General features: G+C 46.3%; 4 protein-coding genes and 1 non-coding gene across 16 annotated transcripts; 2 read left to right on the top strand and 3 right to left on the bottom strand.

The window, feature by feature from the left end:
* Positions 1-6380: 6380 nt before the first annotated feature.
* On the bottom strand, positions 6381-6488 carry LOC129547413 (U6 spliceosomal RNA). Its single transcript, XR_008684086.1, has one exon. It is a non-coding gene; the product is annotated as a U6 spliceosomal RNA (small nuclear RNA).
* Positions 6489-11138: 4650 nt separating this feature from the next.
* Positions 11139-20761, top strand: ZNF175 (zinc finger protein 175). Its single transcript, XM_055411399.2, is given in 6 exon segments — positions 11139-11281; positions 13046-13307; positions 14394-14520; positions 14911-15006; positions 18251-20047; positions 20050-20761. Coding segments are annotated over 5 exon segments (2217 nt in total). The 5' UTR covers positions 11139-11281; positions 13046-13157; the 3' UTR covers positions 20097-20761.
* Positions 14204-32950, bottom strand: LOC129546501 (uncharacterized). Of its 6 annotated transcripts, XM_088830105.1 has the most exons (6): positions 32854-32950; positions 32464-32557; positions 23990-24169; positions 23043-23472; positions 15755-22965; positions 14204-14686 (listed from the first exon to the last, which is right to left on the bottom strand). In XM_088830105.1, exons 2-5 carry the CDS (start codon positions 32472-32474, stop codon positions 22933-22935), a joined length of 654 nt encoding a protein of 217 aa, XP_088686231.1. In that variant the 5' UTR covers positions 32475-32557; positions 32854-32950; the 3' UTR covers positions 14204-14686; positions 15755-22932. The 6 variants fall into 6 exon arrangements, 2 of the variants coding, with proteins under 2 accessions (XP_088686231.1, XP_088686230.1); XR_016035788.1 differs by having other exon boundaries at positions 15755-23147; positions 23412-23472; positions 32464-32906; XR_016035787.1 differs by having other exon boundaries at positions 15755-23147; positions 23412-24169; positions 32464-32907.
* Positions 32931-39002, top strand: LOC129546461 (cytoplasmic tRNA 2-thiolation protein 1-like). The gene is made up of 3 exons (XM_055411452.2): positions 32931-33179; positions 34555-35099; positions 36803-39002. Exons 1-3 carry the CDS (start codon positions 33070-33072, stop codon positions 37336-37338), a joined length of 1191 nt encoding a protein of 396 aa, XP_055267427.1. The 5' UTR covers positions 32931-33069; the 3' UTR covers positions 37339-39002.
* Positions 39003-43943: 4941 nt separating this feature from the next.
* SIGLEC5 (sialic acid binding Ig like lectin 5) lies at positions 43944-61267 on the bottom strand. 7 transcript variants are annotated; one of them, XM_088830090.1, is made up of 10 exons: positions 60857-61267; positions 60371-60760; positions 59888-60157; positions 59626-59697; positions 59114-59368; positions 58752-59036; positions 58437-58527; positions 57286-57367; positions 53788-53853; positions 44389-44526 (listed from the first exon to the last, which is right to left on the bottom strand). In XM_088830090.1, the coding sequence occupies exons 1-9, from the start codon at positions 61083-61085 to the stop codon at positions 53824-53826; spliced, it is 1704 nt and encodes a 567-aa protein (XP_088686216.1). In that variant the 5' UTR covers positions 61086-61267; the 3' UTR covers positions 44389-44526; positions 53788-53823. The 7 variants fall into 7 exon arrangements, with proteins under 7 accessions (XP_088686212.1, XP_088686213.1, XP_055267407.2 ...); XM_088830089.1 differs by lacking the exon at positions 44389-44526 and adding an exon at positions 53607-53677; XM_088830086.1 differs by lacking the exon at positions 53788-53853 and having other exon boundaries at positions 43944-44526; positions 60857-61256.
* Between the last annotated feature and the right edge of the window lie 8758 nt (positions 61268-70025).

Here is a 70025-nt window from a genome sequence, read left to right as displayed (position 1 = left end):
CCATCACTGCTCAAATTTTCTTTATACTAGCCCTCGCCTGTGGCAGCCTTCCTATCAGCATAGCTTAGTTTTGGCCATATTAGAACTTCAGAGAAATGGAATTGTAACCGTGTACTCTTTCATGGCTGGCTTCTTGGGATTCTTCCATGAGGCTGGCCCCTGCATTGGCAGTTCACTTCATTTCATTGCTGAGTAGACTCTCCAGAACAGGAGGTCCAGAATTGTCTGCTTCCCGTGCCTGCCCTCAATTTCTGGAGAACTGTCCCTGGGGTGGGGGGTCGCTCCTGCTTATCTCACATGCTCCATCGAAGACCTGGGACCTCTGGAGCAAACTCATATCAGCAGGCAAGTCCCCTCTGGGCTTCTGCTCTGACAACTCCAGGAGCCCAAAGATGGTGGGCATCAGGAGGCTCCAACCAGAGCTGCAGGAGAGTGGGGCTGGGCTGGGAAGGAGGATCCTGTAGCCTCAACAATGTGGCCTGACCCAGGGGCTCTGCAGAGGCACCAAGAAGCCCTTGAAAGGCAGTGACCATATGGCCACTCATCCACCATTCTCTCTACATCAACTTCTGGGGACCCATGGAGAAGGTCACAGGGCTAGGCACTGATGGTAGACAAAGATCAGGAAAACTGAACAGCAATAAAATATTTTAAAAAAAACCCACAAGAGATTTGGACTACACTTAATGAAATTAATCACAGCTCTGCCACCTTATAACTGTGAGAATATGAAGCTATGACTTTAGTTGTAGTTTCCAAAATGTAGAGGAAGGTACTCACAGGTGTGAAAGTGAGATTCGCTGAGGCTTGTGAAACCCTGAGCACCTGTTTTGCACTTGACAAACACTGGACCCTAAATAATCCCTAATTTTGGGTTTCAGGTAACTCATTCCAACAGGAAACCATCATCAATCTACTCAACAGCCCATCACTGACCCTTACCATGTCCTCAGGGACCCAAGGAGATGCCAACACTGACCCACTCACCCATTCACAAAGGACCTCAACACTCACTGCCCAAGGTAGTCGAGTGGCTCCCATATGCTTCCCTTAGTCCCCCATTTTACTGATTTCATAGGTCCTCAATCACTGCCCCCCTGAATGTATTACAATGTAAACCTCAAAGCCCTCTGATTCCTGAAGCTCCCACTCCCAATCAGTCACTGCTTCCTATGGTCCCCTAAGCAGTGGATCACTTCCCCAAATGTCCCCCGGCCCCAAGGATGGTTCTCAAGAACCAGGGGACAGACACAGGAGGAGCAGATCTGGACTCCCTGTTCTGAGACAAGCTGGATCCCCCTGCTGACAGCAAACCACAAGGGGCCTTCTTTCCTTGTCCACAGGCCTTCCGTATTACCAAGGAAACCATGGTCTGGCTGATGAAGAAGTATGTGTCTATTAGAATAGATGTACTGGGGAGAGTGATGGGGAATCTGTTGGGTGAGTATTGGGGGTGGGTCCAGGGTGAGTGATGAGGAGATTTACAGTGGGTCATAGGGGGCGGGGTCTTTGAGGACAGTGATCTCTTCCAGGGCATTGGGGAGGGGGGTGAATGATGGGGGCTCTGTAAGGTGAGTGATAAGAGGGTCTTTGGTCTGCGTGACAGGGAGTCTGTGGGGTGAATGATGAGGTTCTGAGTGTTGGGGGCAAGTTGGATGTATGTTTCATGAAGTTTAACCCTCTCCTTTTGTTTTTCTGTATGTATGTGCATCGGTACTTTTGTAACCATTAAACTCCAAGTGTAGTTTTACTGTTGGGTTTTATATCACTGGTTCATGAGACCTGCTCATTTGAGGACAGTGAACATGCATCTGAGGAGGGACTTAAGTTTTGGAACTTACAGGAGATGAAGCTGGTTGAGCCCTTAGCACTTGTCTGGCATGTAGTAAACAGTGAATAAAATAAAAGTCAGGTATCAGGTACCATGTTTAATTTCCACATAATCCTGTCAGCTAAATATTACGTTCATTATTATACCCATTCTGTGGATGAGGAAATGGAGGCTGAGTGCTGTTACATAACTCGCCTTAAGGCCAAAAAGGAAATAAAAGGATGTATAGGGAATCAGTCCAACATCTGCCTCATTCTAAACTGCACACAATCACCCCTATCCCATGTGGTTCCCTACATGATCACCATTTCCATTTCCTGTTGCCTTCAGATAGCTTAAGTTTTGGAGTGGCCATGTCTGTTGTGCCTACTCTGAGCTACTGGACATTTCACTGCCTATCCATGACACCCTACATAGCCCAGCCTTTCCAACAAAGATAAAAGTTAAATTCACCACACCCAACCTCGCACCATGACCTGGAAAACCCACAGATCGGTATCATATCAGGACACTGAATCACTGATTTTCTCCCGTCTGGAGATAAGGCTGCCAGAGGACCCTGATATGCCCCTGAGTCACTGACATGGCCCAAGCTCTGAAATCATTAATCTATCCAATTGCTACCAATTTCACAAATCTCCAAATAATCCCCAACACAAGGCTCAAAAATGGCACTCCAGTAGAAACCCATCAAGAGTCTGTTCAACTGCCAGTCACTGACTTTTACCACATTCACTGGGACGCAAAGAAGAGCCAACAATGACTGTTTCCCCAAAGACTGTCAACACGCACCATCCAGAAGCAATGCAGTCACAAACTCCCATCACTGTCTCCTACACCTCCAGGCAACTGGCCTCAACATGCTCACAATTTCAGCTCTCCTCAGCACCCCATGCTACCAACTCCTGTTACCACTCACTGGCCCCCAAGTGTGCTACAACATAACCCTCAAGTCCTGCAGTCCATGAGGCTCCCAGACTCTCAGTCAATCCCCAAACCCTACAATCTCCCAAGCCATGAATCACTTCCCCACATGTCCTCCGATACCACCCACTAAGGCAGAAGGAGAAGGGTACGACAGAGGGTGACATGGTTGGTGGCATCACTGACTCAATGGACATGAGTTTGAGCAAGCTCCGGGAGTTGGTGATGGACAGGGAAGCCTGATGTGCTGCAGTCCATGGGGTCGCAAAAAGTCAGACACAACTGAGCGACTGAACTGAACTGAACTGAACTGAACTGGACTGAAGGTCCTCTTAAGATACATGTTCACTGTCCTCAAATGAGCAAGCCCCTAGGAAAAGAACAGTTAGAACTGGACATGGAACAACAGACTGGTTCCAAATAGGAAAAGGAGTAGGTCAAGGTTGTATATTGTCACCCTGCTTATTTAACTTATATGCAGAGTACATCATGAGAAATGCTGGGCTGGAAGAAGCACAAGCTAGAATCAAGATTGCCAGGAGAAATATCAATAACCTCAGATATGCAGATGACACCACCCTTATGGCAGAAAGTGAAGAAGAACAAAAGAGCCTCTTGATGAAGGTGAAAGAGGAGAGTGAAAAAGTTGGCTTACAGCTCAACATTCAGAAAACTAAGATCATGGCATCCGGTCCCATCACTTCATGGTGAATAGATGGGGAAACAGTGAAAACAGTAGGTGACTTTATTTTTCTGGGCTCCAAAATCACTGCAGATGGTGATTGCAGCCATGAAATTAAAAGATGCTTGCTCCTTGGAAGGAAAGTTATGACATACCTAGACAGCACATTAAAAACCAAAGACATTACTTTGCCAACCAAGGTCCATCAAGTCAAGGCTATGATTTTTCCAGTGGTCATGTATGGATGTGAGAGTTGGACTATAAGGAAAGCTGAGCATGGAAAAATTGATGCTTTTGAACTGTGGTGTTGGAGAAGACTCTTGAGAGTCCCGTGGACTGCAAGGAGATCCAACCAGTCCATCGTAAAGGAAATCAGTCCTGAATATTCATTAGAAGGACTGATGCTGAAGCTGAAACTCTAATACTTTGGCCACCTTATGCAAAAAGCTGACTCATTTGAAAAGACCCTGATGCTGGGAAACATTGAGGGCAGGAGAAGGGGACAACAGAGGATGAGATGGTTGGATGGCATCACCGACTCGATGGACATGGGTTTGGTTGGACTCCGGGAGTTGGTGATGGGCAGGGAGGCCTGGAGTGCTGTGGTTCATGGGGTCGCAAAGAGTCAGACACGACTCAGTGACTGAACTGAACTAGGAAAAGACAAAATAAAAACTCATATTAAGGTACATTTGGAATTTTAAAATTACAAAAACACCATATATGACAATTACCAAAAGTACATAAATAAAATATATAAGGTTGAAAAGTAATGAACTTATTATCCAATTTAAGCTACCAAAAACACCCCCTTCACACACCTCATAGATTCTCCATCATTCATCCTGCAAATGACCCCAGCTGACCTCCTATCACTACCCCACAGAACTCCCATCACTCACTCTAGAGACGCACCCATTATTCAACTCTCAAACTCCTTTCCCTATTATTCTCCCCACAGAATCGTCACCACTTGCCACAAACAGACATCCCATCAATGAGTCCACAAAAGTCCTCAAACAACCACACTATATCACCTCAGCTTCCCTCAAGCACCGTGTGGGTGAAAAATCTGTGGCAACATCAGTGAAACCATCTCTCTAGGCCACTTCCAGTTTGTGTCAGAGTCCCAGCTTGACCTCTCTAACCACCATCTATCAAAACACATGTTCACTAGCATTTTTGAAGCTACTCGCTGCCAGTAGTCATCATGGTGCATGACAAGGTTTCTCTATTTCCTTTGTCATGTTTATTCAATAGTTTCATCAGGCAAACAACTTGATCCCACCCCTTTGAACTAGTTATTGGAGGCTGCCATCTTCAAAGTGCTACTCCCTACAGCCAGGGGAGGAGTTTGGAGTCTCACAGAGGATGCAGTCTTCGGGATTCTTTATTTAACTTCTATGTAGAGTACATCAAGAGAAATGCTGGGCTGGATGCATCACAAGCTGGAATCAAGATCGCAGGAAGAAATATCAACAACCTCAGATATGCAGATGATACCAGTCTAATAGCAGAAAGACAAGAGGAACTAAAGAGCCTCCTGCTGAGGGTGAAAGAGGAGAGTGAAAAAGCTGGCTTAAAACTCAGCATTCAAAAAATGTAGATCATGGCATCCATTCCCATCACTTCATGGCAAATAGATGGGGGAAAAAATGGAAACAATGAGAAACTTTATTTTCTTGGACTCCAGAATCACTGTAGATGGGGACTGCAGCCATGAAATTAAAAGACACTTGCTCTTTGGAAGAAAAGCTATGACAAACCTAGACAGTGTATTAAAAAGCAGAGACAAAGCTGGTCTTTCCACTAGTAAAGAATGCCTAAGAATTGATGCTTTTGAACTGTGGTGTTGGAGAAGACTCTTGAGAGTCCTTTGGACTGCAAGAAGATCAATCAGTCAACCCTAAAGGAAATCAGTCCTGAATATTCATTGGAAGGACTGATGCTGAAGCTGACACTCCAATACTTTGCTCACCTGATGCAAAGAACTCACTCATTTGAAAAGACCCTGATGCTGGGAAAGATTGAAGGCAGGAGGAGAAGGGAACGACAGAGGATGAGATGGTTGGATGGCATCATCAACTCAATGAGTTTGCAAAAACTCCAGGAGATAGTGAAGGACAGGGAAGCCTGGAGTGCTGCAGTTCATGGGGTTGCAAAGTTGTACATGAATTAGCAACTGAACAATAACAACAAAGGGGAAAATATAGTTACTTGGGAAAATGCCAGCAACTCCAGTTGGGCAGAATTTTCAGGTGATTTTTCCATCATCAGAAGCATAACCTAGAAAAGTGGGCAATAGTGGCCATAAAGTCACAATGAGGCAGATTTCAGGAAATGCAGAGTGGGTCAGAGTGAGGATCTGAAGCAAAGAATCTGAAATGACCCTCCTCATTTATGATAACATGAAGCATTTCAGGGTCATGGGAAGAATAGGAGTTAGAAAGGAATTGCAGGGAGCAGGAATAACACAAAAATAACATCAAAATAACTCAGGTCTACAAATTGATGATTGCAGAAGGAAATACATTTCAGACTAAGGGAGAATAGGGATGCTTGGGAAGTGAAACAAGAATGAAAGACCTGGGATGAACCCCAAGACTGGTAATGAGGCAGGAGATAAATAGACCTCAGGATGAGCAGCTGGAGTTTGTCTCCTGTGAATAGATACTCCAGAACCACGGCACATCTTCTCTCTTGGGAGAAGCTCAGAGGTGGGGTGCAGTCACTGCCAGAGAGGTTGCACAGTGCAAAGAGACAGGAACAAATAAATACCCTGGATTTTACATTTTCTTCCTTGATGTATTTTCTAAAAGAGAAAACAGGATGGTTTAATTTGTAGAGCCTAATTGTTCTTGATTGCAGCATTTAACATGTAAATTTAAGTCACCTCTTGGTAAAGAAAGGGCCCTCTTCTACTTTCTTGGGACAGTTAATCCAAAATATACATAACGTTTCATGAGTTTGTGTGTCACTCTTGCATGGGGCCATGCTAATGTTCTCTGTATCATTCCGATTTTAATATCTGTGCTGCTGAATCGTGAGCACTTCTTCCTTAATTTTAATCTCTAGCATTTGACTAACTAACTGAACCTAGTGGGAGGCTAGCTAATAAAGATACCTGGAAAATGTGGCCTGCAGGGGTAAATCCTATTAGGTCAGAGCAGTGTAGGGGAGGGACCAGGACACTAGCCAAAGACTGATCTGTACATCCACCCATCCTCTCTCATGGGTCCAGTTCAGGAGACCAGACATGAAACTGGACAGAGGTTATTTCTGGCTGAGAAAAGTCAGCAAGTATGACCTGATGCACAGACGTGCGCTGTAGTGAGAGAAGTGCCGAGGAGACAGCGACTCTGTCCCTCTGAGCTTCTGTGTTCTGCCTCTCACCATGGCCAGAAGAGAGTGTTTCAGTCCACAGACCCAACCATGCAACTCTTGCTCTTCAGTCACTCAGTCATGTCCAGCTCTTTGCGACCCCATGGACTGTAGAACACCAGGCTTCCCTGTCCTTCACTATCTCCTGGAGTTTTTGCAAACTCATATCTATTGAGTTGGTGATGCTATCCAACAACCTCATCCTCTGTCATCCACTTCTCCTCCTGCCTTCAGTCATTCCCAGGTCTTTTCCAATGAGTCGGCTCTTCACATCAGGTGGCCAAAGTATTGGAGCTTCAGCTTCAGCATCAGTCCTTCCAATGAATATTTAGGGTTGATATCCTTTAGGATTGGCTGGTTTGATCTTCTTGCTGTCCAAGGAACTCTCAAGAGTCTTCTCCAACACCACAGTCTAAAGTCTCAATTCTTCGGCGCTCAGCCTTCTTTGTGGTCCAACGCTCACATCTGTACATGACTACTGGAAAAACCACAGCTTTGACTACAGCTCCTCCAGGACCCTCCAATTCTGTGGAGAATTGTAAGAGGTTATGGGCTAGGACTACAGAGAATTCACCCTGGGGAAGACAGACAAGGCCAGCTTCCCTTGGGATTTGGGGGCTTAGGTGTAGATCATCTGAGGAAGAGCTTGCTCACCCAGATTCAGATGATCCACAGGTAAGTATGAAGCTGGCCCCAAGGGAACCCTTTCAGTTCAGTTCAGTTCAGTTCAGTCACTCAGTCATGTCCGACTCTCTGCGACCCCACAAATCACAGCACACCAGGCCTCCCTGTCCATCACCAACTCCCGGAGTTCACTCAAACTCACGTCCATTGAGTAGGTGATGCCATCCAGCCATCTCATTCTCTGTTGTCCCATTCTCCTCCAAGCAGAGTCAAACCCAGGGTCTATAAAACACCTCACTCTACAGATATAATAGTCATCTGAGCAAGAAGAGAGAATGAAATTGAAGAAACAACTGTGTTGAGAAGTGGCTTTGGATTTTCAAGGCACAGACAATAATCCTAAAAGGCAAAAGGAAAGGAGTGGGTATGGAAGTGTAGAAGGCAGAAGCAAAGAGAGGAAACCTTGGCAAGATTACATGTAAATATAAATCCAATTAAATATAAACATAATTGTGTTTGTGTGCATATGTGTATACATTATAATACATACATCATCAATCTAAATAAACCTAGGAAGCAATGATGGGGCAGAAAGCACTTATTTGGGATCAAAGACTTGCAATTTGGGGCACACAAATTCAGGGAGCAACCAAACCATGTCCCACATGGGAGTAAAAGTCAGGGGTTTTAAAAGCAAAGAAGGGAGATTTGCAATACAAAGAATTTTCACTGGAGTTGGAGGCAGGATCTAGTGTTGGCTGAACATTTTGAATGCTAAGGCTATAACTAGAGGGTGGAAAAAGTTAGTTGCTGTGACAAGTCACAGGTGTTCTTGCAGAGTTCTTGAAATATCTGTGGTTTGGCCTAGTTGAAAAGTTCAAGATTCCACCTGGCGGGGGGAGGGGGTGTGTGTAAGTACACCCCCATAATGGCCTCCTAGCTCCATTAAGGAAAAAAAACCCTTGACATAAGTGACTCCATTTTATTTCACATTTCATAACATCATATATATTCTCAGAGTTGGAACTGCCAAAGTGATAAGCAAATAGTTAAAAACTTTAAAGCTTTAAAGACATAAGTTCAACTTTATTTATGTAAAGAAACAAATTTATTTATACATTTAAATTTATTTTTTATATTTATATACTTATATGAACTATATTTATATAGTTCAACTATATAAAACAAAAAACATTTACCTGAAATCAGAAGACAAGGATAAGCCAGGAGAATATATTTACCTTAGATAGCAAATCCAAGGTAAATGAAATCAGAAGACAAGGACAAGCCAGGAGAATATATTCATAATCCTACCATAGACTAATGATTGTAGTTCCTATATAAAAGAATTTATCCAAATTTTTAAGAAAAGAAATATACACTAACAATGATGAGACAGATATGAACAGCCATTGAATGGCAGAATGGCAGAAAAGATTGTTGTTGCTCAGTCGTGTCCAACTCTTTGTGATCCCATGAACTACAGCACACCAGGCTTTTCTGTCCTTCACTATCTCCCAAAGTTTACTCATACTCATGTCCATTGAGTGGGTGATGCCACCCAACTATCTCATCCTCTGTCATCCCCTTCTCCTCCCGCCCTCAATCTTTCCCAGCACCAGGGTCTTTTCCAATGAATAGGCTCTTCACATCAGGTGGCCAAAGTATTGGAACTTCAGCTCCAACGTCAGTCCTTCCAATGAATATTCAGGGTTGGCAGAACATATTAGAATGGAAAGTAGTAATCATTATGAAACCTACTTAAAAATACTTCACTTTCATGTCTATAATGAGAAATTCTAGTTAAAACTATAATGGGTACATTTTTCATTGGTAAGATACAAAGATCCAAATCAGTGCTAACGCACACTGCTGTTGAGGTTGGAGAGAAGCAGAGATGAATCACATTATAGGGGATGGGTGATGCAAATTGGCACAACCTCCTGGAGAGTCACTGGCCATACTGTATTCTATCAACACTGGTAATGTATGTGCCCTCTGACTGAGGAATTCAAATTCACACAGACATTTTAAGACAGGCATACCTTGGGGATAGTTCAGGTTCACAATAAAGCAAATACCTCAATAAAGTGAGGCAAACAATATATTTTTTATTTTCCGGTGCATAAAAGTTATGATTACACTACATTTTTACATCACACAGTTCAGTGAGTGTCCAATAACAATATGTCTCTTAAAAAAAATGTACAGGGCTTCCCTGGTGGCTTGGTGGTAAAGAATCCTCCTGCCAATGCAGGAAACATGAGTTCTTATCCCTAGTCCAGGAAGATCCCACATGTCACAGAGCAACTAAGCCTGAGCATCACAACTGCTATGACTGTGCTCTAGAGCCCGGCAGCTGCAGTTACTAAGCCCATGTGCCACAACTACTTAAGTCCACACACCAAGAGCCCACGCTCTGCGGGAAGAGAAGCTATTGCAATGAAAGAAGTGCAAACACCACGATGAGAGAGTAGCCCTTGCTCACCTCAACACTTCTAGGGCTGTTGCTGCAGTCCTTGCAGCAACAAAGACCCAGTAGTGCCAAAAATAAATGAAAATAAATATTTTTTAATGTGCAAAGCTTAATTCAAAAATACTTCTTTTGCTAAAATATGCTAACCATCATTTGAGCCTTCGGAGATTTGTAATCTTTTTAATAGTTAACATCAAAGATCACTATCACAGATCACCGTAAAAATATAATAATAAATTGAAATACTGCAAGAAATACCAAAATGTGACGCAGAGACATGAAGTGAGCAAATGGTGTTGGAAAAAAACGGCGCTAACAGACTTGCTCTACATTGGGCTGCCCAAACCTTCAACTTGTTTTTGAAAAAACGGGTGGGGCAATATCTGTGAAGCACAATGAAGTCAAGAACAGTAAAATAAGGCATGCCTTTGGAGTCTCAAAAATCACCTCATTAACGTCACAAAAGATTCTTTAAAGGCTCTCATTACTAAGGAAATCACGAAGCTTTTTGGAGTTCTCTGCCAAGCTCTGCACCTTTGGTCTCCGGACAGATCTCTGCCTCTCTGGGCAGTCTTGACAGGGAAGAAGAGGCCAGATAGTGAGAAAGGGGCTTTAAATATGTGTGAAAAGTACTGCTGCTGCTACTGCTAAGTCACTTCAGTCGTGTCCGACTCTGTGTGACCCCATAGACAGAAGACCACCAGGCTCCCCTGTCCCTGGGATTCTCCAGGCAAGAACACTGGAGTGGGTTGCCATTTCCTTCTCCAATGTGTGAAAGTGAAAAGTGAAAGTGAAGTCGCTCAGTCATGTCCGACCCTTAGCGACCCCACGGACTGCAGCCTACCACGCTCCTCCATCCATGGGATTTTTTAGGCAAGAGCACTGGAGTGGCTTGCCATTGCCTTCTCCGGTGAAAAGTACAGAGAAAGGCTATTTTTCAGAACATGCAATGCTATTTTTCTCCTAGAACAATATCTACACACGTCTTTAATTGGTCCCTCGCCAATGGGAAACAACACCAAAATTTCAACTCTATGAAATAGACTGCCTAGTGCGTTCACGAGCGGTACAGAATGGAGAGTCTTTCAAAATGGCGTCCTCCTTAATATAGTCCTTATGGGCGCGGCCATGTTCTCCCGACACAGTCCCCGAAGGAAAACGAACCGCGGAATAGACCGACAGACTCGATACGCCATGATAACTACTGGCAGACAGTGGCTTCCAAGGTGCTAGTGAGCGTGAGCAACGTTCAAACACGGCCTCCCCAGTCCTGACAGGAATCCGAATCGGAAGTGGCCCAGAGCGGCCATTTCGCTTCTGTTCTCAACTCTTCTAGCCTGTGAACCGCCTGTGGGAGGCTGAGGTGATTTGGAACATTAGCAGTGGGGAATCTGCGGGGTCGATGAGGGGGAATCCGCTCGGTGTGAGTGATATTGGGAATTGGGGGCCGAGTGATGTCGGGTCTGCGGAGTGAGTGGTGGGGTTCTTAGTGATGGGAGCTATAGGGTAAGTGGGGTTTTCTAATTTAAGTTTAATGCTTGGCTCGTTAATTTTCATATTTTCTTGCTTTATTTCTGTATTTATATCAGTATTTTTGTAACTTGAATTCCAAGTGTACTTTAATGTCAGATTGTATATTGTTGGCCCATGAAATTTGTTTATATATAGTGAACATGGGTCTTAAGAGGGCCTCAGTATATAGTACTGGGACCCGTTTGGGGAAGTGATCCACTGCTTGGGGGACTGTAGGAGGCAATGAATGACTGGGAGCAGGAGCTTTGAGGGTCACATTGTAACACACTCACGGGAGACAGTGACTGAGGGAGGATCTGTGAAATCAGTAAAGTGTTTGGGGTGCTAAGGGCAGCATTTGGGGACCAATTGATGGGAGACCTAGTGGGCCAGCGATGGAGGTTTGTGAAGCTGATTGATTTGCTTTCTGGGAAGTGAGTGTTGTCTTTTGGAAATGAATGAGTGGGTCAGTGTTGGTCTCAACTTGGGTCTCTGTGGACATGGTTAAGGATAAGTGATTGGGTGTTGATCAAATCAATGATAGTTTCCTCCTGGGGTGCATTATTTGGAACCGTATATTGGGGGTTATCTAATGGTGATTGGGAGTCCTAATACATGTCTGCAGGTTTTCCAAGTGAAGGTGGGGTTCCATACATTGAATTTGAGTTTTGTCAGAAAAGGTTGAGCTGTCTGTATTATGGGTGGGCATTGAAATGTCCAGAACCTCAGTTCCAGACATGGGATACTTGAAGCCTAAGCTCTCTGAAGGCAACAGGAAATGTAAATGGTGTTTCTGGAAACTGATTATGTAGAAGACCACATGGGATAGTGGCAACTGTGTGCAGTTTAAAATGATGCAGACCTCGGACGCCTCAGAATTCCCTTTGGAGACTGAGTGACCTTAAGGCAAATTAGGTAACGGCAGTCAGCTTCAGTTTTCCTCATCCACGAAATGGGTATGAAAGTGAAAGTCACTAAGTCTGACCCTTTGCCACCCCATGAACTATACAGTCCATGGAATTCTCTAGGCCAGAATACTGGAATGGGTAGCCTTTCCCTTCTCCAGGGGATCTTCCAACCCAGGAATTGAACCAGGGTCTCCTGCATTGCAGGTGGATTCTTTACCAACTGAGCTATCAGGGAAGCCCTCAAATGGGTATAATAATGATATTTAGCTGACAGGGTGGTGTAAGAATTACTCAAGGTATCTGATACCTGACTTAGCAACTTGCTGATTTTTATTCAGCAAGTAATAAATAAAACAATTTTTATTTTTTATTATCATGTGCCTGGCAGGTTCTGAGGACTTGACAAACCTCATCTCATGGCAGTTTCTCAATGCCTATGATAAATACCTTCCTCTTCTTTTGGAAACTGCCACTAAAATAATATCTTTCTCTTCTCATAGTTAAAGGGTGTGTCAACGCTGCAGTTAAACCTTCATGAACTTTAATCCAAATCTTTTCCATCTTTTCTTATTTTTTACCCCAATAGATAGATTCCTGAGTTTTGTTTACCCTCATGTTGTGAACATAGTGACTTTCACTTAATGGCCCTCAGAAATTCCTGTGGTGTGGATATTAGATGAGTAATGATGTGGTTACTGCCTTTCCAGGATTTCCAGTGTCCCTCCAGAGCCCCTGGGTCAGGCCATATCATGGAGACTGCAGGATCTCCCTACACAGCTCAGGTCGACTCTTCCCAGCAGCTCTGATTGGAGCCTTCTGATGCCCACCCAGCTGCAGGTTCCTGGGAAGAGTGGAGTTGTCAGGAAAAGAGACCAAGGGTTGAAGCCCAGAAGGGACATGCTTGCTGATGCGAATTTGCGCCAGAGGCCCCAGGTCTTGGGTTTAGAGGAGCAGGATGGATCGTGTGAGGTAAGCAGGAGCCACCCCAACCCCAGGGGCAGTTCTCTGGAACTTGAGGGCAGGCACAGGAAGCAGCAGACTCTGGATTCCGTGTCAAGACAATCTGGATTCTCCTGGGAGAGCAGAGCACTGATAGCTAATGTTTCCTCATCCACAGGCACTGTGTCTTATAGAGGAAACTGAACTAACCGATGCAGGAGGATATGTAGGAGAAGAGGGTTGGCCCTGGGTCAAAGGAAGAAGAAAAGGTAGCTCCAGCCACAGGCCAGGAAATGCTGACTCCTTCCTGCTCAGCACAGGCATCCTTCACCCATATGTTCATCCTCCATCCCCCGCTGGGTCTTTGCATTGTTTCAGCTGATCCCCACCTGACTCCTCCTCACTGGAGATTGGCTGGTTTCTCCTCTGTCCTCAGAATTTACAGTCACAGGGCAAGAACTAGCTTTTAAGGACCGTGTGGTTTTTCCTCTTTTAAAAGATGAATAAATGTGCCCAGGAATAATGTAGATATTTGATATTTTGGAGTGAGGAAGCAGGGTTCTTGGTTATACTCAAGATATCCTGAAATTCCAAGTTGTTCTGTGTATTTCATGACCTTTCGTGTGTTTTTAAAATAACAGTGACCCACTCTAAGGACCTCATTAAATACTGTGTATCTCCAAATACAGACACATTTTGAGGTTCTGGGGGTTAGGACTTCAGCATATGAATGAGTGGGAGGGGCACAATTCAGCCCATAATAGGGACAAACACTGCCTTGTAGAAAAATGTATTTCATGTTGGGGTTGCCTGAATTTTAAGATCACTTTTTGTTCAGCTAAGGTGTTAAGATGCATGATACTGGGTTGGCCAAAGAGTTTGTTAAGGAACGTATAGAAACCACAAACTTTTTGGCCAACCTAATCCTTATTAGCTTTGTTCTTATTTTAATATTAAAAATATTGTTTTCTTGCCCTGATTCTGATTTCATACAACATGAAACAGGTAGTTAGTGGGAAGCCATATATCTCACGGTGAAGTCATTAAAAACACACCCCTGTATTTAAGTTCACCAATGATGACTAATTCTCATTGAGCTGGGGTATGTTGTTACAGGGGTTAGTGTCTTTTGAGGATGTGACCATGGACTTCAGCAGGGAGGAGTGGCAGCAACTGGACCCTGCCCAGAGACACCTGTATCAGGATGTGATGCTGGAGATCTATAGCCACTTTTTCTCCGTGGGTGAGCACACCTGACCTGGGACTCTTGGACGGGCCTCCACGAGATGTCCTCCTCCTTGTGGCATGCAGTGGGACATCTGAAGAATGTAATCAGTTTGTCCTGGGCTTGTCCCAAATTGTTCATTCCTCTTGATCATCTTTGAATGTTACTTTGTTCCTAATGAAAGCTGTGTCAATGAAAGAAAGCTTCATTGAATGACCTCTGAAGCCCAACGTACATCTGCACGCTAAGTCACTTCAGTTGTGTCTGACTCTTTTCAACCCCATGAACTGTAGCCCATCAGCCTCCTTTGTCCATGGGATTCTCCAGGCAGAATACTAGAGTGGGTTGCCATGCCCCTCTCTGAAGCCCAATACCACATCCTAATGCAATATCCTTTCTTATTCACAGGGTGTCACATTCCCAACCCAGAGATCATTTTCAGGATTGAAGAAGGAAAGGAGCCATGGGTGAGGGAGACTGAACTCCCACATCAGAGGTATCATGGTGAGTGACTGTCAAGTCGTGTAGATCCATGAGGGGCCATGTTCAACCTACCACACTTATCCATTCCCCAATGGTGGACAAACATTATCTCCTTCTCCTTAAAACTAATGCTGCCATACATTATTTTGTAAATGTTCCATAGGGGCCAACATAAGAATTTCTCAGAGGTGAATAGTCAAGGGGGATTGCCTGATCACTGGATATGACTACACTTAATCCAGCTAAGTTAATCATTTTTACATCTTGCTTGCCAACATATATATTTATCAAATTTCTCATTTATGGCCCATGTTATGATGGAGCTGTTTTCATTTTTCTGGGAACAGAGCATCTCATCATATCTATTATCTGATTGGATTTTCCATCAGTATGTTGCTTCTGTCGTCTCATTTTATCCCTTTGTGGAATTTCCTGAAGGCCTTTTTTTAATTTGTCCTCTGAACTCATTTTTTTTCTGTACTGAATCCTTCTTTATCCCTAATTCTGGTGCCTCCAACTTGGGCCCCTGTACTTCCCTCTGGTCATCCCTTCATAGAGGGATTACTTTAAAGGACGCTTCTATTCTCAACACTTAGGCCTAAAATTTTTTTTTTCCTGATGATCCCTTATCAGTGCCTCCAGTCCCCATGCCTAAACCATGTTCTCTTATTTAGCTTCATGGTGGACAGTTCCTGTGGGGTGTCTCATTTCCTTTATTTTAAGGAAATCAGAAATTGGAATCATTACTCACATCAGAAATTCTTCTCACCTTATACGTTTTGTCCAGAAGATTCTTCTGTTTCTTGGCTCTCCCATCTTAGTCTTCTAACTTGTTATTTTAGAAATTCTACTATATTTTCTTTTTAAAAGCACAGTTTAGTTGACTCTTTTTCTTAATTCCAGGGGTATCACCATAAACCAGCTATTTTCTCCTGCTTGGGTTGAAAAGTAAAAGTGAAAGTGAAGTCGCTCAGTCGTGTCCGACTCTTTGGGACCCCGTAGACTGTAGCCTACCAGGCTCCTCTGTCCATGGGATTTTCGAGGCAATAGTACTGGAGTGGATTGCCATTTCCTTCTCCAGGGGATCTTCCTGACCCAGGGATCGAACCCGGGTCTCCCACATTGTAGACAGACGTTTTACCGTCTGAGCCACCAGGGAAGTCCTGCTTGTATTTTGTTCCTAATGGGATTTGTGGATTCCCAGTCATCCTGAGTTCAGTCAAGATGACATTGATAGATTACCCAAAGATTGATTTCTTTTTCTTAGATTTTAATGCTATATATATATATATATACAAACACATACATACTTACTAAAAATGGTAAAAATAAAGAGCATTCTCATTTTTTTAAAAAAGTGATAGATGACTGAGGTTTGGGAAGAGGACAAGGGTCTGGTATACAATTTATTCAAGTGATTGAAAGAGAAAAGAAAACAAGACGTGATGGTTTTAACCATACTCAGTGTTTAAATCTCTGATAGGATAAAGTAATACTAAAACTCTGCCACCTTTTTTTAAAGAATCTGTTGTGTCTTATGTTCTTACTAGTAAACTGGATGATCAGTGACTCCTGTTCTTAACCAAAAAATGGTATATCGAGTAGCATAAAGCTGAAAGTTATAACAAAAGACCAAGATCCAGTATAATAATTCCCAGAATAATTCTCCCCCTATAAAACACTTCTAAAAGTCAGTTCAGCAGGAAGCCTTACATTTCGTATTCATTCACGTGTTGAAGTTTTTCTCTTGTCATTGCAGTACCATCTTTTATGATGCTGTCAATCTTTGGGATTGAGTGCATTGCAACCAAAGCCAGGTTCTACTGGGCAGAAAAGGGGTGGAGGGTACTGAGAAACTGTGATGTGTTTCTCTGGCTAGAAGTGGTGCATAATGTTGTATGCCCAGTCTGTCAGCAAAAACAGTCTCATCGTCACGTATCACTGCAAAGGAAATTGTGAGTCATTATGTGGCTTGGCTGCCATGGGCCTGGCCACAGTTAACCTCTGTGGAAGAGGGTGAAACAGATTCTAGGGGACAGCATGTTTGTCCAGTCTTCCAGTTTACCCTTCTTGGGATGTGTACACTCCTAACTTCAGGGAAACAAACTTCAGTTTCATAGAACTGAGAGTTTGAGTATAGGTATTCTTTCACTGCTTGGCTATGTCAGGATTGATGCTTTAATAATCTATCAGAGGATATCTAGGGCTGAATGATTTTGGTATTGTTTCCAACGAGTAGGAGGAAGCTGGGAGATTAATCACAATGTAGATCTTTAATGAAAACCTATACAGATGGTCCCTGACTTGTGATGGTTCAATTTACACTTTTTCAACTTTACAATGTTGTGAAAGTCATACACATTTAGTACAAACTATACTTTTAATTGTAAATTTTGATCTTTTCCCAGGCTAGTGATACACAGTACTATACTCTCGTGATGCCAGGCTCCAAGTCAGCCACATGATCATAAGGGGAAGCAACCAATACACTTACTACCTTTCTGTACCCAGATAACCACTTTTTTTCACTTTCCATACAGTATTTGATAAATTGCGTGTGATATTCAATACTTTATTATAAAGTAGGTCTTTTGTTAGATGCTCTTGCCCAACCTTAGGCTAACATAAGTCTTCTAAGCACATTTATAGTAGGCCGGGTTAAGCTTTGTTTAGTAGGTTAGGTGTATTCATTTCTGATTTATGATATTTTAAACTTATGATGGACTTATCGGGACATAACCTCATTTTAAGTTGTGAAAGCTCTGCACTCTGAACCCCTCCTTCAAGCTCTGACTATGCACAGATGCTGCCCTATGACACTCTTGTCTCTTTTATCCTGTAGTCATTCCACTAGGTCTGGGTATCTAGATCACTTGCATGAGTAGGGTCAGGTTGCCTTTGTTAAAATCTTAACTTTCCCCACGGCTGAGCAAAGTGATTTTGGTTAATTATTTAACCATTGTATTTCCTTTGCTTCATGTGGAAAACCAGGATAAGTAGTTACCTCCTGGGATTGTTGTGGGGATTGAATGAGCTTATGTGTGCATCACATAGAACACTGCCTAGCAAATGCTAAGTGCTATACAGATAAGTGCTTGACATATAGTAAGGGCTGTGTGATTGTCTTCTCTCATGATCACCATCAGCACCACCATTGGTATATGACTCAGCAGTTTCTCCATGCACAATCTCAGTCAGCTCCATGTGACTTCTCTATCCTTTGCTAATTGTTTACTGTATCTATTTCATCTTGTTCTCCTTCTAGAAGGGGAGTTTGGGTTTGAAACCCCACAATGGGAAATTTCTGAAGAAGCTTCATTTCACAATGAGATGATGGGTGCAGTCACAAGAAATGGTTCATGGTGTTCCATTTTAGAACTGTGGAAACAAGCTGACCAAACAGAGAGAGATCCGAAAAATCAAAATAAACCGTCACATCAGGGGGCTTTCTTCAATAAGAAAACACTGAACACAGAGAGGGACTGTGACTACAAGTACCCTGGAAAAGTCATTCAGGCAAGGCCCCACCTTGTTTCATCACAAAAGGGACCTCATAAATGTTGCTCAGTTGCAAAAAGGTTGAAGCCTAACCTAGAAGCAACTCATCAAAATCAAAGCAGTACCACAAAACACCTTGATGATATGGTTGGATCTGGTCAGCCAGTTACCCATAGCTCTTCCAGTGCCAGCTGCAAGAATACTCACACAGGAGAGAACTTCCGTGAAGGTAATACATGTACAAAAGCCTTCAGCCAGAAACAGTTACTCACACAACATCAAGTTCATACTCAGGAAAAACCAGATAAGTGTACTGAATGTGGGAGGGACTTCACCCACAAGTCACACCTCCTTGAGCAACAGAGATTCCATAGTGTAGAAAACCTCCAGGAATGTGGTAAATGTGGGAAAGCCTTCACCTCACAACCAAAACTCAGAGTCTGTGTGACAGATCATACAGGTAACATACCATATATATGTAAGGAATGTGGAAAAGTCTTCATTCAGAGGCCAGAATTGGTTACACACCAGAAAACTCATACTAGAAAGAAGCCCCATAAATGCCATGAGTGTGGAAAAACTTTCTTCCAGATTTTATCTCTCTTCAGACATCAGAGAACTCATACGAGAGAAAAACTCTATGAATGCAATGAATGTGGGAAAGGTTTCTCCCAGAATTCAACTCTCAGTATACATCAGAAAATCCACACTGGTGAGCGACAATATGTATGCAGTGAATGTGGGAAGGCCTTCACCCAGAAGTCAACACTCAGCTTGCACCAGAGAATCCATTCAGGGGAGAAGTCTTATGTGTGTATTGAATGTGGCCAGGCCTTTATCCAGAAGGCACACCTGATTGTACATCAGAGAAGTCACACTGGAGAGAAGCCTTATCAGTGTCACAGCTGTGGGAAATCCTTCATTTCCAAGTCACAACTTGATATACATCATCGAATCCACACTGGGGAGAAACCTTATGAATGCAGTGACTGTGGGAAGACCTTCACCCAAAAGTCACACCTCAACATACACCAGAAAATTCACACTGGAGAAAGACACCATGTGTGCAGTGAATGCGGGAAGGCCTTCAACCAGAAGTCAATCCTTAGCATGCATCAGCGAATTCACACCGGAGAGAAGCCCTACAAATGCAGTGACTGTGGGAAGGCCTTTACTTCCAAGTCACAGTTCAGAGAGCATCAGCGGATCCACACGGGAGAGAAACCCTACGTATGTGCTGCATGTGGGAAGGCTTTCAATGGTAGGTCAAATTTCCACAAACATCAGATGACTCACAATAGAGAGAGAACCTTTGTCTGTTACAAGTGTGGGAACACCTTCCTCGAGAAATCAGAGTTAATCACACATCAGAGAACACACATTGGAGAGAAACCTTATGAATGCTGTGACTGCGGGAAATCCTTCAGTAGGAAACCACAACTCAAAGTGCATCAACGAATTCACACAGGAGAGAGACCTTATGTGTGTTCCAAGTGTGGGAAGAGCTTCAACAACAGATCAAATTTTAATAAACACCAGACAACTCACACCAAAGATAAATCTTATAAAAGCAGTTAATCTGTGTAAGGCTTTACCCAGAAGTCAATTCCTAGTATGCATAAACATCGTAAACATCAATGAAACTAACAGAATTTCTTGAAGAAGAAAAAACATGAGGCAAATATAATCATATATTTTAGAATTCATGCTTCAGAAAAGCTCTAGGGATACAATGCATGTCTCCAAGCTACACATATTTTATGTGAGGGAAATGACTCAGGAAAGAACTTTAAAAAATGAGTGGAAATGTCTATATTTGTACTAGCTTCATTTATAAAAGTTATAAAATTCATTTGAGGAAGAAACCCTAATACATTGAGAAAAGACTTTCTGTAGAGTAAGAGATTGTTACCAGATTATTTACAGGAAAATTTGTGGGAATTTTTATTAATCATAACCCTGGCTGCCAGCAAACTAAATGATGACTTGGCAATATTATGTATATGTGTGTGTATCTGTATACTTATGTATGTATGTATATCTGCAGGTCAGTACACACACACACACATACTCAATTCTGTAGTTTTTGCTACAGAATTCACTGTGTAACCAGAGGTGTTGATTATATATTTTTTAAAAAAACCTAACAATTGTTTTATCATATTTACTCCCTATTGAATTTACATCCTGAGGTTGCATGGTCAATAATTATTAATTTCTTTATGTACACAGATGAATGTACTTTTTTTGGTAAATGCATAAATGTGATTCTAATATTCATAGTGTAGTTTTTCTCTTCTTTCATGATTAGTTCAGCTTTACTCTCCCCTTTCCACCTCCACCATCTATGGTGAACCTTTTAGTATGGAGTCTTTTATGTTTATACAGGCTCCTAATCATCTGTGTCAGGAGTCAGCAAACTGGCCATCAGCCAAATCTGGTTGGCCACACGCTTTTTAAATAAAGTTTTATTGGAAGACAGCCATGTTCATTTGTTTGTGTGATGTCTGTGGCTGCTTTTGTGCGCCAGTAGCAGAGCTGAGTAGTTGTGGCAAAGGCCATATGGCCTGCAAACTCAAAGTATTTACCCTCCAGCTCAGAGAAAAGTCTGCCAACACTTGTTATTCCCACACACTCATTGCTATGCTCATAAGCATACACCTATATAGGTACTCTTCCCTCTTTGTTTTGTAAATATTGAATCATATCACATACCTTGTGCACTTGTTGTTTTCAGTCTACAATACAGCTGTTCAGTGACTGCATTAGTATTCTATCATTATGAGGACATGCTGTAATTTATTCAACTACCCTCATTTTTCTTTTTTTTTTTTGGCCACACCTAGGATCTTAGTTGCCTGACCAGGGATCAAACCTGTATCCTCTGCATTGGGAATTCAGAGTCTTAACTGCTAGACTGCCAGGGAAGTCTCCATGTGTTTTATTATTCTTTCCCACCCCCCTCCTTTTCTTTTTCTACTATAAGAAAGAAGTAGAACAGCATACTTTGTAAGTAGACAGGCCCAGAAGCCAGGTTCCTGTGCGTCAGTGCCTGCTCAGTCATGTCTGCCTCTTTGCAACCCCATAGACTGTAGCCCATCAGGCTCTTCTGTCCATGGGATTTCTCAAGCAAGAATACTGGAGTGGGTTGCCATTTCCTTCTCCAGGAGATCTTCCTGACCCAGAGGTCAAACCTGCATCTCCTGTGTCTCCTGCATTGGTAGGTGGATTCATTTTTAATTGAAGGAGAATTGCTTTGCGATATTGTCTTGGTTCTTGCCATACATCAACATGAATCAGCTATAGGTATACATATGTCCACTCCCTCTTGAATTTCCCTCCCACCTCCCACCCCATCCCACCGCTCTAGGCTGTCACAGATCACCGGTTTGAGGTCCCTGAGTCATACAGCAAATTCCCACTGGCTGTCTACTTTACATATGGTAATGTATATGTTTCCACACTACCCTCTCCATTTGTCCTACCCACCCCTTCCCCCACTGTGTCCACAAGTCTGTTTATGTCTGCATCTTCACTGCTGCCCTGCAAATGGGCTCATCAGCACCATCTTTCTAGAGTCCACATATACGCATTCATGTACGAAACTCGTTTTTCTCTTATTTCACTCTGTGTAATAGGCTCTAGGTTCACCCACCTCATTAGAATGGACTCAAATGCATTCCTTTTTATGGATGAATAATATTCCACTGTATATATGAACCACAGCTTTTTTTATCCATTCATCCGTCGATAGACATCTAGATCGCTCCCATGTCCTAGCTATTGTCAATAGTGCTGCAATGAACATTGGGATAAATGTATCTTTTTCAACTATGGTTTTCTTGGCATATATGCCCAGTAGTGGGATTGTTGGATCATGTAGTAGTTTCATTCCTAGTTTTTTGTATTTTTTTTAAAGACTCTCCGTACTGTGTTCCATAATGGCTGTATCAGTTTACATTCTGGCAGGTGGATTCTTTACCACTGAACCACCTGGGAAGCCCCTGGGTTCCTTACTTGATTCCATATCAATCAAGCAAGATATTTATCTGCCTCCGGTTTTCAAAAGGAAGATGACAGTAGTGTTACCCCACAAGTCCTTGTGAGAAACAAACAGGTGAATAAGCATTAAGCACTTTAACTGTGTGGGAAGAACCAGAGCTTGGTCAATCTGAGGGGGGCCCTGTGTGACCAAATGAATGGCAATGAAAGCATGGGGGTTAGGGATGACAGAGAGGAGAAGCCAGTAAAATAAAGCCTTTAACAAGAAACTAGGCGGGATGGTTGAGGGGCTGCCCTGCAGCCCTGGTCTCAGGGATTCTCTCCGGGCTCCAGATACCCCTCAGCCTGGGGGCTTCTGGAAGTAAGGGGGCGATGTCCATGGTGAGGTTGGTGTAGAGGGGCTGCAGCTCCTTGGAGAACAGCCTGTATCCCGGTGAGTTTGCAGCATCATGCCACCACTTCTGGCCAGGACTGGAGGGACTAGGGAGCAGCCGTGCAAGCTGAGGGCTTGGGAACAGGTCCAGGACTGGTCACCCCCACCCCACACCCTGACTAACCTCTGGGAGCTCTGCTCGTGGCTGGAGTCCTGCCCCTCCTCCAGCATTTGGTAGCGGCCAAAGAGCAGATGAAGCCGTAAGAGGAGCATCCTGCCGAGTTGCAGCCTTACAGGGGAGAGGGCGTGAGGCCAGATGCCTGTCTCCTTTGATAGGGTCCCCATCCACACCCAGCCTCTCAGGCCAGAGGCTTGTGTCTCCCACAGTCCAGCACAGCTCACATTCCCACTTAGTCTCAGGCACCGCATGGCCCCTGCACCACGGAGGACCCTGCCGTCCCTGAGTGAGGCGCCCCACAGCAGCGCCCCCACTGGCAGTGATGCCACTGTCCTCCTGATCCCAGCCCCAGTTGGTGTTGGGGAAGCCACTGACCCTCAGGTGGTGAATGGGCTGCAGAGCAAACACCCCTCCATGGTGGCCTTGGTAGGGCAGCCTGCAGAGGCAGGGAGTTGGAAGCACAGGGCATTTCAGGCGACAGGCCCTGGCCCTTTGCTGGCCAGGAGCACAAGGTTTATTTCTGGGTTAGCCATTCCCCACTCTCTCCCTTGGTAACCTCTCCCCGACCCCTAGGATGTCCCTGTGCCTGATCCTGGGGCAGCCCTGCCCCTTGAGATGACCCCTCATGTAACCCTGGAAACCCCCTCCCTGAATCATCTGACAGGCCCGTCTTGTAACCCATCAATGGTCCCTCCCATTATAAGTTCTCTGACCTCTGTTACAATTTCTCTGCCTACCACTTTATTAAGTGCATCCTGACTCCCCCTCTGATAACTAATCCCACTCTCATTTGATACCCACATCCAGGAGGAAGGTTCTCCCCATCTATAAGGCCTTTCCCCAGGTCCCCTCATCCTCTCCATCATCGGCCCCAGGGATCAGGGCCTGGACTGTACAGATGGGCAGGGCCTGGCCAAGAGTCTCCCCACAGAAGCTCCCCTCCCTCCACCTACCTGTAGTTGAACTTGTCGATGGCCATGGAACAGGAGGACGAGGAGGGGAAGCAGATCTTATCCTGAGCACCAGACCTAGTCTTCGTCTGGCAGGAGCAGAAAGAGAAACACAAGCGGTCCCGTCTCTCCTGACCTCTGCCTCCCTCAGATGTCCCCTTGAAGGTGACGATCCTTGAGAACCTTGAAAATGGCCAAGAAGGGAGAGCTGAGAAACTGAAGATGCTGAGTCTGCAGATGAGGGGCTTGCTAAGAGCAGGGTTCAGGACTGACTCAGTTCTAGGTGCCCAGCATTTCTGCACACAGGAGGCCCCAGGAAGCAAATCAATGAGATGCTGTTCTCCACCTGGTAAACTTCTGCTCATCCTCATGTGTTCCACATCCAGGGACTCTTTAAGTCCCTCACTCCCGTCTACTCTTGTTAGGACTCTCCTGGTCCCTGGTATCTCTGCTGCCACAGCTCTGGTCAGCAGATCCAGACTAATCCAAATCCACTCTCTCCCCCTCACCAGCCTGGGAGCCCTGGGAGAGTGGCCCTGGGCATGACTCATCTCTGGGCCCCAGTATCGTCCATTGTCCTGGTCACTAAATGGGCGACTATATTTTTATATGAACTAGAAAATGATATCAGTACAGACATGCTCCAGGCCAAATCTCAAAGGCAGGGCAAGACAGAATGTGATCAGGGATAGAAAATCCTTCAACTTTGGAGCATTAAGGAAACAAGAATCGAATTTCTGTAACAAAGTGAGACAGGCATAAGGTGGAATTTATTGCAGCTTTTCTGCTGGAAAAGCAGCTTTTAAAGGAGCATTGTGAACTTCCCTGGTGGTACAGTGGGCAAGAATCCTCCTGCCAATGCAGGGAGGGGAACAGGTTCGATCCCTGCTCTGGGGAGATCCCACATGCTGCAGAGCAATTAAAGCCCATGCACCAAAACTACTGAGCCTGTGCTCCACCCTGGAGCCACAACTACTGAAGCCTGTGCTCCACAAGAGAAGCCACTGCAGAGAAGCCCCAGCACCACAGCTAGAGAGCAGCACCCACTCACCATAATCAGAGAAAAGCCCGCTTGCAGCAACGAAGACCCAGTGCAACCAAAAATAAAAGAGCACCGTTTCAGAGAATACCACCCAGTGGTACTGGAGTGGCACAGCTAGATTTAGACACCCCTCTTCTAAGCAAAATGAGAACTAAGACCCCACAGGTACTGTGGAAATACATCTCATTCACACACAGAAGAGATTCAACAGTCAAGAAGCGTGTTAGTCACTCAGTCGTGTCCGACTCTTTGGGACCCCAAGGACCATAGCCCGCCAGGCTCCTCTGTCCACGGGATTCTCCAGGCAAGAATACTGGAGTGGGTGGTCATGCCCTTTTCCATCAATAGGCAAGAAACATCGCGGGAACTTCAGCTGGATTTGGTGCTGTCCTTCGGGGACCAAGACCAGTCTTTGAAATACCCTGGTAGAGTTGGCCCAGCAGCAATTTATGGACGCATTTGCTGGGATGAAAATAGCAGGGCTCGTCATAATCCCTATCTCCCAGATGGGAAAGCTGCGGGTGTGGACCACGCCTGAGTCATGTCTTGGGGGCCGGTGTCCAGCTGCTCTGTGAACAGGAGGTGCCAACAAAGCCTTGATGGTGATATTTCCTGTTCTAAGGCAGGGAGTCGGTGAGCTTGGAGGAGAGAAGAGTGTCAGGTGGGGTGCATCCTCTCAGGAGCATGATACTTCATGCAGGAGTCGGATGCATTGGGTGGTTTCCTGGGAGCCACCCACAGAGCAAGTGTGTTAGTTACACATCATATCGATTACACATCACATTGGTTACAGAGTTCAGATGCCCAGACTCACGTTCCCTTCCTCCCTGTGCTGGGACGGGAAAGGCAGCTGCTATTCGAGTGATTTGTCTCTCAAAAAATCCAGTAAAAATGACCCTTTAGATTCCACAGGATACGTGGGAGGCATGTGTTTTAGAGCCTGAGAGTTTTGTAGATCTCAAGTGACTGTTTTCTTACCCATTTTACAGTTAATCTCTATTGTACCCACAGTGTTTGTGATTTAGTGCCACACACTGCTACTGTATTTGGGGCCATGAAGGCCAAAGTTTAACTATAAACAATTTTTAAAGAGAATCTAGCAGTGTTATCATGACTAGAAGTATGGAAGCATAAAGCTGTGTTGTTACTCCTGCAGAAGATATCAAACTTTGACCTTGGACTTCTGGCCTCCAGCATTATGAAAAACTAAATTTCTGTTGTTTCATCTAAAAAAAGCAAAAGTGCACCTCCATTTCATTACTGATGAAAAGATCAAGTTTATGTTTTGTTTCTCAAAGTCATGTAAGATTTTATGAAAAAATTCTGATGTCTTAAACTAGCAGCAATGCTCGTCCATGCTACACACTTCAAATTAGGGTATACACCCATGTACAGCTTGCACTAATAATAATGTTGTATTTTCATTAGCTAAGAGGGAATGTGTGGAAAACAGACCATTGAGAAACTCCTCTTTCCAAAGAAAATCTCACATTAGAAATATTAGTGTGTCTTAAGGATGAAAACCATTTTTTTTAATCAGGGAAAAACTTATATATATATGTGGGATCTTAGTTACCCACCCAGGAGTTGAATCTTCAACCCCTGCAGTGGAAGTTCGGAGACCTACCCACTGGACCTCCAGGAAATTCCCAGGAGAATATCTTTCTAGCTACATTTGTTAGGCTCAGAAGTCCATGCCCAAAATCAGATTGTGCTTTTTGTTCTAAGGCCATCCCTAAACTTCCTGACTTCCAAGGAGGTAAGAAATGTCTTTGAGGATACAGAAGCTGTTCTATCTAACAAGGCAGAGGTCTTCTAAGTGGGGCATGGACACAAAACTCCCTGTACAGTGAGGTGTTCCGTTCTACTCATCTTGGAGAAGGCGAAGCTTGGCTCATGTTGGGATGTTCTGTTTTCAGAACAACCAAAAGCATTTCAATTTAGTGAAGCTAATTAAAAGAAAATTAACTGGAATGTTTCCAGGGACAAAATTTTCAAGTTACACTGAATATAATATCCAGGTAACTGGTTAGAATTGGTGCACATTCTTCACTAAGATAATTAAAACCTATCTGAGTCATGTAATGAAATAATTATTCCGTGAACAGCCTACCCTCATGTCACCTTATAAGATGTATAGTTTCTACCAGTGAATAACATAAACATCTTCATGTTGAAAAATTTGTCAACTTAAAATGAGTGAGGTAGTGGTACAAAGCTTTTCAAAATGATTTGGGAGTCTCCCAAACAAAAGTGTTTTAAGATGACTATAATATATGCCTATACCTAAAGGACCTCTTGATGAAAATGAAAGAGAAGAGTGAACAAGTTGGCTTAAAGCCCAACATTCAGAAAACTAAGATCATGGCACCTGGTCCCATCACTTCATGGCAAATAGATGGGGAAACTGTGGAAACAGTGGCTGACTTATTTTTCTAGCCTCCAAAATCACTGCAGATGGTGACTGCAGCCATGAAATTAAAAGACACTTACTCCTCGGAAGGAAAGTTATGACCAACCTAGACAGCACATTGAAAAGCAGAGACATTACTTTTGTCAACAAAAGTCCGTCTAGTCAAGGCTATGGTTTTTCCAGTGGTCGTGTATGGATGTGAGAGTTGGACTATAAAGAAAGCTGAGCACCGAAGAATTGATGCTTTTGAACTGTGGTGTTGGAGAAGACTCTTGAGAGTCCCTTGGACTGCAAAGAGATCCAACCCGTCCATCCTAAAGGAAATCAGTCCTGAATATTCATTGGAAGGACTGATGCTGAAGCTAAACCTCCAATACTTTGGCCACCTGATGCAAAGAGCTGACTCATTTGAAAAGACCCTGATACTGGGAAACATTGAGGGCAGGAGGAGAAGGGGATGACAGAGGATGAGATGGCTGGATGGCATCACTGAGTCAATGGACATGGGTATGGATGGACTTCGGGAGTTGGTGATGGACAGGGAGGCCTGGCATGCTGCAGTTCATGGGGTCGCAGAGTCGGACACGACTGAGTGACTGAACTAACTTAACTGATAACCACACACACACACACAACTCAGACTTCTTATGTCTTAGCTAATTTCAAGATTTATGAAAAGCTTTTAGCCATTTCCTAAATCACAAAGTGAAAAGTTGCTCAGCTGTGTCTGACTCTATGCAACCCCATAGACTATACAGTCCATGGGATTCTCCAGGCCAGAATACTGGCATGGGTTCCCTTGTCCTGGGGATCTTCCCAACCCAGGAATGAAACCCAAGTCTCCAGAGTTCCAGGTGGCTTCTTTACCAGCTGAGCCTCCTACATCATAAAATAGAGGTTAATGGGGAAAATTCATTTATTAGATCCGAAATACACATATTAAGCTTCTTGGTCAAGGTCCCTTGTCCTGGGGAGTAGAGTACAGTGACTTCGCTATTTGCTGAGACTCACTGGCAGGTCTCTGCTATCCAACATAATACAAGTCACAGATGGAATTTAAAATTTCCTACTAGCCACATTTATAAAGTAAAAATAGGTACAATTAATTTTTAATATTACATTTAACCCAATATATAAAAAGATTACTATTTCAAGATACAAACATTTGTAATCAAGATACAAAAATTTTTGTGAGATATTCCATGTTTTTTTCACATAAAGTATTGTAATCTGATATATTTTTACCTTTACAGCACAGCTCAATTCAGACCATCCACAGTTCAAGTGCTCACTAGCCATGTGGTCAGTGGGTACCATCTTGAACAGCCACACCTTGGACATTTGTACATAATCTACATGTGCCTGGCAAAAACCTATATTCTCACATCACTGGGTTCCATTTCAGCCGCTGAGTGCAAGCTTGTGAGTGGTCATGTTCAACTTTTCCATAGCTTTAATGCTATCAATTAATTAATGAGATGTCACTCATGGTTCTTGTGGAATGTGTCAGTTTCTTCTTGTCCTCCTGTTAACTTTAGTTTTATTTCATTTGATTTTATTTATTGATTATGTTGATAGGTGCATGAGTTTTGAACTGTTTCGTCATCCTGGTTATTCCTTTTTCATTTGTGATGACATATTACTAATAGTGCTTTTTGACTCAAAATGTTGTTTGGTTGCTCATGTGGCTAAAAGGTTTCTTGAATTAAATCCCCAGTATATCTTTCCCCACCCTTTTGCTTTCACCTTCTGAGTCTTTATTGATTAGAAGTGGGTCTTGTGAACACACCATATAACGTTTTTTTTCTTAACTTTCCCTGTGCTACAGATAATTTTGCTTGTTACTATTTTTTTCTGCAGTAAAACATACTTAAAAGCATATTTCTTAACGACTTCCCTCCATCTAAACCACCACTAAGCCTTTAGGTTTTATTGACTCTATATTCCACAATGCGAGTCCTGACATTAATCAAACACTGGCCTGGTGCTGGTCCATTTCATCCTCAAAGCCATCCTTTGGTTTCATAGAAAGGGATACTGAGGCTCAGTTATTCAGGTGTGAAAAGAGCATGAGTTTGAGTCCAGGTTTGTATGTGTTAGTCCAGAGACACTGCATGACTGAAGGTGTGTCTTGGGAGGACAACGGCAGTAGAGGCCAGGGAAGGCTTCCCCGAAGAGATAACATCTGGGTAGGTCTTAAAGCATAAGTAGGCATCTAAGCCCCATTCAAAAGTGGGGGAAGGGTCTTCTGGGCAAGAGGTGGAGACAACAGGGAGCTTGGTGTATGCAGTCACAGATCACACTAAGTCACCTCAGTCCTATCTGACTCTCTGCAACCCCATGAACTGTAGCCTCCTCTGTCCATGGGATTCTCCAGGCTAGAATACTGGAGTGGGTTGCTATGCCCTCCTCCAGGGGATCTTCCTGACCCAGGGATCAAACCCAAATCTCTTGTGTCTCCGGCATTGTCAGGCGGGTTCTTTACCACTAGCGCCACCACGGTGAAGTGTGAAAGTCGCTCAGTCATGTCCGACTCTTTGCGACCCCATGGACTGACTGTACAGTCCATGGAATTCTCCAGGCCAGAATACTGGAGTGGGTAGCCTTTCCCTTCTCCAGGGGATCTTCCCAACCCAGGGATTGAACCAGGTCTCCTGCATTGCAGGTGGATTCTTTACCAGCTGAGCCACAAGGGAAGCCCAGTGCCACCACGGTAATGGTAGCTAATTATCTAGAGTGCTTTCTGTGGCTCCAGAGCTGTTCGAAGCACTCAGCATGTATCTCTTCTCAATCGTAGCACTACTGACATTTTGGGTAAGCTAGTTCTTTGCCACTGAGGCTGACCTGTGTGTTAGAGATTTAGTAACATTGCTAGTCTCTGCGTACTGGATGCCAGTATCCCAACCCCAGTTGTGGGTCAAAATCATCCCAAGTTGAGAACCACTGCTCTACTCCTATGAAGGCTGGACTATTTCATCCCCTACAGGTGAGGAAACGTAACTTAGCCACATTCACACAACCAGATCCCAGGATCTGAACCAGGCTGCCTCCTTCACCACCACATTCCACGGCAGCAATTTCCTGCCTAATCTCAGTGTTCCCTGGGGTGCAGATAAAAGGAGGAGGCAAGGAAGGAGAGGTAGGCCAGCCAGGAGCAGCTCAGGACGGGCCATGAATACCTTGCCAGCTCTGTCCCAGGCCTTCTGCAACAGGGATGCTACGGACCCAGATGCAAACCTAACTAAATCCTCCTCTCAGATAACAGCCAACCCAAAGGGACAACGAAACGGAGACAGCCACAACCCAAGGGGACAGGGCCTCTGACAAAGCAAGGGACCAAGGGCCATGAGAGCCCAGAGGTGGCTTGTTAGTCCAGGGCAGAGGAGGAGGGGTCCTGTGGGCTTCTTGGGGGAAGTACACCCACGCGGCCATCTGGATGAGAAAGCGCAATCAGGGTGTTGGGGGAGGAGGGGTGCGGGACAGAGTCTTCAGAAGAGACAGCGTGTACAGACACCTGGCAGAAAAAGTTCTTCCTCCAGTAAATACGGGGGCCTGCCAGAAATGCAGGCTGAGAGGTGAGGCCGAGAAGTCATCAGGGGCGAGGTCACTAACACCAGGCAGAGGGGCTCAGTCTCTACCCGCCACGATGAGAAGCTGCAGCCAGTCTCCAGAAGCCCCCTGACACCAACTCAGTCTTTCCCTTCAGAAACAAAGTTAATGAGTAATGAACTTCAGCCCCTGGAAAGAGATATAAGGAGCAGAACACTGCCCTCTGCTCTTTTCACAGCACTTATGAAGCACTAGGCATGGTTCAGGGTGCTCTGAAAATATGAAATCATCTAGTTTCTATAACAGCTGCTTTTATCATCCCCACTGAATACAGGAAGCCCAGAAAGGTCAAGTCACTCAGTCAAGGTCACAGAAACTAAGCAAGGGGCACATGGAGTCAGGCTGGCAGGCCAGCTTTCACATCCCCTTTTTTTCACTGGCATCCAACGTAAGACAAACTTCTTTTTTTTTTAACTAACTTCTCACTCAAAAGTATGTGAGTGGTGTGGCGAGCCACTAAAATACTTAAAGAAACTTTCAAAGCCGGAGACTACACAGGAACACCTGAATGTGCATACTGATTTTGGGGTTGAAAACCAAAGCACAGCAGAATACCACTTAAGCCAGGGCCCCTCGGCATCGGCACTACCGTTATGTGGGGCCGGATGATTCTGCGTTGTGGAGGCCATCCTGTGCAGCATATGTTTACCGGCAACCCTGGCCTCTGCCTGCCAGGTACAGGCCACACAGTGCTCCTTGCACCCTAGTTGCGACAATTAAAAATGTCCCCAGACAACAGCAAATGTGCTCTTGGGGATAAACTCACCCTGAACTGAGAACTGCCTTAGACTCTCTGTAGGTTGTCTGAGGTTTTGAAATGCCCAACTCAAGACTTCCTTTAAAAGAAAATTTAGACATGTTCCAGAAATGAGAGATAAGCCAAGTTATAAGAATTAAGTGCAATGAGAAGTTCAAAAGTTTGGTGCTTACTGACCAGGAACTTGAGATGGTGCGAGGGAAGTGCAGGGGATGGGTGTCTGGCACACAGTTCACTCCTTACTAACTGCTGTCCCGCTCCCTTACCCCCACCCCATACCCTGGTCAGCAGCACCTGTCACCTCTGGGCTCCTGCAGCCCTGGTCATCTGCCCCCTCCACATCAAGCTTTGCCATCCTTATCTCTCCAGCCAGGCCTGGTACGCCCAGAGGATGTGACCTGGCACCTAGGAAGCCCTAGGAAATGACTGACAAATGAATGAACCCGATGACCACGCTTCAGCCAATAGGTTCTGACACTCAAACGTCCCCCATCCCTACCCTCCCAAGGGTCTCACAGGGGTAGAGACAAGAGGATCTCAGACTACAACCGGCAGGAAAGGGGGCAGTTTGGGGGCTGGAAAGAGGCTAAGGGCCTGGACCTCGGGCGCAGGGCTCCGGCTTTTGATTTAGGGACCCTCCGTCTCACGCGTCTCACCTGCCCTCCATCCGGAGCTCGGCCTTCAACTCCAACAGGCAGGCGGCGTGAACAATGGGCCCTCACCAAGCGTGCGGCTCACCGCGTTCTTGACCTGAACCCGGTGCACGCGTGTAAGAACCGCAAACTGCTATATTTCTGCTCCGCATAAGCATGACACAGCCAGTCCGCACCGCGGCGGCCTGGGTCGGGGCGCACACTGAATCCCAAGTCTGCGGGCGCGCGCGCAAGAACCCAAACTGTAAGCCCGAACCTTGGAATCGGTCCAGCGCCCTCGCTACCTCTCCCTTTCGCGCCCCATCCCCATTATACCCCACTCCGACGCCTCTGCACACCCACCACAAATTCCACCATACTCCCACAAGAGCACAAAACTTGAAAAGCATCCACCTTTGGGATAAACCACACACGGCGGCAGCGCAGGGAAGCTCAAGAACCACAAGAACCACAGGCCGTAGCCGCTCCTACGCAGGCGCACGAGGGGCTCGCGCTGGCCCGGAAGCATGGAGCGCTGTGGGCGGAGCTAGAGACGTCGCCGCGAGGACCGCCGGGAGTTGTAGGCCCAGCTCGCCCCAAGGCAGTAAGCGCCACCGACTCAACTGCCGCATGGGTACCTGGGAGTTGTCGGCGGGTAGATCCATTCTGGAAGTCGTAGTTCTATTACCTGCTTCCGCGCTTTCTCGGAGCCAGGACCTTCACGCGTGGGTTCTATTCAGGTGAGTGCCTCCTCCCACCGCGGGCCGATTTCGGCCCTTTGTAGCGCTGCTGTGGAGGAGTTGACGGTCTTTATATCTTTCCCACGCATTCGGTAGGCATTCCTGGGGAGACAGCACTCGCCTCCATAAACCCCCAAAGCCTGTCTCCCGGCGGCCCTCCAGGCAGAAGTGCCCTAAACAGCTGGCGTTCCTGATTTGAACTCTGCCGGCCGGGTCTACTCCTTGTTCCCACCCACCCCGACCCCAAGCTGGGTGCGGTGCGAGCGCACCCTCTTCTGTCCCGATTACAACCTAGAGTGGTCGGGGCGGGGGTAAAGGCGGGGATTAGGTGGCCGTGGAAGCCTGGAGGAGGCGGCACACCCAACTCAGGGTTCTGAAAAGACTTCCAGAGCAAAGAACCTCAAATCTACCATGCCCAAACTCACCCCTGTCAGAGTATTTCCCCATTCTTCCCCAACCCCACCTCCTCTCTACTAAATGGTCCCACTACCTTCCAAGTGCTCAAGTCAAAACAAAACTTGAGGTTGTCCTGAGTCCTGTTTCTTTCATCCACTGCCCACCCCCAAGGCTTGTAAAAGTCCCATCTGCTCTGTCTCCGCAACAGATCCAGAATCTGACCACTTCTCTCCAATTCCACTGTCTCCACCCTGCTCTGAACTACCGCAGTTGCTTACCTGGATCACTGCAGGAACCTCCTCACTGGTCTGCCCTTGCCGGCCCTTTCCACGCTCCACCGTCTATTCACATGCAGGCCAAAGGATCCTGTTAAATAAAAATTAGATTCTGTCACTACTGAGCTTAAAACCGTCCAACCATCCCTATTTCTCTCAGAATAGTCCAAGCTCCTTACCCTGCCAACCTCCAAGCCCCCGGAACCTTTCCCGCCTTCAACCACAACGCACTTGAACACAGACAAGGACCTGCCCTTTCATGTCCTGTGCATTTGCTGTTAACTCATATCAGGAAAATCCTTCCCACTGATCTAATGCCTGACTCCTCCTTCTGGCCCCATCTCAGAGGGTAATTCCCTCATATTATTACTTCTCATATCTGGAAAGTATCTTGAGTCGGCTCTTCCACTAGAATTTAGTGCCTGCAACCTTTCCTGTTTTGCTCATTGCTGTGTCCCCAATTCCTAGAGAACGCTGGGCACCTTGAAGGTACGGAGTGGATATTTGCTGAGTGAAAGAATGAATGAGTGAGTGAAAGGCTAAGATGAGACTTGAAGGTGGAGGCCTACACAGTGCTGCGGGAAAGAGTGTTACAGACAATGGGTTTACTCTGGGCACTATCTAGGCAGCCTCCCGGGAGGCAAGCAACGACCCCCGCAATCCGGAATCCACGTGTAACCCGCCTCCCCTCTCCACCCATCCAGGAGAAGCCGACCCCTCCCGCCTCTCCAGGACCCCACGATGCCCGCGCCGCAGTGCGCCTCTTGCCACCAGGCGCGCGCCGCCCTCCGCCGTCCGCGCTCGGGCCAGGCGCTGTGCGGCGCCTGCTTCTGCGCGGCCTTCGAGGCCGAGGTGCTGCACACGGTGGTCGCGGGCCGCCTGCTGCCCCCCGGCGCCGTGGTGGCCGTGGGCGCCTCGGGCGGCAAGGACTCCACGGTGCTGGCGCACGTGCTGCGCGAGCTGGCCCCGCGCCTGGGCATCTCGCTGCACCTCGTGGCGGTGGACGAGGGCATCGGCGGCTACCGGGACGCGGCGCTGGCGGCCGTGCGGCGGCAGGCGGCGCGCTGGGAGCTCCCGCTCACCGTCGTGGCCTACGCGGACCTCTTCGGGGGCTGGACGATGGACGCCGTGGCCCGCAGCACGGCCGGCTCCGGCCGCAGCCGCGCCTGTTGCACCTTCTGCGGGGTGCTGCGGCGCCGCGCGCTGGAGGAAGGGGCGCGCCTCGTGGGAGCCACGCACGTCGTGACCGGTGAGCGCAGGCGCGGCCCAGAGGGGGCGTGGTAGGAGGGGCGCATGCGCGGGAGAGGGCCTCGTAAGGGGGCTGGAGTGCGTGCCCCAGTGGTAATGGAGGCTTCGTGTGTCTTAATTGGAGAATCTAAATAGCAAGAAGGGAATATGCACGCTCACTGAAGGTTCATGGGCATAGTGTGTGCACATCTTTAGGATGGGCATGACAAGCTTTTGAGTCACTGCCATTATCTGGTACACGTTCATGCATGCCAAGTCGCTTCAGTCGTCTCTGACTCTTTGCAACCCTATGGGCTGTAGCCGACAACAGCCAGGCTCCTTTGTGCATGGGATTCTCCAGGCAACAATATTGGAGTGGGCTGCCATGCCCTCCTCCAGGGGATCTTCCCAACCCAGGGATAGAACCTGCGTCTCCTGCGGCTTCTGAATTGCAGGCAGATGCTTTACGGCTGAGCCACTGGGGAAGCCCTATGTGTTACACACGTGCTGGCAAATAGAGGGCTGTGGTTTTCTGCACTGTTTTTTTTAATGACATTCTCTGTGTCTCTTTTCATAAAAGGAGGGGCATGGGGGGTATCGCCCATCAGAAGCCATCTATAGTCTGAAACACAACTGTCTTTTAACTCCTTTTGTCTTTCGGCTTCTCTCTGCTAACTTTTTCTCTGCCCCAGTCATTACTTCAGCAAATAATTATTGACCATTTATTTTGTCCCACATGCAAGCTATGTACCGGAGAACAAACTGCCTAACCTCTGATTCCTCTCCTATGTAATAGGGCTATTAATATTATCCAGATCCTAGACTTACTGGGACTTAGATGAATTATGTATGAAGCACTCAGACAAGAGACTGAGAAACAATAAACCTATCAACATTTGTTGCTATGATGATGCACAAGCCAGTGTCTGATCCTGTCCGTTTCTCACATACATAATTACAACCTGCTAAGGAAAGTGATGCAGGAAGACCGAGTGAAGGGAGAAAGGAAGAGTTTCCCGAGTAATCAGAGACCTGAAGGCGAGTGGGTCCTTAGATGAAGGACCAAAAGAGGATTGGGAGAGATTCTGAGCAGAGGAAACAGCAAAGGCCCTCAGGAGGGAAAGTATGGCCGGTTTGAGAAGCCCTGAGACCCGTTTTTACTATAGACTCAAGTATGAGAATTCCATAGACAGAAGCGCCCGGCAGGCTACAATCCATGGGATCGCAAAGAGTCGGACACGACTTTCACACACACACACACACACACACGTATAAGATGACAGTTGCAGAATAAATTGAGCTTCAGTTTTACGGTGACTGTTGAGTAAATGCGCCCTTATTTCCTCCTTGGTCCTCTGAACACCATGATCTGCATTCCCAGAGGCACTTGTGTCAACAGCCCGCTTGAGAGTCTCCATCAAAGGCCATTTGGACATCTGTGCAGTCTGAAGTACACTTTTCACTGAGATTGAAATGAGATTTGTTGCGTAAAGCACTTTTACTCGATACATGAAAGGGTACCTAGCACGGGGCCTGGTCTGCGATAAGTGGGGGGTAAGTGAGGCACCCCGGGTTGCTCCACGGGAGCCTGGGTGCGTCGCCCTCTCGTTGCTCGCCGGGTGCCCCGCAGCCTCCCCCAGGCCGCCCCGCGGTGCCCCGGGGTCTCCTCCCGCGGCCCCGCCGGCCCCGGCCCCCTCCTCACGGCTCCCGTCTCCCCTCCCCCAGGACACAACGCGGACGACATGGCGGAGACGGTGCTCATGAACTTCCTGCGGGGCGACGCGGGCCGGCTGGCGCGGGGCGGGGGCCTGGGCTCCCCGGGCGAGGGGGGCGCGCTGCCGCGCTGCCGGCCGCTGCAGCTGGCGTCGCAGAAGGAGGTGGTGCTCTACGCGCACTTCCGCCGCCTCGACTACTTCTCCGAGGAGTGCGTGTACGCGCCCGAGGCCTTCCGCGGCCACGCGCGCGACCTGCTCAAGATGCTGGAGGCGGCGCGGCCGTCGGCGGTGCTGGACCTGGTGCACTCGGCCGAGCGCCTGGCGCTGGCCCCGGCCGCGCGGCCCCCGCCGCCCGGCGCCTGCTCCCGCTGCGGGGCGCTGGCCAGCCGCGCGCTCTGCCAGGCCTGCGCGCTCCTGGACGGCCTGAACCGCGGCCGGCCCCGCCTGGCCATCGGCAAGGGCCGCCGGGGGCTGGACGAAGAGGGGCCGCCGCGGGAGCCGCAGCCGTCGCGACCGCCGACTTCCCAGCCTGTCCCCGACTTCTAGAGACTCCAGTTCCCCGCGGGCATCCGGCGCCGTGGGGCGCGGGGCCGCCTGTAAATGACACGGAATGAACCCGAGTCACCTGAGCCCGGGCTTCGTGTGCAGCTGCGAGAGAGAAGGAACCTGTTACTTGCGACCCTGCAGACGCTGGGGCTCTGGGCTCCTGGGGCTGGGGGCCGGGCACTCCTGGGTCTCACAGAGGGGAGCACTAAACGACCTTCCATTCCTGAGCGAGTGGGAATTAGGGGGCTGCTTGCCTGTACCTCTGTGGGGTTCTGGACGTGCTCAGATAGCCCTAAACCTGCTCGATCGCCTACTGCCTGCCTGATCGTGTTTGCCTGCAGTAGGATAAGCACAGCCACTCAACTGGATGTCAGTTACAGCACTCACTGTTTCTGTGTGAGTGCTGTGTGTACTGCAGGCCCTGGGCCATCTCATTTCACCCGCACCACGGTCTCATTGGCTGCAGCCCGAGGCCCATAACTGGCCTGAGGTCACCTCTCCGGAGCCCCACCTGGGGGCTCTCACCCAGGTCCTCCTGGGGCTCTTCAAGACGGTGGAATTAGTCCTTATCTCCATTACCACCTGAATCTGTCTGATGGATGAAGAGCAACTGGGGCGGCTCTCCAGACTTCAGATTCTAAAGGCAGAGCTGGGTGAGCTTGGGTCAGTGACTCAACCTCTCGGATCTTCCATTTGCTCCGCTGAAAATGGAATCAAGGTCTCCCACCAAAGCGCTGTTTTGAATGTTTGATAAAGCGCTCAATAAATGTGTCCGACTTGGCTGGTCACACTAAGATTTGGCCACCAGGGGGCGCTCGATTTCGGGGTTGCTGCCTGCGGATCCGGACAGGCGTGAGGCTCAGAAACTGCCTGCCTGACTCCTGGACCGTCTTGGTGTCCTCAGTCCCACCTCCAAGCTTTGCCGGGCTGCTCCTTTGTTAGAAATGCCCTCCTCTCCCATCTTCCTGCTCACATCCTCCAGGAGCCTCCTGAAGCGTCCTGAATCTCTCCTCCCTCCCTGCCCAGCCCAGGACGTTGGGAGTCTCCCAGTCCCCAGCCGCTGGGTCCTGTCCTTACCGTGTGGCCATTCAATCCTTTGGGGTCTTGTTCTCCCTAATTGAATTGAACTTTGGGGACAGAAACCAGATCTGTGTTTCCACTGGATAACACAACATCATTCTTTCCACATTAATGGAGCCCTTGATGTCTGCAAGGGCATTTCTAGACATCGGTGGGAGAGAAAATTTTTTTAAAAATTAAAGCCATTTGTTTGCAGAGTTTACAATCTTGTGGGAGAGAGGTAATAGACAAATATGTAATATGAAGTCATAATGATGGGTGCTATGAATAGGAAGCAAAACAACATAAGGGGAAAGGGAGTGAAGAGTCCTATTTTAGTTTTGAGAGGGTAAGGCCTCTTTGAGAAGGTGACTTTTGAGCAAAGACCAAAATAAAGCAAATGAGGGACTTCCCTGGTGGTCCAGTGGATAATAGCACGCCTAATGCAGGGGGCCTGGGTTCAATCTCTGGTCAGAAAACTAGATCCCACATACTACAAGGAAAGATCCCGTGTGCCATAAGACTTGGTGCAGCCAAATAAATCTTTAAAACGGTGCCAAATAAAGCAAGCAAGGTTTCCAGCCTTAATGGAATATCTCATGTCAGAGCAAAGACCAACTAGGAACACAAACACACACACACGCTATTTTAACACATCAAACAGTTACCAAGGCAGCTAAGAGCCCAGAAAAAAGAGAAGCTCGTTCAGTGGGAGGGGCCAGAAGGCAGAGGAAGCTAGCAGAAAGCATAAGCTAAGTTGAGCTGAACTTTCAGTAGCAACACAGGGCTGGAGACAGGAATGGAGTGTGGGGCCAACGAGGCAGGCAGGACTGGAGGGGCCAAAATCCTAGGCAGAAGGGAAGAACATTGAGATCAGCCCATCGTGAGGAATGGTTGTGACAAGAGACACTCCCTTGCCAGTTGCTGGGTCTCCTGTCCCCTCACCAGGCCCTAGAATGGGGTTCAGGATCTTGTGCCCTGACTCTGGGGTCCCCAGGATGCAAATGTCAGGTATTAGGGTCAGCACCAAGGAGAGACAGAGAGAACCAGAGCTCAGAAAATTATGACAATGGTCAGAGGCTGAAACTGAGAATTGAGGTACTGGCTCCAGCCCCAGAATTAGATGTGGTGTTTGCAGGTTTCTGGGGTCAACTTGAGTTCAGAAAGCCACTGGATTTGTAGATGGCTCTCATTTGAGTCTCAGGTTTCCCATGAGTCCTGCGATCACACCTTGAGAATGAGTTCTAACCTCTTATCAATTTGTCCAGCCCCAGAAAACCTTCCCTCTTTATAGCATCTATTGAATCTTCCTCTCCTTACCCCACTACCACTTTTTTCTGACCTTGCCTGGCTTTCTCTGAAGTGAAGTGAAGTTGCTCAGTCGTGTCCAACTCTTTGCGATCCCATGGACTGTAGTCTACCAGGCTTCTCTGTCCATGGGATTTTCCAGGCAAGAGTACTGGAGTGGGTTGCCATTTCCTTCTCCAGGGGATCTTCCTGACCCAAGGATTGAACCCAGGTCTCCTGCATTGCAGGCAGACGCTTTACCCTCTGAGCCACCAGGGAAGCCTTTCTCTACTCTTCATAATTCTCTGTGTGGTGGTCCTTTGAGGCTCCAAGATCCTTTCCCCACTCTGAATATTTACCATTCATGTAGAATGAAGGAAAAGTTAGAATTTACTTTTGTGACCTACCAGTTAAACCAGATTTCTGAGACTTCACTCCTTTATTTAGGCTGAATCAGGACTTGGCAGAGCACCAGGCACAGAAAATGATCATAACCGTGTTCTCTATCATTGAGAGTCCCGTAGCAGTATGACAAAGGGGTTAAAAACAAGTGCAGAATATCAACCTAATGGAAAGTGAGGGGAGAAAGGGGAGACACAAGATTTTCTGCAAGGGGTGAGGGTAGTCTGAGCGGAAAGGAACTCAGTGGCCTGTGAGAAATGCCTTGTGTCTCTGAAACTAAGTCCCCCACCGCTCTGGAGGAGGAGGTTTTCAGGGGAGACTGAGGAGGAGTTTGGTTGTCCCCTGCCCAGCACCTCTGTCTAAGGGACAGAAGGTCACCAGTCCCATTTCCCAGCCCTCTTTCCCCTGCATTTGAGACTAGTCGAGGATCTGCCCCCAGGGGGCACTCCAATCACCTTGCCAGACCCCCGGAGCGCCTAGCTGAAGGGGTGTCGCTGTCCATGGTCCTGGAGCGTAGCTAGGGTCCCAGTAATGGATTCTAGGAATCCGTGTCCTCTTAGCACCACACTAGAACGATTAACTTCTTTCCTCACAGTCACTTGATAAAGCTTAGGAAATAATTTATTCTTGTTTGGGTGATTGTTTTGTGTTGTAGGGGTGGTGGTGGTGGGTATTCGCTGAGGCCCACACTACTTGGTGAAGGTGCAAGTCGCTCAGTCGTGTCCAACTCTTTGCGACCCCATGAACCGCAGCACACCAGGCCTCCCTGTCCATCACCAACTCCCGAAGTCCATCCAAACTCATGTCCATTGAATCGGTGATGCCATCCAACCACCTCATCCTCTGTCGTCCCCTTCTCCTCCAGCCCTCAATCTTTCCCAGCATCAGGGTCTTTTCAAATGAGTCAGCTCTTTGCATCAGGTGGCCAAAGTACTGGAGTTTGAGCTTCAACATCAGTCTTTCCAATGAACACCCAGGACTGATCTCCTTGAGGATGGACTGGTTGGATCTCCTTGCAGTCCAAGGGACTCTCAAAAGTCTTCTCCAACACCAAAGTTCAAAAGCATCAATTTTTCCATGCTCAGTTTTCCTTATGGTCTAACTCTCACATCCATACATGACCACTGGAAAAACCATAGCCTTGACTAGATGGACCTTTGTTAACAAAGTAAAGTCTCTGCTTTTTAACATGCTGTCTAGGTTGGTTGTAACTTTCCTTCCAAGGAGTAAGCGTCTTTTAATTTCATGGCTGCAGTCACCATCTGCAGTGATTTTGGAGCACAGAAAAATAAAGTCAGCCACTGTTTCCACTGTTTCCCCATCTATTTGCCATGAAGTGATGGGACCGGATGCCATGATCTTAGTTTTCTGAATGTTGAGCTTTAAGCCAACTTTTTCACTCTCCTCTTTGACTTTCATCAAGAGGCTCTTTAGTTCTTCAGTTTCTGCCATAACGGTGGTGTCATCTGCATATCTGAGGTTACTGATATTTCTCCTGGCAATCTTGATTCCAGCTTATGCTTCATCCAGCCCAGCATTTCTCATGATGTACTCTGCATATAAGTTAAATAAGCAAGGTGACAATGTACAGCCTTGATGCAACCCAGGTCTCCCGGATTGCAGGCAGATTCTTTACCAGCTGAGCCCCCAGGGAAGACCTTGGGGTCAGCCCCTAAAGAGATTCCTCGACCAGAGCCAATGATGTAGATGGGCTGGCCCCTGTTCTTATTATGACTGCAAGATACACTTCAGCAAAAACTATCAGGAAACTTTGAAAAAAGCAAGGCTTAACTGCTCACAAGTCCTGGAGGATACACAGCACACCCAAGAGCCAGGTGAAGGGGGTGGGAGAGAGCATGGATCCTCAGCTCTGCCTTTATTGGGGTACACGGTGGGGTCCCTAGGGTATCGTGTGTTCACTTTTATTGGCGAATTTAAAACATAGGAACTGAAATTAGGGCATAAGAAGGGGAAAACAGGGTCACGCAAGAGCCAGGTATCTAGTTGACCCAGAGCTTTCTAAACAGGAACTTCAGGGACTTCTCTGGCAGTCCAGTGGTTAAGGCTTCTCCTTCCAATGCAGGGTGGGGGATATGTGGGGGTTCAATCCCTGGTTAGGGAGCTAAGATCCCACATGCTTTGTGGCCAAAAACCAAAATATAAAACAGAAGCAATGTTGTAACAAATTCAATAAAGATTTTAAAAATGGTCCCCATCCAAAAAAAAAAAATCTTTAAAAGGGAACTTCATGGGTGGGGCCACCTGGTTCTTTAAAGTCATAGGTGTCAATATGTTTATTCGAGATGAATTATTTGAGCTGGATGTCTCTGAAATGGATGACTGGGCAATCAAAAGTTTAATGTCAGGCATTTACATTCAAAAAAGCTTAAGCTTATTGTCAGGCACTCACACTACACAGGCACTGGTGAAATACTGCCTATTTTTGCGTTAGTACTTTTTCCTTTAAAAATTAATTAATTCAGTTTTAGAGGAGGGAGAGTATGAGCTCTTTCCTCAGTTCATCCTCTCAATCCAAATCTATCCATGAGCTCAGGTTTGAAGGATGAGACGGTGGAAACAGATGAAAGCCAGGCAGCATGACCTCCGGGAAGGAGGTCTCAAATCGCAAAGACATTTGTTTGAACCAGCCTGGCAGGCATAAGGAAGAATGGACCAAGAGGAGAGGGTGGGTGAGTAGATGGCAGTGAGGTCATCAGTCAGTCAGTCAGTTCAGCCACTTAGTCGGGTTCGACTCTTTGCCACCCCATGGACTGCAGCACGCCAGGCTTCCCTGTCCATCACCAACTCCCAGAGCTTGCTTAAACTCATGTCCATTGAGTCGGTGATGCCATCCAGCCATCTCATCCTCTGTCATCCCCTTCTCTTCCTGCCTTCAATCTTTTTGAAGCGTTACGGTCTCTTCCAATGAGTCAGTTCTTCGAATCAGGTGGCCAAAGTCTTGGAGTTTCATCTTCAGCATCAGTCCTCTCAATGAATATTTGGGACTGATTTCCTTTAGGATGGACTCGTTGGATCTCCTTGCAGTCCAAGGGACTCTCAAAAGTCTTATCCAACACCACAGTTCAAAAGCATCAATTCTCTGGTGCTCAGCTTTCTTTATAGTCCAACTCTCTATAGGCAGTTTTAGCGTGGTGCTAAGAGGGAGTAGGTTTGTTCAGGAGAGTCGGGGTCAGCTCTCTGGCTGTTGGAAAGATCCCTTTAGGGTCTATAAATGAAATAAGGAAGGGACTGGAGGTCAGTGGGTGAGGAAACATACTGGAAGAATTGAAGATAAAAGTGAGGCAAGGAGATAACCCCAGAGAGATTATAAGATGCTGCATTATGAACCGAATGCCAGGCTGAGGGACTAGTCTTTCCCTGGGGAGACTCTAAACAGTTTTGGGATGGAGAATGACGTCAATAAGTTGCCACTCTGTCCTCTGTTCCTGGTGTAAAAAATGAAAAACTGAAGCCTCAATTAGAGTCCAGAAGGGGGAGCTGTCACTGGTTGTGATGATACCAGAGCCCAGCAGGAAGAAGGGAGAGTCCTTCCTTCCTGGCAAGGACTCAGCCAATGAAAAGCCATGGACTCACTGTTTCCTCTAGCCCTCAACTTCCTTTGCCCCTCTATAAAAGTGGTCTCTTTCCCTCCTTTATTTGGAACTTGCACATGGCTCCGCATGGTTGCAGACCCCAAGCTGCAATTCTGGGCTAATGCCAGATTAAACCCACCTTTGCTGGGAAATACCTGGCTGTCTACTTGTTTCACATCAACGCTAGTCACCCTCAGAAGAACTTTGACGGGAGGACCTTTCTGTTCAGGAAGAGGAACCAGCAGACACTACGCACACGCCATGTGATGGGACCTCTGTTGGTTGGTTTTAATATGTTCTTCCTTTTTCTCCTTTGAGGTTTTACCCCTTTATTTATTTCTTTTTATATGTTCTTTCTTTAATGTTCACCAACTTGGAGGTAAGACACATAATCTCTGATTTACAGAACAGAAAACCGAGACGCAGAGAGGTGGACTGAGTCGCTTGATGACAATGCCTTAGGAAGCGCTGGAACCTGCCTGGGAGCCTAAGTTTCTCTAATCCCATCACCTGTCTTCTTTCTGCTTTACGTGGGGACATTCGTACAGTAGTTAGATATTGCCACCAAGGCTTCATCAACTAGTCCCTGACGTCTCCTTGTCCCCACAGAGGCTGTGGTTCCCCCAGCTGGGACCGAGGTCTGGATGAGTCCTCCTTAGCTTATTTTGATCTCGGAGTACTCAGTCCTGGTGGCCTCCTGGTCCTGAGGCTCCCGAGATGGCATCTCATGAAAGCTGAGGGAGGCATAATGGAGCTCTTCCTGTTCCTCCGGGGATGGGGCATCCTCTGCAGGGGACAGCACCGTCTGGTCAGGGGGGCTGTCCGAGCAAGGCTTTTCCCTGGAACCCTAAGAAAAAGGGAGATAAAAGAGTCAGAGAAGGAGTAAGCAGGCCTGATCCCCAAAGGAAAGTTCAGCAGACGGGATGTTCATTCGCTCATCTTCTTATTCCTCACATGCTTCCTGTGAACTCAAATATTCACTCATTCGTTTACAATTTTGTCAAGGTTGACTGGGCCACACTGCGGGCTTATGAATCCTATTTAACCTTCACAGAAACCCAGTAGGAGTGATATTATTATTATTTCCATTTTACAGGTAGGAAAATTCAGGTGGGGAGAGGTGAAGTAACTTGCCCAAGGTCACTCGTAGAGTGGATGGCAGAGCCAGGATTCAAACCCAGACCTGCTGTTTTCGTGACAGTGTACCCTGTACCAAGTCCTGGGTGAGAGGCCAAATGAGCAGTGTGAGAGAACAGACATAGACCCTGACCTCAGGCAGCTTGCAGTCCTAGGAGGACTGGATTAGAGACAAGCAAACACAGCTAATTTCTAACTCTGGTGTGACTCATGAACTAGCTTGTGCAGAAACCAGAAGAGATGGCAATTCTGAATCTTGGACCTGGGTCCCATAAAACAAAAACGAAAATAAAGCAGAACCCAAGTCTCCCAGAAAAGAGGGTACCCAGACGCTGGTATGCCATTCTCTTTTCTCTAAGTCTGTCCACACATCCCTATACCATCATGCTATAGACGAGTGTGTCAACAACAACAGTTCAGTTCAGTTCAGTCGCTCAGTCGTGTCCGACTCTTAGCGACCCCATGAACCACAGCACGCCAGGCCTCCCTGTCCATCACCAACTCCCGGAGTACACTCAAACTCATGTCCATCGAGTCGGTGACGCCATCCAGCCATCTCATTCTCTGTCGTCCCCTTCTCCTCCCACCCCCAATCCCTCCCAGCATCAGACTCTTTTCCAGTGAGTCAACTCGTCGCATGAGGTGGCCAAAGTATTGGAGTTTCAGCTTTAGCATCAGTCCTTCCAATGAACACCCAGGATTCATCTCCTTTAGAATGGACTGGTAGGATCTCCTTGCAGTCCAAGGGACTCTCAAGAGTCTTCTCCAGCACCACAGTCGAAAAGCATCAATTCTTCGGCGCTCAGCTTTCTTCACAGTCCAACTCTCACATCCATACATGACCACGGGAAAAACCATTGCCTTGACTAGACGGACCTTGGTTGGCAAAGTAATGTCTCTGCTTTTTAATATGCTATCTAGGCTGGTCATAACTTTCCTTCCAAGGAGTAAGAGTCTTTTAATTTCATGGCTGCAATCAGCATCTGCAGTGATTTTGGAGCCCCAAAAAATAAAGTCTGACATGGTTTCCACTGTTTCCCCATCTATTTCCCAAGAAGTGATGGGACCAGATGCCATGATCTTCGTTTTCTGAATGTTGAGCTTCAAGCCAACCTTTTCACTCTCCTCTTTCACTTTCATCAAGAGGCCTTTGAGTTCCTCTTCACTTTCTGCCATAAGGGTGGTGTCATCTGCATATCTGAGGTTATTGATATTTCTCCCGGCAATCTTGATTCCAGCTTGTGCTTCTTCCAGCCCAGCGTTCCTCATGCTGTACTCTGCATAAAAGTTAAATAAGCAGGGTGACAATATACAACCTTGACGTACTCCTTTTCCTATTTGGAATCAGTCTGTTGTTCCATGTACAGTTCTGACTGTTGCTTCCTGACCTGCATACAGGTTTCTCAAGAGGCAGGTCAGGTGGTCTGGTATTCCCATCTCTTTCAGAATTTTCCACAGTTTATTGTGATCCACACAGTCAAAGGCCTTGGCATAGTCAATGAAGCAGAAATAGATGTTTTTCTGGAACTCTCTTGCTTTCTCCATAATCCAGCGGATGTTGGCTATTTGATCTCTGGTTCCTCTGCCTTTTCTAAAACCTGCTTGAACATCAGGAAGTTCACGATTCACATATTGCTGAAGCCTAGCTTGGAGAACTTTGAGCATGACTTTACTAGCGTGTGAGATGAGTGCAATTGTGCGGTAGTTTGAGCATTCGTTGTCATTCCCTTTCTTTAGGATTGGAATGAAGACTGACCTTTTCCAGTCCTGTGGCCACTGCTGAGTTTTCCAAATTTGCTGGCATATTGAGTGCAGCACTTTCACAGCATCATCTTTCAGGATTTGAAATAGCTCAATTGGAATTCCATCACCTCCACTAGCTTTGTTCGTTGTGATGCTCTCTAAGGCCCACTTGACTTCACATTCCAAGATGTCTGGTTCCAGGTGAGTGATCACGCCATTGTGATTATCTTCGTCGTGAAGATCTTTTTTGTACAGTTCTTCTGTGTATTCTTGCCACCTCTTCTTAATATCTTCTGCTTCTGTTAGGTCCATACCATTTCTGTCCTTTATCGAGCCCATCTTTGCATGAAATGTTCCCTTGATCTCTCTAATTTTCTTAAAAAGATCTCTTGTTTTTCCTATTCTATTGTTTTCCTCTATTTCTTTGCATTGATCACTGAGGAAAGCTTTCTTATCTCTCCTTGCTATTCTTTGGAACTCTGCATTCAGATGCTATATCTTCGTTAGCCTTCAAATAGTAGCTCATAAAGGAAAGAAAAAGAATTCCAGGTTAGGAAAAAACAGTTTCACAACCTCAGAAAAAGATAGCACATCTAGACAGAGCTGCCCATATTAGGCATGAGCAAGATGAAATGACAAAACAGCTAGGTGTATTGACCCTTCTGTAACCAAAGAGGGAGAAATAAGAACATGTGTCTGTTAATAGGTCGTGCTAGTAGTAAAGAATCCAACTGCCAGTGCAAGAGATGCAGATTCCATCCCTGGTCAGGAAGATCCCCTGTAGTAGGAAATGCCAACCAGCTCCAGTATTCTTGCCCAGGAGATCCCATGGGCAGAAGAGCCTGGTGGGGTGCAGTCCATGGGGTTGCAAAGAATCAGACACAATTAGGTTACTGAGCGTGCATAAGACAAGATGCAGCTCAGATGAATAAACAGGAGAAAGCACTAAGTTCATTCCTTCATCCGGCTCTTCATCACCTCTTTGCTGAGTGCTGGTTATGAGCTAGGTGCCATTAAGTGCTCTTCTTTCAAATGAGGACATATGAGGAAGTGAAACAGCCCCAAATACCTGCCTGCATGTCCAGTTCCTTATTAGAGAGGGCAATAGTAACATTAGGTAAGAGTTGTAAGCAATTTCCCATGACCTAGGCATATTTCTAAGCACTTCTTGTAGCAACCCAATGGAACAGGTACCAGCATAGCAACGGTCTCATTTCCAGAAGAGAAAATACAGAAGCAGAGAGGTTAACTAACTTGTCCAAGGTCACACAGCTTGGAAGTGGTTGAGTCAAGGACTTGGACACAGGAGGATGAACTCCAGGGATTATGCAGCTCATTGCTTTACTATTCTGCCTACAGTATCGAAGTTACAGAAAGGTTGAGAGAGTCAACTTATCAGAAAAAAAAAAAAAAACCCTGATGCTTCGAAAGATTGAAGGCAAAAGGAGAAGTGGGGGGAGAGGATGAGACGGTCAGATAACACCACTGACTCAATGGACATCAATCTGAGCAAAGTCCAGGAGACAGTGGAGGACAGTTCCTGGCATGCTGCGGTCCATGCGGCTGCAGAGTCTGACAGCAGCTGAACACGACAACAACAACATATTGGGGAAACCAAAGCTCTCTCAGGGCTCCTGTCAAGATAGTGAATTCACACACACCACTGGCTCTGTTCACCAAGATCCAACAATCAAAAACTATAGATGGAGCTACAGGATGACAAAATTTTATAAATCAATTTTCAATTGATCGATTAATCAGTTGATCACCCTGAGGTTCCTGGGGGAAGTTAAAGCTAATTTGAACACATGGGGCTCGGGAGGTGACACGCTTTTAGAGGAAGAACAGGTTCCCTCAGATGTGCTTGAATTCTGCTCCCTTCTCTCCTCCACCCTCGCCTTGGGACAGTCATTGTCTGCAGAATTCAGAGAGTGTGGACAAGAGGGTTATGTGCATGTGTCCAGAGGTAAGTGCTGGATGAGCACCGAAGGCTCCCTGAGGGGAAGACAAGGAGAGACGCCGTGGAGCCTCACTGGCCTTTGGGACTCTTGCCCTCCCTTTCTTCTTTCCAAACTCCAGAGTCTGGTGGATCAAAATCCACAGAGATTTTGGATCAGAATCCAAAGCTCCTTCTCCTTGGGGTTGGAAGGCAAAGGGGTGACTTACATTGCTTTTTCGGGGGCAGGGGGCGGTGGACAGGAAGTGGGACTGGTGGACAGTGGTTTTGGTGCCCGGGGCACTCCGCCCTGCGACTGGTCCCCGTCACTCCTTTGAGCCAACCCAGCCAGCATCTGCCCTTCACCTTCACCCAATCAACAATCCAGACCAAAAAGCTAACATCCCTGGGGAATATGCCCCTTCCAGGCCAGAGGACGGAGCACCTGCACAGTGTAAATGCCCTGGAAGAAAAACAAACCAGAGGAGGCTGGGAACGTCATGTACCTTCAAAGAACAAGTATTGAAACACTTTGATCAAGAGTTTTAAACTAAGCATGATAAATGCACTAAGAGGAGTAAGTGCTGACGTTACATCATGAACGTGAGAATAAGAAATTACGCTACTCTCTCAGTTCCTCCCATCCTCTCCTTTGCCAGCTGTGTCCACGAGTCCATTCTCTCTGTGTATTTTCATATGTAAACCAGATGGCAAATGGGAAGTTGTTGTATAATGCAGGGAGCTCAACCTGGTGCTCTGAGACAACCTAGAGGGCTGGGATGGGGTGGGGGTGGGAGGGAGGTTCAAGAGGGAGGGGACACATGTATACTTGTGGCTGATTTACATTGTTAAGTGGCAGAAACCAATACAACATTGTAAAGCAATTATCCACCAAATTTAAAAAAGCAACAGGAAAAGAAATTATGTACATCACTCAGTTCAGTTCCGTTCAGTTCAGTCGCTCAGTCGTGTCCGACTCTTTGTGACCCCATGAATCACAGCACGCCAGGCCTCCCTGTCTATCACCAACTCCCGGAGTTCACTCAAACTCATGTCCATCGAGTTGGTGATGCCATCCAGTCATCTCATTCTCTGTCGTCCCCTTCTCCTCCTGCCCCAAATCCCTGCCAGCATCAGTCCTTTCCAGTGAGTCAACTCTTCGCATGAGGTGGCCAAAGTATTGGAGTTTCGTAATATCTCAGAATGGTAACATATTATAACTAAACAGCATGGTGATCATTTTGAAACAGAAATATCGAATCACTTATACTTCAAAAATGAAGAAACAAGCAAACCCACAGAAAAAGAGATCAGATTTGTGGTCACCAGAGGCAGAAGGTGGGGATGGGGAAACTGAATGAAGGTGGTCAAAAAGTACAAACTTCCAGTTATAAATAAGTTCTAGAGAGGAGAAGGCAATATCACCCCACTGCAGTACTCTTTCCTGGAAAATCCCATGGATGGAGGAGCCTGGTAGGCTGCAGTCTATGGGGTCGCTAAGAGTTGGACACGACCGAACGACTTCACTTTCACTTTTCACTTTCAAGCATTGGAGAAGGAAATGGCAACCCACTCCAGTGTTCTTGCCTGGAGAATCCCAGGGACGGGGGAGCCTGGTGGGCTGCCGTCTATGGGGTCGCACAGGGTCGGACACCACTGAAGCGACTTAGCAGCAGCAGCAGCAGAGAGGTAATGTAGAACGTAATCGTTAGAATTAACTCTGCTGCATGATACAGATGAAAGTTATTCAGAGTAAATCCTAACTGTTCTCATGGCAAGGAAAATATTTTTTTCTATTTCTTTAATTTTTTATCTGTATGAGATGATGGATGTTCACTAAACTTATTGGGCTAGTCATTTCATGATGTATGTAAATCAAATCATTCTGTACACCTTAAACTTATATAATGCTATATGTCCAGTATATCTCAGTAAGACTGGAAAAGAAAATTATACACATCAGTAATTATGTATATAAAATGTAGAACAAGAAGTTAGGTAATCACATAATTTACATAAAAAGGAAATGTGTGTGCAGTTCTGTAAAACATGGAAATATGATGTCTGAGATACAAAAATAGGAAGGGCCCAATGGTGGGATGAAGAATAGAGTGAGCACAGTTGAAGCGCATCAGGGAGCTGCAGCAACCTTTGAAGTCTCCCAGAGCAGGAAGCAGGGGAGTGTGAAGAACAGAACACACAGAAATAAAGGCTATGAGTGACGAAGGAAATAGAAAATCTCAGTGTCCAGATGAAAATAGTCCCCAAATGACGTGCTTTCTGGGGGCGCCACACCACCGGCATGTGGGATCTTAGTTCCCCGGCCAGAGAGCAAACCTGTGCCTCTACACTGGGAGCCTGGAGTCTTAACCACTGAACCACCAGGGAAGTCCCAGTAGTCCCCAAATGAGATAAAAATGAAACCAAAAGAGGAAGAGATATTTGGACAAAAATAGTGGAGATAAAATTGTCAGAATTACAGAAAAAAATGAACCACAACAGCACAAAGTACCTCTCAAACACAAGAAAAAAAGACAAGGAAAAACCCACAACCAAATAAAGTACAGTTCATCTTAAGACTGTCAAAACCAAGGAGAAACATGTAAATGTTTCCAGGGAGAATGAGTGGATTACCTGCCAATGTGTGAGACTGGAGACCTCTAACAGGGATACCAGGTACAAGAAACAGTGAATCAAGTGTTCAGAGTATCCAAAGGAAATCACCTTGATCCTGGAATTGAGAGTCTACCAAATGAAATTCAATTGTGGGGGCATAAAAATATTTCAGATACAAGTCTCAATACAGGAAATCCCAAATTAAAAGCACGTTAAGAGAAAGAACTAATACAAAGAATGCAAATAAAAATAAGAAAACTAAGAAACCGCATGCAACAAATATAAGATATCAAGGTGATCAGATTACCTCAGTAAAATGTGTAGCTGTGTATTTTTTTTAATGACCAGAGAATAGAAAAATGTTGAGTGTGTTCATAATCACGCAGAATGAAAACTGGAGATCTGGAGAAAGAAGCAGCATGGCCGTAGAAGGTGAATGGTGGGGACACCAAAAGATACAAAAGCACTCGAGTTCTTTTTGTTAGGTGTAAGACAGAGATGTTACATTTTTTTTAATAAGAGAGGAGAAAATGAAATGTTGAAAAAAATTGAACCAAGCAAAAGGAGAAGGTGAAATAGCACAAAGAAATCCACGCATATCAAGAACCACAAAAAATACAAATAGAGTGAACTCGACAGAGGATGTCAAACTGGATTTTCAAAACCCTGTTTATAGGGCTTCCCTGGTGACTCAGTGGTAAAGAATCTGCCTGCCAATGTAGGAGACACGGGTTTGATCCCTGAGTCCAGGAAGATCCCACATGCCTCGTGGCAAATAAAACCGTTCACCAGAATTACTGAGCCTGTGCTCTAGAGGCTGAGATTCACAACAAGAGACCCCATTGCAATGAGAAGCCTGTGCACCCCAACTAGGGAGTAGCCCTTGCTGGCCACAGCTAGAGAAAAGCTTACGCAGAGCGAAGACCCAGCACAGCCAAAAATAATAGATAAAATTAAGAAAAAATAAACCTAGTCATATATTATTCAAAAGAATCATAAAAGCATAAAAAAATAAAATGTTAGAGGTGGGTGGGGAGAGGAAAGGATGGAAAAATACCAGATATCTAACTAACCAAAGACAAAGCGGTGTGTCTATCTTAAGATCTAACAAAACAGATTTGAAACAAAAAGTGTCACTAGGGACAGAGACAATCACAAGTTGTGGTTAAATGTGAGAAGATATGATACTTCTAAACTATACAGTTTTAATTTAAAAATACATCATCTGTAAGAAATATATTTGATAGAACCCCAGGGGAAAATTGACAAATAAACTATCATGAGAGTTCAGATAATGACAGTTCAGGAAGACCTATCAGTAAAGATTTGGTCTCAACAAAGTTAAAAAGTAGATATCATCAAAACAATGTACTCTGACAAAAATCAGTTTAGTTAGAATTGAAGGATGGAAGGATGTTTTTAAAATTCCCATACATTTGGATTTTTAAAAATTTATTTATTTGGCTGCACTGGGTCCTAGCTGCAGCATGTGGGATTTAGTTCTCTGACCAAGGATTGAACCTGGGCCCCCTGCATTGGGAGCTCAGAGTCTTAGCCATTGGACCCCCAGGGAAGTCCCTTACATTTGAATTTTTTTAAATCCCTAATAATTTAAGATTCAAAAAAAAAAATCACAGTAGGGTTTTAGCAATGTTTAGAGCTGACTGGTAGTAAAATAACACGTTTCAAAATGTGTGAGGTGAAGTTAAAGTGGTGTTTTGAGAGAAATTTATCCATAAAAACTTTTATAATGAAAGAAGGGTGCTATATATTAATAAACTAAGTTGTTGTTGCTTAGTTGCTAAGTCCTGTCTGACAAACTCTTTTGCCAGAGTCCTATGAAGTGTAGCCATACCAGGCTCCTCTGCCACATGGGATTTTCCAGGCAAGAATACTGGAGTGGGTTGCCATTTCCTTCTCCAGGGGATCTTCCCGACCCAGGGATCAAACCCGGGTCTCCCGCATCGCAGGCGGATTCTTTTCCTGAGTCACCAGGGAAGCCCCCAAAGGGGAACTAATCCTAATTAAACAGTATGCAATTAAGAGACTACTACTCATAACCTTTTGTCAACAAATTGTAAAACTTAGATGAAATGAACAAGCTGTTATCTCACTAACGGACACACAAAATGACTGAGTTGGAAAAGCCACATATAAAGACAAGGGCAGACCCAGGTGGGATATACAAGTGAAACTTATTAATCATTCAAGAAACAGATCATTTCAATCTTATACACTCTCTTTCAGATAATATTACTAGAAAAAATGGGAAGATTCTACGATTCCTCAATATTATTTTGATACTCAAACAAGAAAACAGCAAGAGGGGAAAGGAAGACAGGGGTCCATCTTACTCCTGCATGCAGACGCAGAAGTGCTCAACAAAACAGTAGACAGGGGTCCATTTTACTACTGCATGCAGACGCAGAAGTGCTCAACAAAACATCAGCAAACTGAATCTACTGGAGTTTTAGAAAAGAAACAGAAACACTCACTGTGAACAATTTCATCTTTTCTCAGGAATGCTAGTTTCAACATAGAAAATGTTGCACTGTTTCGCTCACCACTGGTAACAGATTATGGGGAAAATCATATCAGTAGATGTATCTGAAAAGTTCAACTGAGATGTATGATATAAACTTAAAGTTATTTAGTGATAGAAAAGAACTTCCTTACCCTGATGCTGATTGCAGCCATGAAATTAAAAGACGCTTACTTCTTGGAAGGAAAGTTACGACCAACCTAGGCAGCATATTAAAAAGCAGAGACATTACTTTGTTAACAAAGGTCTGTCTAGTCAAGGCTATGGTTTTTCCAGTGGTCATGTATGGATGTGAGAGTTGGACTGTGAAGAAAGCTGAGCGCCAAAGAATTGATGCTTTTGAACTGTGGTGCTGGAGAAGACTCTTGAGAGTCCCTTGGACTGCAAGGAAATCCAACCAGTCCATTCTAAAGGAGATCAGTCCTGGGTGTTCATTGGAAGGAGAGATGCTAAAGCTGAAACTCCAATACTTTGGCCACCTCATGTGAAGAGTTGACTCACTGGAAAAGACTCTGATGCTGGGAGGGATTGGGGGTGGGAGGAGATGGGGACAACAGAGAATGAGATGGCTGGATGACATCACTGACTCGATGGACATGAGTTTGAGTGAACTCCGGGAGCTGGTGATGGACAGGGAGGCCTGGCGTGCTGTGGTTCATGGGGTCGCAAAGAGTCGAACATGACTAAGAGACTGAACTGAGCTGAACTGAACCCTGATGAAGACTATCTATACAAGCCATGACAGTTAAAAGCAAGAATATCACAAATTTTTCAGATGGTATATTTATCTCTGAAAAAGGATGGTTCAGCAGGGTTACAAGTAAGATATAAGAATTTCCCAGCTACCCAAGCAACAGGATTTTAAATGACACTCAAGACCAATCTGAGATTTTTTTAAATTACAAAATAAACCCTCACACTTGAAAAGAATTATTTTTCATTCTGCATACAGCAATGAGCAATCAGAAAACGCACGTACAGTAGTAGCAATAACTAGTGTTTAGGAATAAAAAAAATTTTTAAATACTAGTTATTGTTATACAGTAACTAGAATAGGAAAAGATGACCAAGACCCGTGTGAAGGAATTCTCCATCTTTCTTGAAAACATTTTTTAAAAAGACTTAAATGAATAGAGATGATCTGTTCTCTTGGATTAGAAGACTTGAATTCACAAACAAATACACTCTTCCTGGATTGACCTATAGGTTCAATGCAATTCCAATCAAAACTCCAACGGGAGTATTTTGGGGAACTTGACATACTGAATTTAACATTTAAATAGAACAGCAGAGGTCCAAGAATAGTCAAGACAACTTTGAAAGAAGATTCAGAAGGACTTGCTTTATCAGATACCAGGACTTATTTTTGAGCCTATAGAGTCTGTTGAGTGTAGACATAGTTCTGACTCAAGGACAATAAAATTGATCATTGGAATAGAAGATGTCACAGAAAGAGGACCACCCACATGTGGAATTTTGATGAATGGCAGATCCACAGAGGAGGGAGTGAAGGACTATTTTACAAAGAAAGAAGGAACATACCACACAGAAAAATCAAATTCCCATAGATGAAGTCTTTAAATGTCGAAAGGAAAACAGAAAACTTTTAGTAGAAACTATCCTTGAATATCTTTCTACATCTTAAGATGGGGAAGAATTTCTTAAACCCCAAAGTTCTTATTACAATTAAGAACTTATCATCATCAAACATCACCTTTAAAAAGGTAAAGTATGAGCTACTCACTGGGAGAAGATATTTACAATGGATATAATCTTTTAAAAAGCATAAAAATGTATAAAACTCTCAAATCTAATAAGAAAAGGTCATTCAGTAGGATCAAGCATTTTATGGAAAAGATGTTCAAATGCTGCTGAAGCTGTAGACAGATTTTCATCTTCATTGGTAACCAAGGAAATGCAAATCCACTCCATAGTGAGAATGTGAGATGACCGAAAAAAAATTTTTTTTGAGAAAACCAAGTGTTGAAGAGATCGTAGATTAACAGAATCTGATAGGCATAGATGACAGTATGAGTGAACACAGATGCTTTGGAAAATATTTGTCATGGTCTTGTAAATAGGAACTTTACAGACCCTGTGACTTGGTAATCAAATTCCTAAGTAATGCTAAAGGAAAACTCTCACATGTGAATACAATGAGACATGAATACGGAATGTTCGTATTTGCAACACCAGGAAACAACTCCAATGTCCATCAGTAGGAGCTTAGATAATAGACATAATCGTAAGACGCATCATTATACAATGGGGAACTGCAACTTTGTGCAAAAGCATGAATGAATCTTTGCTGTACAATACTGCATCTACAAGGCAAGTCCAAGAAGAGAACCTGGCGCATGACACCCTCGGAAGGTTCAGAAACAATTAAATAAGGAGTGTATATTTTGGGTAGAAATATATGTGGTAACACCAGCAACAAAAGATTCAGAGCAGTGGTTACTGGGGGCGGGTCAGAGTAGAAGGGTAGATGAAAGTTATCATCAGTGTTTTAAGCCTCAGCTTGGATGGTAGGTTTACACGTGTTTATCATATCATGTGTAACGATGAGTAAGTTAAAAGTGAATACTGCTTGTTCCATTGATACTAGCTCGGTGATGAACAAAGCATGTTGGATAATTCCATTTAGGGCAACACAAGCCCAATTTTAAAAAAGGGAGCGGGGTATTTCTGGACAGGGATGGAGTGAGAGAAAATTACAGCCCTCGTTCTCAAGGTCTTTACAAATATGATGAGAAAGTGGAGACAGGTCAACGCAGTGATGTTGTGTGATGTAACCCCGTGTGCGGGATGGACACAGGACTCTGTGGATGGAGAGAAGGAAGGGACAGACACTGACAGGAAGGGAGAAGGCAAGGTTCCCAGACTAAGAGATGTTGACCTTGCAGCTGGAAGGAGGCAGTGAGGTGGATGGTTGAACTGGGAAAGGGAGGGCAGCTCAGGTAGTGAAAGGAAAGTTGCTCAGTCGTGTCAAAGTCTTTGCAGCCCCATGGAGTGTATAGTCCTTGGGATTCTCCAGGCCAGAATACTGGAGTGGGTAGCCATTCTCTTCTCCAGGAGATCTTCCCAACCCAGGGATCGAACCCAGGTCTCCTGCATTGCAGGCGGATTCTTTACCATCTGAGCTACAAGGGAAGCCTAGTTCAGGTAGAAGGAACTGTATATTCAAAGGCTCCGAGTCATAAGGGAATAGATCTCTCTGGACACAGGGAGAAGGCCAGTGTAGCTGGACCCTAGGGCAAGACCAGTGGCTGGAGTGGCCATCAGGGGAGACCCCAGGAAGGACATCATATATCAGACCAACGATTATGACTTGATTCTCTACGCAGTGGGAGCAAGCAACAGCTTTGAGACTCCAGAATGGCTGGAAAGTACTGGTTTAGGGGGAGATAGCTCTAGCAGCCTGTATCGAGTAAAGAAATGAATAGGCTCAGTGGTCAGCAGAGGACCACTGGGCCTGGGAGGTGAAGGGGAAGAACGGAAGGGAAGCCAGCTCCCAGGTGTCTGCTTGGGGGAACAGGCAGGAGCAGGAACTACTGACGGACTTAGACTGAATCTGCCAAATAGACGTGCCTGGGGCCCCCACGGCCAGAGAAGACGCGCGCATCACTCACCCAGGCGACGGTACGCATGACTGGGTCTTCATCATCCACACCCTCTGGTCTCGTGGCTGCCTGCTTTCTACGGGCTTTCAGTCTAAGAGAAGAAACCAGTGAGCTGCAGTCAGGGCGGCCCAGACAAAGGTGGGCAAGCTGCCCCCCACCACCCCTAATACAATGGCTCGGGCATCCAGACTCTGAAACACCAGACCCAGAGGCCTTCCTGACGCAGAAGTAAGTGCTTCATCTTCTTGGATGACCAGGACTTTGGCCAAGACTGAATTTCCATCACTACAGACTCGACTTACAAACTTGTACATGAGTGTCATTATTATTGAGTCATGGTGGCCAAAATGTGGAAACAACCCAAATGTCCATCAGTGGATGAACAGATGAGTAGAATGTGCTCCATTCATCCAATGGAACATTGTTTGGAAATAAGAAAGAATGACGGAGACTCCCCTGGTGGCACAGGGGGTGAGAATCCGCCTGCCAGTGCAAAGGACACAGGTTCAATCCCTGGTCCGGGAAGATTCCATGTGGCTCTGAGCAACTAAGCCTGTGCGCCACAGCTACTGAGCCTGCGCTCTAGAGCCCTCAAGCTGCAGCTCTGAAAACCCGCACCGCTGCGCTTTGCAGTAAGACAAGCCATGGCAATGAGAAGTCTGTGTGTCGCAACCAAGACCCAGCATGGCCAAAAATTAGTGATTTTTTTTTAAAAAAAGGAGTGAAGGACTGCCATGCATGAACCTTCAAAACATCACGCTAAGTGAGAGAAGTCGGTCACATGGGACCACATATTTTATGACTGCCCTTATTTGAAATGTCCAGAACAGACAACTCTAGAGAGATGGGAATCAGCCTAGCGGTTGCCTAGGGCAGAGGGTGGAATGGAGGGGATGATCAGGGGTGTGGATTTCCTTTTGGTTTCTCTTTCATTTGGGGCTAATGCAAAAATTCTGTCAAAATCACTGTCAAAGACACGCAGCTCTGAATAGACTAAAACCAATGAACTGTATACCTTAATGCATGGGAATTACATCTCGCTAAGGCTGTTAGCAACCTCTGAATCCACTCTATGCTTCTCCACATTTCTGAGATTAGGGACCTCCTTCCACACTCCCTACCACACACCTCCCTGTACCTCCCCAAGAACGCAGACTTACATGTAAAAGAAAAGGGGGCACAAGCACAGGAACAGCAAGGCCATGGCACCAGCACCTCCAAGAGCCCCAGCAACCAGGAATGCAGGTTTCCCTGCAGGGAAGACGGCCAGGAGACGATCACGCTCCCAAGATTCGGTCTCTTGCCCTCCCGCCTCCTTGCAGAACTTTCTGGAGAGCCTCTTCAGGCCTGAGAAGGAGCCCCCTTTCCTAAAAAGCACCTTCTGCGCCAACCCCAGCCCCTCTCCCCGCCAAGCATCATCTTCTAAGATCATAACTCCTGCCCCTCTAAGCCTCTCCCGCCAACAGACCCCTGACCTGGCAGCAGCAGGACGGACCCGCTCTGGGTCCCGTGGACGTTCAGGGCCTCACAACTGAGGCTGAGGCCGGAGTCGAGCCCCTCGCGGAGGCTCAGGGAGCCGTTGGCCCAGGGCCCGGCGGAGCTGGAGGTGACCTCGAAGGAGGCGTTGCTGAAGTTCCCCTCGAGCAGCCCCTCGCCCAGCCGCCATCGCAGGGAGGGGGGCGGCCGGGCTTGGGAGGAGCAGCTGCAGCGCAGACCCTGGTCCTCCTGGGAGCAGGAGGGGCCCAGCAGCTGAGGGGGAGCTGTGGGGAGAGATGGGAGGGATCAGGGCGCCTCTCCCCACTGGAACCCCGTCCTTCCCTGGGGCCCCCACACTCACAGACCACGGAGAGGCTCAGGGAGGTGTTTTGGGAGCCCAGCGGGTTCCGAGCCCGGCAGGTGAACTCTGCTTCTGGAGTTTCTAAATCCGGCAGCACCAGGACCCCGGTGCTGGAGATCGGGGTGGCCTCCAGGGCTGGGGACCCCCGGAACCAGCTCAGCTGTGCAAGGGGGTTGCTGTCAGCAACACACAGCAGCTGCAGCGCCTGGCCCTCTGAGATGAGAACAGATGAGGTGTTCTGCAGAATCTTGAGGGCTTTGGGGGAAAGCGCGGTAGGAGATCTAGGGGAGGCTGAGGTCTCCTCCTCCCTCCTTCCCAGGATCTATTACCATCTGCGCATTGTCTTTGTGTGTATTGCAGGTGTGTGTGGTCTAGTGCATGGGAGGTGGGGTGGGGTGGAGAGTTTCTCCATGCTCTTCCCATATCTGATCACACTCAAGCCCACCAACCCAACCCTTGGAGGAGGTCCCAGGAGCAGGACCCAGCCCTGAAGAGAAGAAGTCCTCTCCTACCTGTGACGTTTCTGAAGGAGAGGCTGATGCGGAGGTTCCTTGGAGCATCTGGGGCAGAAAGACATGGGCTTGCTGCAGAGGGAGGGGTGGGATGGAAACTGACCAGCACCCCAGGAGGGAAGCCAGGAAGGGGAGGGCCGCTGTCCTTCAAGGCCACTCCCCACCTCAGCTCCTCAGCTACCCATAGACGAGTAGGCTGGCCTTCTCTCCACACACACACACACCACTGCCCTCAGGGACCCCACCGCCCCTCCACACTCACAGGAGACATTGAGCTGCACGGTTGTTTCCAGGGTCACCAGCAATCCCTGGAGTGTCACCCGACAGGTGAGTTTGGTGCCATGGTCCTGGGGCCTCGGGGTGAGGGTGAGCTCCGGGGAGTGGAGGGTGTTTGGGTTCATGGCATCAAGGGCGTCCCCCGCCCAGGAGAACAGGAGATTGTGTCTCTTATCACAGGCTAGCGACAGGCTGCAGGTCAGATGTGTGGGGCGGCCGGATTCCAGAGGCTCCAGAAAGTGGATGTTCGGTTTTCCTGGAGAAAGGGAGATGAGGAGACAGAGGGAGATGCCTGGACGCAGGGGTGTGGAGACCCAGAGGGTCAGGGTCACAACTCATCCCCAGTTCTGGGTCTCTTCTGAACCCTCAAACCCCAGGGCCTGGAGCAGGGAGGGCTCCTGTATCCTGTCCCTGTTCTCATACAGGAGTCTCCACGCCCCAGGGTCCTCTCCTGGGCCCCCTGTCATACCTGTCACCTGCAAATTCAGCTCCTTCTCTCTGTAACTATATTTCACATGAGGTCCTCTCTCCACTCGCAAGTAGTACTTTCCTGAGTCGCTCAGCCTGGCCTCTCTGATGCTCAGGGAGCAGTCGTTGTTGCTGGGGTCCCCGACGAGGCGGAATCGGCCCTGGGTCTCTGGCTTCACTCGTTTCCATTGGTTGTTTGTGGCCACAGCATCATTGTCTGGGTGGTCTCTTTCCCGGAACCAGGAGATGTAGAGTTCGCTAGAGGAATACCTGGAATACCGTGAACTCCAGGGGTAGGAGAAGGAGCAGGGCACATGGACGTCCATGCACGCCTGCACCGTCACTGATTCCTGCACTCGGAGCTCGTACTCTGGAGATTCCTGCAGGGACCCTGGGGACACAGAGGCTCAGCTGCACTCCAGCCCCTCCCCACGCGTGCCCCCTCCCCCAGCCGTGACCCCCGGCCCCCCACCCCTCCCCCACTCACCCCCCCACAGCAGGGGCAGCAGCAGCATCAGGGGCACCATGTCGGCGTCCGTCCGCCAGCACAGAGCCGGATCAGGGAGGGAAGCGCCCCAAATGTGGGGAGGCAACGAGGAAGCCCCAACAGGAAGCCAGAGGGTGACGGAGACACAGCCTTGGCCAAGCACAGAAGGGGAACTTGGACGCCCCAGGCCGTGGAGGAGGGGCAGCCCTGAGAAGGCAAAAGGTCCCATCCACCCCCAACCCACACCCCACGCTGCAGGGGGAGATCCTGAGGCCCCCAGAGGCCGAGAGGCTTCACCGCATGTGGCTCTGACACGATCACCCGTCCAGTGATGTTTGGGTCCACGGTGGACTGCCCAGCGGCCGGCACAACCAGAAAGAGAAACCGGGTCCAGCCCCAGTCCTCGGGTGGCACCGACCTTGCATCAGAGAAACACTGGACTTTCTGGAAAAGAGTGCTGAAACATTTCTCAAAACCATTCAGACTTGGGCAGGAAGACTCACACACGGTGGAGGGTGGAACCCAGGAAGGAAAGCTGAGCGGGCAAAGCTCCTTCGCCCAGAAGGGTTTTCAGAACAGGGCACACGGGCTGTGCTTCGTCATGGATCTGATGGTCTGTGGGACCAGCCAGCCCGGACACAGGCCAGGAAGATGGGTCAGAAGATGCCCTGGAGAAGGGAATGGCAACCCACTCCAGTATCCTTGCTTGGAGAATTCCATGGACAGAGGACCCTTGCAGGCTACAGTCCATGGGATCGAAAAGAGTCAGACACGACTGACTAACACTTTATTAGTACAACACTCACATTAATTAATATACATGGCTATTCCCCTAAATAGAGGCAATCAAAGAGGATCAGGCCAACACCTGGGAACAGGTGTCATGCAGGTGTGATAGGTGTGCCTGACCCCTGAGACAAATGGCAGGGTGGCCCAGTGCTTAGGACTCTGCACTCCCACTGCCTCTGGCCCAGCTTCAATTCCTGGTCTGGGAACTACGACCCCACAAGGCCTAGGTCATGACTGGAAAAAAAAGGAAGAAAGAAAAATAGTCTGCAATAAATATCTTGTCTTTTGGTTTTCAGCATTTTATGCTTTGTGATTGATTACATAGGTTTCTCATTTCGAAAGAAACTCAGATGTGATGTGCCTGTGATGTTGAGACTTTTAGGAAATCCATATTTGGCCTTCATCCAGGTTCCTGGCTCACAGATTCATGAATTGTTGGAGTTTTCTGATTGATAAGAAATGTGGCAGCTTCTTTGTTCAAACATTTGCTCTTAGTTCTCAGTCCCTGAAAACACTTCAGAGCCGCACAGGAGGCCTGGGGGTCACATTTTATATTTGGGGGCCATGTCTGTATTGTATTCAGTGACACCATTTTTTTTTTTTTTTTTTTTTTGGCCTAAGGAGGGATCTGAACATTGAGTCAATGTCAGGCTCCACAGAACCCAGGACTGGCCCTGCCCAGGGTCCAGGGGAACGAGAGGGGACGAGATCTCTCCCTCACTCCTCACCTGTTGCGGGAGCATTGCTGGACAAGCAGGCACTGGAGAAGGCCAGGATCTGCAGGGCTGTGCAGCACCCCTTCACAGCGGCTGGTGTCTAGCAAAGGTCAAGCTGGGACGGTCAAAGAACAAGAAACAAGCAGTGTTGGTGAGGACGTGGAGTAAAGGGAACCCTTGGGCAGGGCTGGTGGGAATGTGAATTGGTGTGGCCGCTATTGGGAACACTCTGCAGGTTCCTGAAAACTAAAAAGAGAACCATCAAGCACTTTCACTTTGGGGCCTTTAAAGAATGAAAACAGTAATTTGAAAAGATGATGGAGGAGAGTGAAAAACTTGGCTTAAAGCTCAACATTCAGAAAACAAAGATCATGGCATCTGGTCCCATCACTTCATGGGAAATAGATGGGGGAACAGTGGAAACAGTGTCAGACTTTATTTTTCTGGGCTCCAAAATCACTGCAGATGGTGATTGCAGCCATGAAATTAACAGACGCTTACTCCTTGGAAGGAAAGTTATGACCAACCTAGACAGCACATTAAAAAGCAGAGACATGATTTTGCCAACCAAGGTCCGTCTAGTCAAGGCTATGGTTTCTCCAGTGGTCATGTATGGGTGTGAGAGTTGGACTGTGAAGAAAGCTGAGCGCCAAAGAATTGATGCTTTTGAACCGTGGTGTTGGAGGAGAGGCTTGAGAGTCCCTTGGACTGCAAGGAGATCCAACCAGTCCATCCTAAAGGAGATCAGTCCTGGGTGTTCATTGGAACAACTGACGCTAAAGCTGAAACTCCAATACATTGGCCACCTGATGTGAAGAGGTGACTCACTGGAAAAGACCCTTATGCTGGGAGGGATTGGGGGCGGGAAGAGAAGGGGTCGACAGAGGATGAGATGGCTGGATGGCATCACCGACTCAATGCACATGAGTTCGGGTGAACTCCGGGAGTTGGTGATGGACAGGGAGGCCTGGCGTGCTGCGGTTCATGGGGTGGCAAAGAGTCGGACACGACTGAGTGACTGAACTGAAGTGATGCACCCCATGTTCACGGAAGCATTACATGCAGCAGCGAAGACATGGAAACAACTTCCACATCCAGTGATGAGGGAATCAATAAAGACACTGTGGTGTGTTCATACTCGTGATCATTCCTCAGCTGGAAAAAGAGAAGGAAATCCTACCTTTACAACACATGGATGGGAGGGCAGGGCACTAGGGTAATGAATTATGTTAGACAGAGAAAGAAAAATGCTGCATGATCTCATGAGTGGATGGAACTGAACGAGAAACGAGTAATATAAAGTCATAGCTACAGAGAAACAACTGGTGATTCTCAGAGGTAGAGAGTGGAGTCTTTGGCAAAATGGGCAAAAGTGGTCAGAAGGTACTCGTTACCAGGAAGAAAATAAATAAGTCATGGACAGGTAATGTACATCACGGTGACTATATTTAAAATATTAGGGACACTAATACAGTTAACAATACTATACTGTATATTTGAAAGTTGCTAAAAGATTAGATCTTAAAATTTCTCATCACAAAAAAAGTTTTAGCCTTATACATATAAATGTTAATTAGACATATTTGGTGATCATTTTGCAGTATGTAAGTATATAAAATCATTGTATTTTACACCTGAAACTAAGACAATGTTATACCTATATCTCAAAGAAAATAGGTATCTATATATGTAAAAGATTTGAAAAACATTAAGTTGGGAGCTTAGATTAGTGTAGTCCAAAACTAAGAGAGTGTTCCCTGGTTGACAGACTCCACTGGCCTTTCAATACCTGCGTAATCAATTACTTGTGTTTTATTGCCTCTGTGGAAATATACAATACGTAGTGTGGCTTCTAGTGTGGCTACCGATTTGTCCCTGTGTGTGTCCCTGATTTACTGATTAAATCTGCAGAGATGAGAAAGATGAACACTGGTGACTGCAAACGCCTCTGTGATAAAGCCCACAGCGCACTGGAAATGAAAGAGAAACCTCCTGAAAGGAGGAAGGGTGTCTTCAGGAAACATCACAGTTAACGGAGCAGCGTAGGCTCCAGCCGAGCCAGTCAATGAACGCCAGTAAAAGGTACAACAATCAAAAGGAAAAAAGAGATTTGTCTTCATAAAAGTTCTGCACGTAGAGAAATCCAAAAGTTTATACAGATACACTTAGAGGTTTAACAAGAGAGCACCATAACTTGAGACAAATTCAAATTTTAAAAACCCATTGCAGAATTCCCTGTGGTCCAGTGATCAAGCATCCGCATTCTAAGATGAGGGATGGGGATTTGGTTTCTGGTAAGGATCTAAAGGAGATCAGTCCTGGGTGTTCATTGGAAGGACTGATGCTAAAGCTGAAACTCCAATACTTTGGCCACCTCATGCAATGTGTTGACTCACTGGAAAAGACTCTGATGCTGGGAGGGATTGGGGGCAGGAGGAGAAGGGGACGACAGAGAATGAGATGGCTGGATGGCATCACCAACTCTGTGGACATGAGTTTGAGTGAACTCGGAGTTGGTGATGGACAGGGAGGCCTGGCGTGCTTTGATTCGTGGGGTCGCAAAGAGTCGGATACGACTGAGCAACTGAACTGAACCGAAAGGGAACCAAGGTCCCACATGCCTTGCAACTCGGCCAAAAAAGATCAATTACTTTCTCATACCACAGTAATATAAAACTGTATGAGAGCCATAGACAGTTGCATCAAAAATTAGGATATACCTGGAATCCATCTAACATTTAGTAGGGTTTACAATGAAAGGATATACAAAGCCTCAATGGAGAAAACTATACATTGGTCTTGAAGGATATTAAAGATATAAATAAATGGGAAAATACACCATATTGGGGGTTTGAAAAAAGAATATAAATATCCATTCTACTCCAACTAATGTGCAGAAGCAAAGCGTATGTCACCACATCCCAAGCGGACATCTGTGGAACTCAGTAACTCCACTGTAAAATTTACAATGAAGCAGACATTTCAAGGATGGCAAGGGTACATTGAAAAAGAACAATGTGTGAGGTCTGGCTCTGCAAGTTGTGTAGATATATACCAGCCTGCCTGCTTGCTTAGTTGCTCAGTCGTGTCTGACTCTTTGCCACCCCATGGACTGTAACCCAATAGACTCCTCGGTCCATGGGATTCTCCAGGCAAAAATACTGGATTGGGTTGCCATTCTCTTCTCCAGGGGATATTACAGTATAGTAGAACAAAACTTTTGGACCGAAAGAGGGATGGTCCAGTAGACGAGTGGAACAGAATAGGGCACCTAGAAATAAACCCCAACCACAGGAAGCGTCATGTGTAATAGAAAAGGTGACAGAAGAGGTGACAAAGAGACAGGTGTTTCAATCACTCAGTGGGCAAAGGGGATCTGAACCCAGTCAAATGAAACTGCACCCCTAGCTCATATGGGAACCAAAATCAAGTGCAGATGGGCTGAAGACCTATTTAGAGAGACCAACAGTAGAGCTGCTGCAAGATACTGGAGCAGGTATCTCCATGAACTGTGGTAGGGCAGGATTCCTGAACAATACAGAAAGAACACCATCTCTCAGACAGACACTGAAATCTCAAGCTGTATTAAAATGAAGAACTCTTCATAACAGACAGCACTGGGAGTCCCGAATTGAAAGCCATCAGGTGGGAGCAGATACTGATGGCACAGATAACCATCAAAGTCACAGTAGCCAAAATGTGAGTTTCTACAATGCCTAAGGTAAAAGAGACACACAGAAATGGGCCCAAATGAGCAGGACTTTCATCGAGGACAACGCACAAGGAGACCGTCAAGGAATGGAAAGCTGCACCACACCACTGCAGTCAGGAACCTGCACATTAAGACGCTAATAAGGTACGTGCTCCAAGTCGCCACCTATTAAAGTCTCTCAAAACACCAGCTGCTGGGAAAGCGTGGAGCAGTGGTTGTTGAAATGTAAGTTGGCCCACGCATTTGAGAGGAAAACAGCTTCATACGGCAAGCCGAGCATGTTCTTACATGAGAACCCAACATTTCCACTCCTTGGATGCATGTTCTAGAGCAGCCATGACTAACGGTGGCCAGTCCCCACATGTGGCAATTGAAAGGTTTAAAGTTGATTATAAGGATGGGTGTCAGGAGGGGCCACATGAAGTGCTGTAAGGTTAAACAACACTGGGTTTACAGATTTAGTATAAGAAAATAAATGTAGATGATTCTGGGCCCAATTCCAACATGTCTGTCTGTTCGACCCCATCACCCACAAGCAATTCTGAGACACCAGCAGTGCATCTCAGAATTCAACTCAACTCAATCCAAATCAATGTTGACACTGTCTACCTGTAAATAGCATCACATCCTACAAGACTTCAGTCTCCCCAGACTGCCCTTCCAGTTTCAGACCCCTGTTTCCCCTCCAGGTTATCACATGTACATCTGATCTGCTGGTTACACTTATTCAGTTCAGTTAAGTCACTCTGTCTTCTCTGGTTCTTTGAGATTCCATGGACTGCAGCACGCCTGGCCTCCCTGTTCATCACCAACTTCCAGGGTTTACTCAAACTCATGTCCATTGAGTTGGTGATGCCATCCAACCATCTCACCCTCTGTCATCCTCTTCTCCTCCCGCCTTCAATCTTTCCCAGCATCAGGGGCTTTTCCAATGAGTTGGTTCCTTGCGTCAGGTGGTCAAAGTATTGGAGTTTCAGCTTCAGCATCAGTGCTTTCAATGAATATTGAGAACTGATTTCTTTAGGATGGACTGGCTGGGTCTCCTCGCAGTCCAAGGACTCTCAAGAGTCTTCTCCAACACCACAATACAAAAGCGTCAATTCTTCAGCAGTCAGCTTTCTTTATGGTCCAACTCTCACACCCGTACATTGCTACTGGACAAAACATGGCTTTGACTAGACAGACCTTTATTGGCAAAGTAGTATCTTGGCTTTTTAATATGCTGTCAAGGCTGGTCATAACTTTCCTGCCAAGGAGTAAGCGTCTTTTAATTTCATGGCTGCAGTCTACATATCCAGTGATTTTGGAGCCCCCCAAAATAAAGTCTGCCACTGTTTCTACTGTTTCCCCATCTGTTTGTCATGAAATGATCGGACCAGATGCCATGATCTTAGTTTTCTGAATGTTGAGCTTCAAGCCAACCTTTTCACTCTCCTCTTTCACTTTCATCAAGAGGGTCTTTAGTTCTTCTTCACTTTCTGCCATAAAGGTGGTGCTATCTGCAAATCTGAGGTTATTGATATTTGTCCTGACAATCTTGATTCCAGCTTGTGCTTCATCCAGTCCAGCATTTCCATGATATACTCGGCATAAAAGTTAAATAACCAGGGTGACAATATACAGCCTTGATGTACTCCTTTCCCAATTTGGAACCATTCTGTTGTTCCATGTCCAGTTCTAACTGTTGCTTGCTGATCTGCACACAGATTTCTCAAGAGGCAGGTCAGGTGACCTGGTATTCCCATCTCTTTCAGAATTTTCCAGAGTTTGTTGTGATCCACACAGTCAAAGGCTTTGGCATAGTCAATAAAGCAGAAGTAGATGTTTTTCTGGAATTCTCTTACTTTTTCAATGATCCAAAAGATGTTGGCAATTTGATCTCTGGTTCCTCTGCCTCTTCTAAATCCAGCTTGAACATCTGGAAGTTCACAGTCCATGTATTGTTGAAGCCTGGCTTGGAGAATCTTGAGCATTACTTTACTAGCATATGAGATGAGGGCAACTGTGTGGTAGTTTGAGCATTCTTTGGCATGGCCTTTCTTTGGGATTGGAATGAAAATGGGCCTTTTCCAGTCCTGTGGCCACTGCTGAGTTTTCCAACTTTGCTGGCATATTGAGTGCATCACTTCCACAGCATCATCGTTTAGGACTCGAAATAGCTCAACTGGAATTCCATCACCTCCACTAGCTTTGTTCATAGTGATGCTTCCTAAGGCCCACTTGACTTCACATTCCAGGATGTCTGGCTCTAAGTGAGTGATCACATCATGGTGATTATCTGGGTCATGAAGATCCTTTTTGTATAGTTTTTCTGTTTATTCTTGCCACCCTCTTTAATATCTTCTGTTTGTTAGGTCCATGCCATTTCTGTCCTTTATTGTGCCCATCTTTGCATGAAAAGTTCCCTTGGTACCTCTAATTTTCTTGAAGAGATCTCTAGCCTTCCCCATTCAATTGTTTTCCTCTATTTCTTTGCATTGATTACTGAGGAAGGTTTTCTTACCTCTCCTTGCTGTTCTTTGAGACTCTGCATTCCGATGGGTATATCCGTCCTTTTCTCCTTTGCCTTTCACTTCTCTTCTTTTCTCAGCTGTTTGTACGGCCTCCTCAGACAGCCATTTTGCACTTTTGCATTTCTTTTTTCTTGGGGATGGTCTTGATCACTGCCTCCTGTACCATGTCACGAACCTCCACAGTCCATAGTTCATCACGCACTCTGTCTATCAGATCTAATTCCTTAAATCTATTTCTCACTTCCACTGTATAATCGTGAGGGATTTGAGTTAAGTCATACCTGAATGGTCTAATTGTTTTCCCCACTTTCTTCAATTTCAGTCTGAATTTGGCAACAAGGAGTTCATGATCTGAGCCGTAGTCACCTCCCGGTCTTGTTTTTGCTGACTGTGTAGAGTTTCTCCACCTTTGATTACAAAGAATATAATCAATCTGATTTTGGTATTGACCATCTGGTGATGTCCATGTGTAGTCTTCTCTTCTATTGTTGGAAGAGTGTGTTTGCTATGATCAGTGTGTTCTCTAGGCAAAACTCTATGAGCCTTTGCCCTGCTTCATTCTATACTCCAAGGTCAAATTTGCCTGTGACTCCTAGTATTTCTTGACTTCCTATTTTTGCATTCCAGTCCCCTATAATGAAAAGGACATCTTTCTATGGAGTTAGTTCTAGAAGGTCTTGTAGGTCTTCATAGAACCGTTCAACTTCAGCTTCTTCAGCATTAATGTTTAGAGCATAGACTTGGATTAATGTGATATTGAATGGTTTACCATGGAAATAAACAGAGATCATTCTGTCATTTTTGAGACTGCATTCAAGTACTGCATTTCGGACACTTGTTGACTATGATGGCTACTCCATTTCTTCTAAGGGATTCTTGCCCACAATAGTAGATACAATGGTCATCTGAGTTAAATTCCCCCATTCCAGTCCATTTTAGTTCGCTGATTCCTAAAGTGTCAATGTTCACTCTTGTCATCTCCTGTTGACCACTTTCAATTTACCTTGACTCCCGGAGCTATCATCCACGTTCCTGTGCGATATCATTCTTTACCACATTGGACTGTACTTCCATCACCAGTCATATCCACAACTGGGTGTTGTTTTTGCTTTGGCTCCAGCTCTTCATTCTTCCTGGAGTTATTTCTCCACTGATCTCCAGTAGCATATCGGGCACCTATCGACCCGGGGATTTCATCTTTCAGTGTCCTATCTTTTTGCCTTTTCATACTGTTCATGGGGTTCTCAAGGCAATACTGAAGTGGTTTGCCATTCCCTTCTCCAGTCGACCATGTTTTGTCAGAACTCTCCACCATGACCCGTCTGTCTTGGGTGGCCCTACATGGCATGGCTCATAGTTTCACTGAGTTAGACGAGGCTGTGGTTCATGTGATTGGATTGGTTAGTTATCTCCCACTGAAACATGAAACTCAGTAATGT

This window comes from Moschus berezovskii, chromosome 22 (genome assembly GCF_049115385.1).
Source record: "Moschus berezovskii isolate FMDL1 chromosome 22, NW_MosBer_1.0, whole genome shotgun sequence".
In the NCBI taxonomy this organism is placed as follows: domain Eukaryota; kingdom Metazoa; phylum Chordata; class Mammalia; order Artiodactyla; family Moschidae; genus Moschus; species Moschus berezovskii.
This window is presented reverse-complemented; position numbering and strand designations above follow the sequence as displayed.

What these genes read in the sequence shown, in the direction of transcription:
- SIGLEC5 (XM_088830086.1), bottom strand. Translation starts at nt 61,085, where the DNA reads ATGGGACCTTTTGCCTTCTCAGGGCTGCCCCTCCTCCACGGCCTGGGG. An exon ending in CCTGAGCCTCTCCGTGGTCT is followed by an intron (nt 59,037 to 59,113) that starts GTGAGTGTGGGG and finishes CTCTCCCCACAG; the next exon opens with CTCCCCCTCAGCTGCTGGGC. An exon ending in TGCCCCCTTTTCTTTTACAT is followed by an intron (nt 57,368 to 58,436) that starts GTAAGTCTGCGT and finishes TTCTTCTCTTAG; the next exon opens with ACTGAAAGCCCGTAGAAAGC.
- LOC129546461 (XM_055411452.2), top strand. Translation starts at nt 33,070, where the DNA reads ATGGGTACCTGGGAGTTGTCGGCGGGTAGATCCATTCTGGAAGTCGTA. An exon ending in CACGCGTGGGTTCTATTCAG is followed by an intron (nt 33,180 to 34,554) that starts GTGAGTGCCTCC and finishes CCACCCATCCAG; the next exon opens with GAGAAGCCGACCCCTCCCGC. An exon ending in AGCCACGCACGTCGTGACCG is followed by an intron (nt 35,100 to 36,802) that starts GTGAGCGCAGGC and finishes CCCCTCCCCCAG; the next exon opens with GACACAACGCGGACGACATG.
- LOC129546501 (XM_088830104.1), bottom strand. Translation starts at nt 24,537, where the DNA reads ATGAGTCATGCCCAGGGCCACTCTCCCAGGGCTCCCAGGCTGGTGAGG. An exon ending in ATCGACAAGTTCAACTACAG is followed by an intron (nt 23,473 to 23,989) that starts GTAGGTGGAGGG and finishes CTGCCTCTGCAG; the next exon opens with GCTGCCCTACCAAGGCCACC. An exon ending in CACGAGCAGAGCTCCCAGAG is followed by an intron (nt 22,966 to 23,042) that starts GTTAGTCAGGGT and finishes GCTGCTCCCTAG; the next exon opens with TCCCTCCAGTCCTGGCCAGA.